We start from the raw sequence: 72,089 nt of genomic DNA on the forward strand, positions 1-72,089 counted from the left end.
TGATCCTAGAGAAAGTGGCTGATCCTGGACCAAGTGGGAGCAACCTCCTCGGGGATTCGTAGTGACAGTTGACTCGCGTGCTCTCAGCAGATTTGTGGGATTTACCCTGCGCGTGTTTCTCTCGTTCGGTTTCGAGCCAAGGACCCTGTTTCGAGTAGTGCCTCGTGGGCTGGTGATGCACGTTCGGTGAAGTCATTTGAAAGGGAGGAACAGTGCTGTGACAGCTTTTGTGGCGTTTTGTGAGCGGACTGGCTGGCGCGGACGCGCTGAGATGACGGTGACCACTAATTTTTCGATGATGCGACCCTGCTTCACTGGATACCCATTCCAAGGTAAGAGCACATTACAAGTTCGTGAATTTTAGAGTATGCTGATGTGTTTTCATGAGGAGGGACCTGGGTTTGTTGCTGCGTTGGGATGTAAATCTCGATTCTTATCACGCTAATATAAGTCACTCAAGATCCAGGTACGGGTTTTCAAGAATTCGAATTTAAAACTTTAAACAAGTACGTAAGAAGTCTTTGAACATTTATGAAGTAGATTTAAATATTTGAAAATTCAGAATATTGGGAATTTGAGGATTTGGAAATTTTAGAACTTGAATTCGATCGTGTTAAGGATATAGTATTGAAGTCCTTGAGTGATTTCATCTTAGTATGTTAAGAGTTGATTCTGTGCAGTTTAATTAGTCAATCTAATAAAAAGTCAGAAAAAGTTCTGCGATACTTATAGAAACCTTTACTACAATTAGTACCTCACTAACAATAATCATTGTGTACCTAATAACAATAGAAATACAGTAGACTATGATTACAAATTTAAACCAGAATTTAATAATAACCTACTAGAAATAACAAACTTAGCTATCATTAATTAAGGTACTTCAAGTTTCAATCTAGTGTCACTCCGATTAATTAAAATTCAGCCATATTTGAAAAAGTAGTTTTCTCCAAGCAACTATAAGAGAACTAAGAAAGACAGGTTCAGTTAACCAAAAATGAAGGTTTTAAAAATGTGAAATAATTTAATATGTTAATAATTATAAATAAACAATTAAATCTAAACTCACTCAAAGATGGTGAAGAAGTTTCAGAACCTCTACAAATAATCTATTCGAAGAGGACAGTTTTTCCGATTTCTTAAAAACTGTGGAAGCTTTAAAAAATTGCAGGGCAGAATTGTGTTAGTATTGTGCAATATTCCGTCGAAAACGGTTCAGAGGATTTCGATTTTACAACTGCCCCGGTGGCAGGGAAATCTTCCAGATTTTGACCGACAGGATATCCTGTGAGATTTTAAACGAAGCGTGATATATAACCTTACCTGAGCCGAGAAGACCGGAACATTACCATTAATGACCGTCATAAATAATGAAATACATTTTTCGGGGCTTCTGCCGTCGCTTTGAAATAGTCGACAATTCTTGTACTCGTTGCCTTTCGACTTCTCCCGCCTCGGTTCGCTCTCTTACCTTTTTTTACATTCGCCAAAAAATTGTGTGGCTCTTCCCTGCAATATTCTTGCATTTAACTCTTGACTAGTAGTAGAGGAAATTGTTAGAATCTTCAGTTAACTACACCTTTCATTACAAAGACTATTTAAGTGTTAGTTAATAATTCACTTAAAATAAATTGCACAATTAGTGTTCTCTCGCTATAACTTTATGATTCAGTTCACTTCTTTTCTTTTTGGAATTATCTGAAGCAGAGTTCGGTTCTGCTACACACTATAGACTCGTCATGAATCTCCACCTGTGAATTTAGATATAGGAAATGAATTTTATATTTCTTTTACTTTACATAGTAGAATACTTGAATACAGTACCTATTCTGTCGATGAAAATTCTTCAGGTATACCATCATCATTCTAAGAACTATCTACCCTATACTTAATCGTGTTTTCCATATTTACAATATACTCATCTGTGCATGCATTGATCTCAGTAATTCATCTCTATTTACTCTGCAAGCTCACTCGTAAACTGACTGATTTCAAGTCGCCCATAAAAAATTAATACTGCACTTAATCTCAGTTTCAATTCCAGCCAATGGTTCCTTCTTTAATAGAGAGGTCCTTGAATTTTCGTATTACACATTTTGTATGAATTTTATGCGTTTCTATGCTCAAGAGTAGATGCAAGTCAAAAGCAACTATTAGCAAATGAAGCGGCTGGAGAATCGTTTAAAATTCCTTGATGGATTTTTTCTTCCCAGCCGACCGACGAGAAATCGAAAATGGACCATGTAATTGCTAAACTTGTTCTGCATTGTTGGCATCCGTAGCCGGAAAATTTTCATCGCCGAGAACTTCATGAGCGGCTCTCCTGTCCCGAGACTGGACTTCCTGACGATCCTCGTTTATTGCCTCGTAAATTTCACTGTTCCTTCGTGCTGTCGACTTTTCGACATCTCCGCCTAATGGGGAAGATGAATCTCGAGGGTAGATTAAAGGAACCGTTAAAAATCATTTAAGAGAATTAATTTTGAGATCGATTGAAACTAGATTTCAAACGGAGCACCCTAAAACGAGTTAACCCAAGATACAAAATTAGTAAACAATTCAATTATTAAGCTCGTAGAACTGTGATAGGCACACAATCCTCCTCCGACGAAAGTCGAAGTTATTTTAAATTCTAAGAAATGAAAAAATCGTTAAGCTGTAACAAGATCCTAGGAAACTCCAACAATGACATCTGCTTCAATATAACAATTTTATAACTAGGAATTCATTAAGCGAGTACCTAAGTGAAGTCGTAAAGTATTCAACATATTAACTGAATGGTCTGTAAAACGAAGGTAAATACCTACAGCCATGTGGTAAGATGCAAACGAGTGGCTCACCTTTGAATTTTGCAATTCCGCTCGTTGTTTACATCCCGTCATGGATCATCATTTGTCACTGTCCAACATTAAGCACCTGTGCGCGCGAGAATTTAATTGCACCATACAATTAGTCGGTTTCTACGACTTGTATGCAAAATGGAATCATTTAACGCCCGCGGTACGCCTATAATTAAATATTCTTGAAAGATTAATAATGTTGGCGCGTTTTCGCGATTACGCGCGACGAAACGCCTCTCGCATCGACGGTTAATTATTTCAGGGAACGTTGAAACGACGCGGACGCGTGAGAAGCGGGGGCAGAAAGATTGATTTCGCGGGTGGTTGCTTCCTTTGTTGTACATTAATTGCAATGATGCACGCGTTAGAGCTTTTACGTTTCGATCATTCCTCGCAGATGTAACGGCTGCATGGTTCGCCATAATTTAGCTCTAATAAAAATTCAAATTTCTGCGGAGACTCGGTTGGGATAATTGAAGGAGAGAAATGATCAAAGAAGCTCTGTAATTTATTATAGCAAGCTGTTAAGAAACTAGAACAGAGATTACGGAACTCTGAAATTTGCATAGGATTGAGAAACAGGAAAGTTAAAATCATTTTCTCAAAAATAAATTTATAAATGTCTACATAGATTAAATTAATTACAATGTTTATCGTGCTAATTCTCTAGATTTTTGTGTATCTGTGAAAAATTAGGTAAAATCCGCGGTCTCAGGTATTCTGCGATTGTGAATTAATTTTTTTTAGGAACGACGCATTTTTTAAGTTCCTAGCCAGTGGATTGTTAGATACACTATCGTGCATGAGTATTTCGCGCAGTCTTCCTTTCATTGTATAAAATATCTTCGAAAACACCTGCAATTATTTAAATACGTGACTTATATCATTCTTCCTTATAGCCATAGATCTCAGTAAAACAATTTTAGTGACCTTTCTCGAAATAGACAATAATTAAGTTACTTAACAAGTCCACACAAATCCCAATCTCGTCCTTCCTCATCAAACCACTATAAACAACAGAAGAAACACCAAAAACAGAGTGGAATAAACAAAAAGGTCTTATCCTCATTAAAATAATTTCACAATTCGTGTAAAGTTCGCAAGAAACGGCCAGACTTCCAGTTACCAAATCTCGTCGTGTTCAATTTCCCGCGCTAAAGCGTCCCGATCACCGTACGCCAATGGAAATCGGGTCACGGATGCCTAATCGCGAAACTCGCGACGCGGATAAGCCTGAGCCAATTAGCGAAACAATTAGCAATATCTGCAGTTTTTTCTCCCTTTCCCTCGGCCAAGTCGACGGGAGTTCGTAGAAAAAGCGTCACCTGCGTTATTCCGCTCCGTTGTTCGTTTTTCGGCCGTCGGGCGCATAAGTTCGGTTACGCAACCGACCACACGAAATCCGCGCAATCGTGGAATCAGCGTTTCCCTTTTTTCCGCTCCCCCTCGCCCGCCTTTTTTTTTTCTCTCTCCTCCCTGTTCGTTACGTGAACGCGAAGGCGTCGATTCGTCGATTCGTCGACACCTTCAGCCCCCTTCCCTGCCACGCGCGCCAAGGTGACACGATCTCGCGGATCCACGAGATCCCAGCGTGGGAATCGATCCTTGGATCGACGCTGAACCGCCGACGTTGGATGGTTTCGCGAGTTTTCCGCTTGGAAGGATAATAAACCCGCCCTGCCCCGAAAAAGTCGCGAATTTCTAACGCGAGCGGTGGAAAAAATCGAAAGCGAAGAAAATCGAGGTGTTCCTCGCCAACGACTGCGTCCACCTACCCCCTCTTTTCTCGCTGCTTATTTTTTCCTTTCGTTTGATCGATCTTCTCGATTTTGATGAAGGCCGAAGGACTCCACGTGGGTTTCTAGAAATCACGGTTCTCGAGGATTTCGTTCGGGGGGCGAGCTTGTGAAATTTTAGTTGCGAAAGTTTCTTGAAGTCTCTGGGTGAAAATAGAGAACGATGAGTGCTGAGTGTACACCCTTAGATTACACTTCCGTTTCGAGATGTGAATTATCAAGACGAAGTCGATGTAGAAGGAGATTCTGTGGAGAATAAACTTTTAATGTAGGTACTCTAATTGTATATACACGGAAAAAGAACAGACTCTTGCTTTATAGGATCTGTTATGGATTCATGTAAAATTAATAAATGTAGCTTGACTATAGTAATAGCAGCTTTGTTAAATCTGCAAAATCGATTTTTACTGATTCTATTAAACACAGGCTTGCTAGAGTACTTTTATTCGTTATGTTCCTAACTTTTTAAGTAGTATTAATATCTACATGTATTATATAACCAAGTTCTATCATCTCCATAGTATAAACATGCATATATTTCCTACATAAATATAAATTAAGCTAAAATATCTATATTATCATTGCTCGTAACTGTATACACACGGGAAAGTAAATCAAGCCTGCATCAATAACACAATAACACAAACGAATACTACTCACCCGATAGGTAAACCAAAAACACACGTATTTTAAAAGTGCTGCAATTTCTATAAGCACCACTGTACATTTCTTTGATTCTCATAAAGAATTCAGCTCTAGATCGCGTGGACTTGCACACATGAGCACTGGAGTTGTCGAAGGACTTCCAACGAACAGTTTCTTTCCTCAACAGCAACTAAGTCTCTCTTTTTATGAAACTTTTCGAGCTGCTTTCGAGCAAATGGTTCTACCTTGCTCCCAGGACCTTGAAACTTCATTTTCCGTTCTGCATTCCGCTATAAAATAAAATTCACGCCCCGCAAAAAGCGCTCGATGAAAAATCGCACCGCCAACGCGACGAAAAAATATAATTGCTTCTGGAAGACAGATCGACCGTGCGAATATTTTTTTTTTTCACCCACGCCTTCCTACCGATGTGGCGCATAATTACGAAACGAGCGGATCGTACACAGGTGTGCTGTATCCCGTAGTATCGAGATAATGATAATAGTCCGTGATCCTTTTTTTGTCGTCTTTACTTTATGCACTGTCTCGCATCGACGGTCAGACGTTCGCGATCGATCGTCATTGGGAGGCTCCGTTTTTCCTCTCGTTACTATGTCGCAAAAATGACTCACGCCCGCATCGAAGACTTCTTGCACGATCGCGGATCGATACAGTCGCGATTCAGTTCTGAGACTCGCCATTTCCTCGGCTGCGGAGAAGAAAGATTCCGTTGCGTTCGGATTAATCAGTCATGTTTTTCGTCTCGATTCAACGCTCTTCAGGGAGAGGCGAAAAATCGTTCGATGCTCGAAAGTGGATCTAGATCCAACAATTACTGAAGCTTCGCTTCATGAGTGACCAGCGCTCAAAGTTCTCTGTTCATGTGTTGCGTTTTTCTATTGTTGATGATGGTTAGAGAGAAAAACAAGTAACTGTGCGGAGGAGAAAAGTGTGAAATTAAGTGATACAGTGTTGCTTCATAGGTTCATAACTCTTTGATATCGAACTTGTAGCATGGAATTGATGGCTAGCTCAGTTTTATTTTGTTGGAGATAGCATTCGAATTTTGAATAATTTTAAGATTTATTGATGTTATGAGAAGTTTGTAGTGAAGAAATATTATAGGTTGAAGTAACAAAAGTATATTTGGAAGATATAAAATCAGACACAATCTTAATCCATATTAAAGGAAAGAATGTACCTATGTTAAATCTAAGGGTTCTTAAAATGGCGTCAGCGGGAGGACAAAATCCTACTAACTTATGTATTATCTACTTTGAAGTAACAATCTATACGCATATTGAATCCATAACTTCATTTTTTTTTATTATTATCATAGTTACTGACGAGTTTGTTCACAGAGAAGTATTGAATGTACATATTCAAATTTTAAGCACGCTTCATTTTTTCTAATAAATTTCTAGAAGACAGACAAGACTGAAACGCAAGAGCTAAATCTGAGAAAAATAAAAGAACAAAGCACACTATAGTAATTTTGACAAATAACTTAATGATCTGAATATACATGCATAAATAAATCCACGAATCATTGCGTATTGCTTATTACACATCGTATGACTTGGCATCGCGCAGTCTCTGCTCGTTAAAGTCTCGTGACTCGTTACCAAAAATAAGCTTATACAGCGTACCGTATCTACAACATCTTTTTGAAGCCGCTCAATGTATTCATAGCTTCTATTTATTAAAAATGAAACGAACAATGAGAACAAATATAACAGTAGTTTTAAGAAATTGTAAAAGTTCAAGAGTTAATAACAAACAAGAATTATATTTATAAGATTCGATAACATATAAACACAGAACTCTATGTTAAAATTTGCCTATTATAATCATCTGTATTGAATAAAAGCCTGCTTACAAACATAACATACCTAATGCTAATATAATCTACAAATACATACTTAATAGTACGTATTAGGTAATACCTAGTCACATTAGGTTAACTTATGTGTAAAAAAAAACCATCAATGATCTTGGAAACTCTAAGCAAAAAATGAACTTAAAAAGGTTATAGTTTACAACGTATTGGTCTCTTGGTATCATTGAAATTGCATATATGAAATACTTGCTATTCTCTTTACAATAGGAACAGATATTTAGATGGATCATCCTGTATAAATTCGATCTGATCTTCCACCTTTATTAACTTACATCGATTACCTTCTAATCAATTAGAACGTAAGTTCAGGATATTACTGCATCTTAAAATCGGCTGCAAAAGAAGAGTTCTCAGCAACCGATCACGAATCCCCGAGTTATTATATCGCGGCATCGATTGAAAAAGACGGAAAAGGCATTGCAAAGCAAATAGTTCCTTCCGATCGCAATCGCGCAACGCAGATTGCAGTTAGCCAGGCAAATTATACGCTATCAGTGGTGCGCGTCGTAAACCCTCAGATTCATTGGTCTTATCGTTATTTATGGTACTGTGAGCCAGCCAATAACTCTTTCCTTCTCGGCCGCCTCTCTTTCTTCCTCCTTTCCCCTTTCGTCCTGTCTCCCCTCGACGCGCAGGAAACACGTCGAGGTGAAGGTGGAACGATAAATCCAGGTTTCGCTTTATTCTCCGTCGGACTAACTGTTCTCTCGACTGATTCGCGTCCGCGCGCGCACTGAAACAAAAGGATCCGCGATTCTGCAATCGGCCTTCGATCGGGAGGTCCCCCGTCTGCTCGAGAAAGGAACACAGCCAATCTCTCTCCGTGGTAATGAAGAAAGGGGGCCGAACAGGAAGAAGAATTTTTAAGCTGTTTTCAGCAGAGATATTTCAAGTTCGCGCAGTACACTTTCTGATAGTACAATTATCGAGGCAATCGGAATGACTGGTGTGAAACATTTTATTACGGCTGTTCGATTCTGTGATAATACGCTTTTCTATTTCGCGTGATCTTATTACAATCGTGATCTGAAGGGCTGAGTATAGATGCAGAGAAGAATAATTGTACTTTCTACGGTTATGGAGTAAGAGAAACTGAGAATTCTTTTGTTTGCATAATTATTCGAGATAGAGAATAGATATGTAACTGCGCTTTTATCTGCTGAGAAGGAAGAGCTGCGGGTTGAAGAGAATTATTTTTTCCAAGAATCGTAGGAACCCTATCAGTACGTAAACTGCGGATCTTTATGGGAGATTTATATATGGGAAAAAGTACAGAATCTATTGTATAATACGTAAAAATGTACAAAGTATCACAAGTTAAACGTGCTTTAAAATTATTTGAGAAAGTAAAACAAATTTTTAATTGGTTTCCATTTGTGTAATTGTGTTTATGAAAATTTGAATTTGCATAAATATCCATAGTCTATTTATCATAATCAGTGAATTCAAATGTATGCAGTTTTTTCAGGGATACCATGAATATACACTTGTTTCATTGTATAAGAAATTTTATACTCAATAAACGTGTATCCTAGAATGATTATCTATTCAAAATGAAGCATGATACTGATAGATGCTATATTGAGGAACATAAAATCCCTGGAAAAGCTAGAACAGATAAAGTCTTGTTATTAAGTGCAACTTGTGTTAACATAAAACGTCTTTTGTTGCAGATTTAGGATCGATACCAGGTCAGGGACGCGTCAATCAGCTCGGTGGTGTCTTCATAAATGGAAGACCACTACCGAATCACATCCGCCTAAAAATCGTTGAAATGGCTGCCGCTGGGGTCAGACCTTGCGTAATTTCAAGGTAAATGAGCATATTATCCAAATCTTTACAAATTCATCTAGTCTACAGATTAATTTAAAATAAAAAAAGGATAAATATTCTTCATAAAATCAAGCAAAGTATTGTAATCCAACATTTCCTATTCAATATGAAAACATAAAAAAAGAAACAATTCTAACAATCCCATTCTAAACAAACTCCATCCAGTGGTTCACATTTTCCAGGAATGGAAGTCGTCAAATCTCGATTTTAATATTCTTCTTCGCTTCAATAGGCAACTGAGGGTGTCCCACGGATGCGTATCGAAAATCCTGAACCGATACCAAGAAACCGGAAGCATCAGGCCAGGCGTGATCGGCGGAAGCAAGCCGAGAGTGGCCACGCCTGAAGTGGAGGCAAGAATTGAGGAGTACAAGCGCGACAATCCGGGAATTTTCTCCTGGGAGATCCGAGACAGATTGATCAAGGAGGGAATTTGTGACAGGACCAGTGCTCCAAGCGTTTCTGCCATTTCAAGGCTTCTCAGAGGGCGTGATCCCGAGGACGAAGCGAAGCTTGGCGATGGTGAGTTTCAAGTCGAGATTTCCCTTAATGTTATCCCTTGGGATCTGCCTGCCTTCAACTCTCGAATCTATACACACAGCTAATACACACAATAACTCTAGAACACCACTCGTGAAAAGGTTTACAAACTTGTTCGCGAGGGATTACTAAATTCACGTGTTCAAATTCTAAAGCTAGTTTATTTTTTTTTTGTATTATTTAGTATAGCAAGGTGGGATCACTGTTTCCTCAACAGGTCCCTAAGTTCTGAATTCTTTAAATTTCAAAAGGAATATATTAAATCTATAAATATTTAATTTCTCAGATTTTCAAAGCTTTTGTGAAACTAAAATTAAGAAAATTGGACGAAACACTTTTGACAAATTTTGTAATACGCGTATAAATGATTATTAAGAGATGACTTTTCAATACATAGTGCCCACTGATATTTTATTCAATTTCTAACTTCACCTGTAGCCTCGTATTTTAAGTTTTTCCTCTTGGATTACAAGTTCGACTCCGAGACAAAATTGTACATTAAAATTCCGCGATGCTTTCCATATGCTCTGGCAAAAACTTCGATCGAGATCACGCTGGACTCGTGTCTCTTTTCCCAGCTGCCCCGGCCAAGATTGATGATCTTGAATCAGTGAATCAGCCTCTCGCAAAATACGCGCCGTGGTAACAGCGCCACCGTACGAAATTAGATTATAACAACATCGCCTCGTAATTTGGTCCTCGGGGCTCTCGTTACGTGGGATCTCTTAAAATTGAATTGACCACCATTTTCGCACCACATAATTTTCAGCGAATAGCAGATTATTATTTGTGGCGATCGCATAGACACTTTGAACACCTTCAATTTTGAATTTTAAAATTACTTTATCTTCGACCTTGTTTGTGCAAGTTGATTATAGTTCTTTGAAGAGGTGCAAAAGCTAACAAAAAGGCTCTATAGAAGTTAACCCAGGTGTGCTTATTTAAATATAAATTAGTAGAATTGTCTTGAATTTACGAATCTGTTAGAGAACTTTTTATAATAATTATTCAATTTAATAGTATTCTATATTTAAAAATCCTCCACAGTTTTTATTGTAAAATCTTGTTAATTAATTCTACCGATTTATTTTTCCTCCTTTTTACAAGCATATGAAGTTTCGTATTTATCATCAAAATTTATTAGACAGTAAGTGCAAAAAATATCAGGTAATCTCTGCATTTTACTATTTCGTAAATCATTAACTTGCAACCTAAACTACTGTACAATTTCCGTACGTCTGAACAAGGGAGTATCATCCCCTAGAATCTAAAAAGGCTCTAGTTAACCCTGTGACACATTTTTCTGCCTCGAGTGCCGATTCAAGATCCGTGGTACAAATAACTTACGATTAGTCAAGAAACTGAGTGAAAATATCCATGTTCGTCCATGATTTGTCGCCAAAGTGGGACACGATATTAGCGTTGCAAACTCGCTAGTAATAGTCACGCGATTCTACATCGCGTATCGCTTTGGAGGATTTTCACGGTGGGTTTCGCGGTACGAGCGAAAAATTTAGCCAACGATCTTGAAAAAAAATGTGTCCGCGATAAAAGCGTCCATTAAGGCATAACAGCTTCCTGTGCAACGTAATGCCCTGTCCGAGGGAAAATTACAACGCCAGGAAATTACGAAGGCGATCAAAAGTGGAGCTTAGCAAGTAATTCGCAGTTAATTCGCGCTCGAAGCTGAAACTTACCTCTCAGAGTCTTTAATCAACGTGGAGGATTCGAGAAAAAGTTTCTTAGTTGCCGTGGAGAAGCATCGGTTTCCTTTCATTTTGCTTTTTCCTGCGCTTGCGTGCACCCTGCTGCAACTTTGTACAACAAAGTTCTCCTGTGGGTGCGTATACAACGTTTCAGGAACTTTCCACTCGAGCAGAACGAAAGCTCGATGAAACGCTGCGAGAACATTTATTAAATAGGTTGCAAAACGTAAAGCAGGATACTTGTGCCTTCCTCGTTACGTTGATATTGATGGAAATGTTGTTTATGATGTTGGTAAAAATTTGATATCTGGGAATCGTTTTTTTTTAGGCAAGTAGATTTTTGAGACAGCCTCAGTGCATTATTGAGCTTGTCTATTTTCATTGGATCAGTAAAAAGTTAAAAAACAGTTGTAGGATTTTAATACTTTGGTTGTGTGAAGGTTTCGTGACACTTTAATTGGTTAGTTCAGTTTTTCTATAAAAATGGCCTCCATAAATTAATAAGATGCAGAAATGACATTGAAGAAAATAGCAACTGCAATACTGAAACATGAAATAAATCAAAGACGAAATATTTTGTAGTAAAATTAATTTTAAACATGTTCAAAAATATCTATTTTACATAACAATTCAAACTCAAAACATATACCTGCCTATATTCATCATGTATGTATACTATAGAATATTAAATTCAACTTTCTATGTATACTTCTACATACATACAATTTTTACAGATGTATACTGAGTGTCAATGAACTGAAAACACAACCCGAGTGCGTGATTCTACATAAAAAGTCAGTATCACAAATATTCTAAAGTTACAAAAATTATACTCACCAATTTTAAAGAAAATTGCGTACACCAGTTTTTCATTTAAAATAGAAAATATTAACTTAATAATTGAACTATTTTAAGCTGAAAATAATTCCAAATATGTCAAAGCATTTGGTAGCTCTTATTGGAAAACCCTACTGATTAAAGTGAAACGATATTCAGAAATAATTACAATTACTTACTATACGTTATTGTTTTTCTTCCATAGCTTTAACTATAATGTTAAATTTTCCTAATGAATTAATTTCTCTCAGTAAATACAAGAACATTTACACTCATCTTCCTTAGTCAACAGGTTAATCTTGAGCAATTAATCTTCAAATCTCCTGCTTACATAATTGCGTCACCAACTCCAACTTCAGTTCCCCTTCTATGTGGCAACATATTCCTTCGCAATCGCGACACTAATTCATTCCCCTCTTCCGCATCCTTTGCAATCGAATCAAGATCCCACAGAAATTCTACTTGACATCTTCCACTGAATTTAGAACCACGTGCAAAAATCTTGCTTTCTTAATTACAACACTATGCCAGGAACATCAAATGTTCTCGATTAGCAAATAATTTAGCAGTTAATTTATTTTGATATCTGCACCTGAACCTACTGGTGATTGATTACTTCAAAGATAACTCTTGGATTTCAGTCGCTTTAATTCAGTTCATTAATTTCTAAGTAAATTAGACTATTACAAATAGGTAATACAGGGGGATGAAAGTAACTAAACCAAACCATTTACTTTAGTCCAAACAAAGAATTGTTTATAACGTTGAGGATATCAATGTTTACTTGAGCATTATTGGGCATTTTCTTAGTACCCTGTATAAAAGTCAAGTGAAATAATTTCTCTTCTTGATGGTATTTAGGTACTTCGTTAGCTGTGTGTATCCTAAAAAGACTTAATTAACAGAAACTAATCGAAACATCTCATAAAAAATGGCAACCCGTCCCAGCATCAAATCGAGACAAAACGAGCAACAAAACCTGCAATCCGAAATTCAGCTAAAACTGCTAATATTCCTGAAGCTGGTGTCACATGACGTACACAGTATTCAACAGTTCCAACAGTCTCAGCTAATATCAGGGCCCAGCCACAAATCACCAATGAAGGAGATGAATTCATTAAATTATACATTTTTAACAATCTTAGGATCGCTAAGAAGCGCAATATAAAAGAGGAATACAGTTACACTGTATCGTTCGTGGGCTGGTCGACACGGGGAAACTGTTAATCGTGGAGGATTCAGAGCTATTTAGCGTGGAATGATCGCCTGGGCACGCCCCATCAGCTGGCTAGACCACCAAGAATCCGAAAGCAGGATCTCGAAACGGTGAATGAATAAATTAAATGCTCCCGCATTGATCAGCCTGGCGTTTCTCGATCTTGGAAATTACCGGTTCGCCAGTGCGCCGCAGCGAGAGAACGCTCGGTAGCTAGCTATCTCGGCTCTGTAATTTTCTCGCCGCCCGGTACATGCCCACGTGCACGTCCGAATGTTCGATAGGTGGTATCGTTGAGAATCGACGGTACTGAACCATGTGCAACGGCGGCGAGATCGAGGGGATGCACGAAAGGATCGAACGGTTCCTGTTCTTTTCAGGGAAAGCTGAGGAAGAATGAGACTCCAGATTCAAATGGTCTCTGTGACAAATTGGAGACTGACTTCCTGGCTGGCGGGATTCGTCAAGCTACGGGGAAAGTGAGGTCGGATGCTGTGGTCGATCAGCTGGGAGATTTTTAGGTTCTGTGTCGAGAAGGGATCTGATTAGGGGAAAAAATGAGACACGTGGGAGAAGGTAGTTGAGAGATAGGAGTTTAGGGTTTAATGGAGGTCTCGAGGAAGTTCGAGTCCAGTTTGTTTTGACTGTGCTAAGTAAGAGGTATTTTGAGTTCATTTCTATGCAGGTTAATTTATATTAAATTATCCGTGGAGATGTAGGTGTAGGTACTATTATTTTTGGAATAGAGAATTGAGAATACATAATTTAAAATAGAGTGATATTAAATAGTAGAATGGGGTGATAAACAAACCCTGGAGTAAATAATTGAAACAAAAATATTAATAGAATAGACAAGTGTTACTATACTTGTTTTTTGTAAGTTTCTGGAGTCCTGCAGCCCTAAAGCCTTGAAGCTCTAAAGCACAAAAGTTCTGGAATTGCTAAGATCCCTTAATTTGAAGTTTTATCGTGCAAGTGGTTTGAGATATCTTCTTATCTTTCTAAAGAGCTGTCAGTAGTTGTTTCTGGTCCCAAAACATGTCAGGGCTACCGAAACATCTCGCCTCTAAAGTGGTGATCTAAAGAATACAAACATGGGACCCTTTCCTTCTACTACTCGCTAAAGACACAAATAAAACACCTAATCTATAAAATAAATTGGGGAAACCTCAATAAGGGAGGATTTGAATATACATAAACTTGAAACTATTGCTCAAAATTATAAACAACCTACATAAACTACACCTACATAAATTTATTTATTCTTCAGTATACCAGGTTATTCTACAAATTGTCACTGACAATTATTTTATTTCTATGAAAATTAATATTTATAGTGACACACAGATTATTACTTTCTACAACCATTTTCTATCTTCCAAATCATTTTTCAAACCCTTTTTTGAACACTTCACTGCTCGTTTCATATAAAATATAGAATAAGGAGTAACATTACTCATGCAATGACACGATGTAAGGTATTTATTAAGCAAACAATTGAAAAAATACGAAAAAGAGGAAACAGCAACAATCGAGTGGTTTCTCACGGTTCAGGGGGTTGTTTCCACCCCTGACCACAAGAATGGAGCGTATACCGATGGTGGTCCGTCGTCGGACCATTTGAAAATTCTTGTCGGCGAAGATGAAAGAGCAAAACGAGGAGAAACTGCTCGTAGATTTGTAAGTCGATCGGACCCGTCGGTGGCGGCCTTTCAAAACATAAAAAGGAGGGCAAAAACAACGTGTTACCACCAACGGGGGTGAGAAACCTAAAAGGGCGCCGACCACTGTGCGCCTCGTGCCTGTCAACCTACACCGAGGCACACAATGATCTCTTTTCTCCTCGATCTGCTGAAAAATATTACCTTGGAGACACATAAAATATGAAGGTGAAGCGGAGACACTGGAATTAGTTCTCATGAAAGATTAACAGGACATAAAATTCAATTATAAGTACCCATTTGCATTGAAATTCCTTGAATTTATCTACGTTAAATCTAGATTTCTCCAAATTTCTTTGAGTTCAATAATACATTATTATTCCCCTCGTATTTTGTTTGTATATTAAGTTAGTAATTATGAATTGTATAACATTTATTTCAATAATCTCCTTTTCTCTCAAGTAAACACATTGAAGTTTTCATTATTCTGAATCTAGAACTATTAACATTATTTAGAGGTTGTAGCATAGTGATTCACCTTCTTAATATCTCATATGGAATGTATCCACAGATGACTTGTAAAGAATTTTCTGTATAGCAGTCTTAATAAGTTTTCAGTACTTATTGAAATACAATTAGTAAGCCATGATGGTAAGCCATGTTATGTTAAACTATTGACACTAATAATTATTATGAACTAGTATGAATATAGTGGTATCTTTGCCCCTTACTTCTCAAGATTCATTTTCTCTCCTAAATTAGAAGCTCGATACTTGCCGTGTCTTCATCGATGTCTTCTGGTCCAAGGTACTGCCTTGCATCGACCAGCAACCCAGCAATCTCACAACCCTGGGGGTAATTTTGGGTTCGAAACTTTGGTAATTACTAAGCGGTAGCGGCCGCTTAGTCCCATGGAGATGCAATCTTTGTCATGATTTTGCAAATTTACTGCTTCTATCGCATACTTAAATGAGTAGGAACTCAACGAAATACTTGAAAATAACGTACAGAATGCAAAACCTAAGAAATATATCAACACAGAAAAGCTTATAATTTCAAACAAATTCTATTAAACAAACCTAAACTGAAACAGAAGAGAAGCATGAAATAATAAATAGAATTCTGATTAATCCCGAGTATTCGCTATTATTTCTTTAGTATCCTACTAATAAGAAAAACACAGATCCTTGATGAAGGGTCAACGAGCTATATCCACTCATTATAGGTAGTAAGAAATCCACAAGAAAACAAAACGTTAATCACGAAGACAATGCTATAGCTTCGATATCGATTTTACTGTATTCTCAGCAGCATTCCACCATTTTCTAAATCAGACAGAAGTTTCCAGCTTAAGAATTCCCGAGCCCCGCTATATTTACAGTAGGAAGCGATAAACTAGCAGGGTGGTAATATTTTATTGTTCAGTTTTTTCATATTCGTATTATGTACTATGCGATGGGAGAAAGGAAAAGGAAGAAGTGATTTCGTCCGGGAATAGAGCCCGTGTCGAATGGGCATGAACGCGGGGCGTCCCGGCGTCAGGCGTCGTCGGCCGATTAGTCGCGGCCTCCGCTGCAAAAGCTGCTCGACGATTTCTACAGACGCGAGTCCAGACAGCCAGAGGCCTTCGGAAGAAACTGGCACTCTCGTTTCTTTTTACGCCGCGTGTTGTCACCCGTCCCTGATGATGATGACTCCTCCGCGATAATCTAAAAATGCGCGAGCGGTCTACGAGCGTCGTTTTACCCTCTTTCGAATTCCTGGACGAGGAAACGTGTCACTGGAGGGTACGTGGATAGGGTAGAGAAAAACATGAGTGAATAGTGTCGGAATAAATTCCAGGAGCGTTCGATATCCAGTAATGAACACTTTGAGCAAAATCTAGGTAATTATATTCCTCGTTAAAAATTTGGAGCATAGTATAATAGTGATATAACCATTGTGGGTTTCTTTCAATTTCAGTTTAGTAGGTTTCTAAGAAAGCTTTAAATTTATGTTCAGTTTGTGGAGATCATGTGTGAATATTTAATATTATTTAATTTCGACTACTTGGTATTTTGCTGATTGTGAGTAAAATCAAAAGTTTAGTGTTTGTGGAACAGCCACGTGGTGATGGACTTATGAAATAAATAAGTTTCTTCGATTTTCGATCAAGTAGATACTAGAGGAAAGGAAAAATACCTTCAAAATACAGAAAGTGGAAGATTCCATGAAGTTATATGAAAGTAGTTACCATGAACGCAAGATTTCTTACATTCAATATTCTCGGAAAGAAACTCTAGACTTCCATTAATATAAAAGTCACTATAAATAAATGAATAAAGAAGGATCGAGAAATATCGGCGGAAAAGGAAGCGTGGAATAAAAAAATCGATTGGGATAGAATAGTACAAATGAAAGTAGACAGTCGATCCAAGTTAATTAAACTCCTTTTCTTGCAAAGTTAAAGGACGTGCAACATTCGTCGTAATTGTACCTACGATTGACAAAAACGCTACTTTCACGTTGACAAAATGCAACATAAGTTTAATCAAATGTTGCTGATCCGCACGAAAAGAATAGGCCCAACTCGCGTCTGTTCTTGGAAATCGTTATTTCACATCGCAGGACGATTTGAACCGATCTTAACACTCGTCGGAAACAGTAGAAGGCGAGTGAGTCACGGGAGGGGAAAAAGGAAAAGCAAAAGAACGTGGGTGGCGAACGAGTCGATCGCGAATCGAGTGTGAAATAACCAGCGGTTCCTTTTGAACTCTGGCTCGGCAAAACAAACCATAAACCAGGACGTGCGTTCACCTGGAAAGAGAGGGTTGGCCAGGTGACACGAGCACAGGGAATTAATAGCTATTAGCCACGACCCCATAATTCAGTCTACCTTATTCTCGTTCAGGCGCTCTGTTATTTTGTTGCGTTTCTTCCATGTTTTTTGCACGTTCTGCGGATCCAGTAACCAGTTGGTTATTAACGCAAAGCAGGCAGGAAATTCTACCTCGCAGGATATTCTTCCTTGGTCCATTGGAGCGTGGTAGATCCTTTGATCGTCCTAGGATCTGGCGGATAATGTTTGCAGAGCATTTTTGGCGAGCGTTGTTTTCAGAAGAAATTCAGAGGAAGATCATATTAGGTTTCTCTGTGAATAATTTCTTTCAGAATCGTAAGCATCCTCTGACTTTCGATGAAAATGAAATATGGAGCTCTGTGTGAAGTTTGAAGCACTGATTTATAGTGTTCAATATAACAAGGATATTTAATAAGTACTAAATATGTAAATCTAGGTTATAATTTAAACCATAGATCTCCACGTTTCAACTCGAACTATCGAACTTTCAGGTTCCCACATTTGAGTCGTTAAATGCCCTCGATTTATCTCAACTTAATTTTGTTCAACTCGATTTAATTAAGCCTTAAAGCAACTCTAAGTCTTTGAATTTAATTACAAATTCAAAAACTCTCATTTAGACTCGCTCAGCTATTAAATCAAAGTCCTTAGACATTATTTATTACTTATTACTCATCGCAATTCGCTAATCAACCGTTCATTTTCATTTCCAGGTAAAACTAGTTCCGGCTCCGACTGTGAGAGCGAACCAGGGATACCATTGAAGAGGAAGCAACGTAGAAGCAGAACAACCTTCACTGCCCATCAGCTAGATGAGTTGGAACGAGCGTTCGAGAGGACTCAGTATCCAGACATCTACACTAGAGAAGAACTGGCTCAGAGGACGAAACTGACTGAAGCTAGGATCCAAGTATGGTTCAGCAATAGGCGAGCCAGGCTCAGGAAGCAGTTGTCTTCGACCACTTCCGGCGGTTACGTCAGCTCAGTGGCCTACCCTACGGCTTCCTACGTTCTTCATCCACCGGCTGCACCTCATCCTCACGCCGCTGCCTCTGTTCCTCCGAGTCATCCGCATCCTCATCCCCATGGACAGACTTTGCCAGATTCCACGTTCTCATCCAGCCAAGGTGAGTGAAGTTACTAAATGTCTCAGAGTACAATGAACTCTATTGACGACTTTGGCATCTTCTTTAACGCTACAATTACCGAAATTAAAGTAGATTTATTTTTAAGAGCGTACCTACGTTTTTGAAAAAGTATAAAATTCACAGAAGTAATATTTATTCATATATTTTGTTTCATTGTACAATGTTTCCATTAAGATATCTCCAGAAACCCTATCAAATAAAGCATATTATTAATAATCACAAATTCTTCCACAGTTCCAGAGCTGTATTCGTCCCATCACGCCAGCATGTCTCACCAATTGACGCCAGATTCCACTCGACTACCATCCTCCGTCGGGTCCACGTCGAGCTACGGGTTACCAACCTCTGTGACGTACCCCAGCTCGCTGTTACCACCAACGTCATCCACCAGCAGCCACATGAGTCACCAAGTGTCCCCCGTGACGCCCGCGTCGTCATCGACGTACCAGCAACCAAGCAGCCATCAGCTGCCGCCTACCCCCAACTCGCTGGTGACCATGATGGGTCCGAATTCTGGCAGCTCGAACCCAGCATCCGATCAGTTAACCTCGTCGGATCTGCCCATCAGCTCAGTGTCCCCTGTACAACAGTCGCAGCAGCAACAGGCTAGCCAAGGGAACACCTCTCCCTCGTGGAACCTACCAATCTCCAGCGCTGGAAGGGTGGGCCTCCCCAGTCCTCCCTCCAGCTTACAGCAACCCCATGCACACGCCACTCACCCTCATCAGCCCTTCGCCAGTCACTACGGCGCTCAGGGCTTCCAGCAACCCCCGAGACCTGCTCCCCATCAGCCATTCTACAGCTGGTACTGAGAGGTGTGTCGCGGAGCTAGATCGAGGTCTATGATTGGGTGTTGCGGGGGGTCTGGGTTCAAGGTTCAGTGCTTGGAGTGATTTATTGGAACTGTTAACCGGTTTAGGCGGAACTGTCAACTGGTTTGGCGATGGGGCATTGGGAATGACTTCGTGGAAAGAATTGAGAGAGGTGTTTCATTTATCTTCTATTATCCCCGTTTGGGAATGGGGTTGTTTTAGTGTTGGGTTCCTGTAGATTAGAGTTAACACGTTCGCTGCTGAATATGTGGCATCGGGGCGCATTGTCAACGATAAACGTTCGATCAGGCAATATTCAAGAATAGTAATTTCGGGTTAATTGTTTGTAGCTGTTCCAACCGGTTCTTGAAACTGGCGTCGAAGAGTGAGCTTTTGGTGAAAGGTATCTGAAATACAGAAATGCATTCGAAACTCCTGTTAGATAATGCTAGTTCGAGTGCTACTGAGTTACGTATTGTATATGCACAATGCAGAACTGAAAAGAAGTCCATTGACACATGGGCGAATAAGAAGGTTATTTTGCTCTCTCTAACACTTTGCCCTATCTGTGTCGTTCTACTTATAAATTAGGTACCTACCTATAGATAAGTCCCCAATCTTATAAGTATACACACACATTCAGTTCTATTTTGATTCAAGAGAAGGTGGGACATAGAAAGACATTAAATATCAGTGCTGTCCAAGCTACAAGTCTGACTACGATTTCCAATTACGAACAGATAATCCGAAATTACTGTATATTTTTTCACACATAATAAATAAGTTGCTTCTTAGACTGACAGTGAACGTGTTAATGAAGTGATATCAGACATCAGACAGTAGAATTCTGTCGAATATGTTGAGGACGAGAAGGGTGTAGTATGTTTTCCTATTGAGAGAACAAGGTGAAAAATTATGAAAAGGAATACTATTATTTTTCAAAAAACTTTGTCATTACGACTCATGCTAGATTGCTAAAGATTCATAGAAAATGAATAATCAATCACCTCTTCTATCAATTTTATTGAAACCTAGAAGGAAGCAGTAACTGGAAGAATGGAATAAATGTAATTATTTTACAAAACTCGAGGGATATGCCAGTAAATAGTAATCATTTAAGTTTTAAGCGTTAGGTCCGTATTGTAAATTCGGGTAAAATAGAAATTAAGGCAAATCGAGCTTCCTTGGCTGCGGGACGGACGAATCCCAGTGATCGTGTATTAGATATACTTAGAGAAAGGAATGTAAATATTTAGGGGTACATTAGTGACCCATTTTGAAGCATTTCGAAGCAGTTTGCAGGCGACTGCGGAGGAACTAGGATCACGTGTCTTGTGTAATAACTGTAAATTCTCCTTCACTCTTGTAGCTTAAGTTTATATTTGTAAGTTAAGTAAACAATGTACATATTTGTTTCGTTTATCCTCGGTTTTCAGGTTGCTTCCTTCTTTCTAATGTTCCACCAGTTTGTGCTCTTGTGTGTACACACAGCGCGACCAAAAATCTTATTTAATGTGTAAATAGTAAGTAGATTTAGGTTTACGATTTTCGGTAGCAATATTACGTATTCTTGAATTTTTAATGAGAAATTTTGTTGTCGAGTGAATTATAGGATCGAATAATATTAACGATGACATTAAATTTTGCTAAATAATTCTTTATCATCTCCTTGGTAAAAGATTGACTATCAAATGTTAATCAATTGTCGGTTAGGAATATTTGCAATTCTCTCGACTGTAAAATTTGTTATGGAAGTTACTGTAAATTATTTTAGAAAATTAAGTTTAGGCATTAAATGTGTATAGTAGTTGTATTTTGCTCCGTATGATTACTAAATAAAGTCTTGAAAGTAAATCAATGCTAATTCAGATATTCAACTTTTGTAATAATTATTTCACCTTAACCGATGGCATTTTAATTAAGAAGAAAAAAGCTAATTTAAATATCCTGAAATAGGTATACTTTTCTTGTCTTTAGTATTTATTTTCCTTATCAAACATAAATTTGACAATATTCGTATTTCACTAGAATGTTTTCTTCAATTTACAATTATTGATCAAATGACAGTAATATACTATTATCATACTTTGTATTTGTTCCAGTGGCCTCTCAGAAATATTCAAAATTAAATTATATCAATTATTTACGAACATCATCAAAGTATCGAAATAAACTGAACAAGTAATGTTCATTTTTGTTCTACAGCTCCAGGGCTCCCAAAGACTCAAACCCTGTTACCATTTTCGTTTCACTCCCAACGTTAGCAGCTGTACATAAAAGTGCAGCAGTACGAGCAGTAAAAATTAAAATTAAAATACTAACACGAAATGTACCATCAGTCGGTACCAATAAGAAGTAGAATAGATCTATTATCTTATGAGCTTTTCTGTCACATGCTCTGCAATACCGACTTCACAAAACACCATTGGCTTTTTGCGCCCACTACGTTTAGAAACGGTGACTTTAGAAATCACATACGATCTTGACGCAGAAATACTGTCGCCATCTCACGGCTATACTTATGTACTAGTGATTGTGGGTGTTCGTTAAGTTTCCACCTACACATTTTATATAATCCCTATACCCATAGGCGTCGGCATTGAAAATTTATAAATACAAAGGCGTCACCTCATTCTAAATTTATAAAAGCCGTTTTTCTTGTAATATTTGTGCACTATTTCCACTCAAAATTGCTTTATAATGAATTATAGTATCTAATAAGTGATTTCAATACTTAGAACAAGGTTTATCGTTATTTACTAAATAAGTATAGGATAAGATAAAAGGTTTTTAGTAATAAATAAACATTTTTAACTTGATATTGTTGCATTATGAGTTGTAGAGTCTTTATAGTGATTTTACATTTCTTAAATTCTCAGTAGGTTTATAAATAGCTTTTCCAAGTTCCATTACCATGCATTTTAAATGAGAGTTAGTTCATTGATATCGCCACTAGATGGTTGTAGCAATTCAGTTTCCATATTTAAATCAAACATCTATTGGCGTGCTTGAAGCCTAAGACTTGTTTTGATAAAAACAAATAAAATTTCTGCTTCTGCCCTTTTTATTCTTCCGTACATTCGACATGTATGCAAATGTAGTACCTGTAAAAATAGAAAACAATTAGTAAAATTAATCATTTTATTATACATACACAATGTCTGAAATTCACAAGTATTTTCATAAACTAAAATATTAATCTAGCTACAAATTTTTGTATTCTAATATATATTATACATAAAGCAATTTCAATGTCCTGTCAGAAAATTTATAAGGGAAATGTACAAATGATAATAAGCTAAGGATTTTCATAAGTATTTGTTTAACTGAAAATAGTAATTTTGTCTTTCTTAATACATGCAAATCTCTCTGAAAGTTACTCAAAGCAAGTACCCTATCACTATTCCCGATAATTCTCCAAAAATTTGAATTATTTTTTCTAGATTTCAAGTTAGATTGTGTGACAACAAGCTCACCCTGTATTTACGTACCACAATTTCAGCTCGATTCCTCCCAAAAAGCCCTCGAATCGTTCGTCACGATCCCAGCCACGTCTTGTTAGAAATAAAACGCGCATGCCAAACAATTCCACTTGACAACCGCTGATCCACGAAACGTCAGCGCCCTATCACGGCTAACAGCCACCAAAAGAGGGTGGTAGCGGGTTATCGAACTCTCCACTTTCCTCTGTCTTTCCCCCTTTTTTCACCTTGCGATTCTGAACGTCACGGCGAGGCCACATATTGGACGGTGCAAAGGGAAAATCGAGCCTTTTGTTTCTACAAGTAAGTGATGCCCTTTTCTCTCCACGATTGTACACACGTGCCCTGAGGCATGGAAAACGTGAGCATAATTTCAGAGCCATCGACTTTCCATTGGACCACTTATAATAAAACATTTCTGTCAGCGTGAATTTCAAATCAGACGATGAATCGTTTGTACGACCTGAACACGCTGTGCGGGATATCGATATTTATATTTACAAATTATACTGTTGGATGCAACGAGGATTACTGGGACACGGAGCCAAAATTGAATTTCATGAAAAATGTCCCTGAACGTTATGAAGTTAAATACTTCTTACATGTAATAAAAGTATTCTGAAAAACCTCTAGGATATTATTGGATATTATGTTATATACCATATCATATCATTACATGGATATTATATTGCTTCACCGTATTTTTATCAGTATAGAATGAATTATATAATAAATAAAACAGTAAAAATAGCTTGCATAAACTGCAGAACAATGTCCTAAAAAAGATGTCGTTTATTAACATTATTTTCTATTATTGTAATATCAAGAAAAATATAATCTGTGTAACGAAACTACTTCAAAGAATACTGTTCTCCAACATCAATTAGTTCCGCATCTTTGATACAGTCTTCGATATACTCGAGAGGTACTTAAAAAATTCCCTTACAAAATCGGCTTAGACTCAAATCAACCACTGATAACAAGCTTGCTTACATTTAATTACGCATTTACACAACTTCGACTTACTTTCAACACTCGTCTGATCCTCCCGATGAGGACTCACCCTTTTTCCCTCTAACTCTTGAGTCTGAGACTTCTAAGGGAAACTTTTAATCAAATGCGGACTGTCTCTGTTTTCTCTTCATCCTCAGACTGGGCACAGGGTTAAGGGGAACAGAGGCGAGCTCTTCTAAACGACGCAGGTGAATAGCCTCCAGGTGAAAAGCCAAGGTTGTGAATAAAGCAGAAGGGTGAAATCGAGGGAGAATGTCCGATGGAACGTCGAGATTCTCCGGTCCGCGTCGGTCCGACCGAAGGAACCGGAAGAGGAAGCCACCCCTTCGAGCAGACATTTTCAGGTATATAGATCATACTATGGAAGAATAGGAACTATACGGATATCGTAACTTTATTAAAAGTATGACATAACTAAGAGAGGCACATTTTTCAGAAAATCAATTCGACATTTTTTCTGGGAGAAAATTATGAACTATTTAACTATTTAGCGATGAAAATATCTGTTTACTTTTATGATTTCACTGGCAATATTTTGGTGCTGACTGTTTTTAATAGACTACTGTTTAGGTGTATCGATTATGATTAAGAATCAATAACAATATTATTGAATTTTCTGCAAATATGAATTCAAAATAACTAGTTGGTTGAATCTTTGAGAAAAAGCAATACTTAGAGGAGTTTCCTTTTTGGTAACTTCTACTAAAATTGATATAAATTCTGCTTCTACTAATCTTACTTTTTTATTCTTCAATTTTGTTAGATAGCAATCGTTATACTTTAAAGATACCAAGTTTTGAGTCTGTCTGTTATTTAGAACACAGTATTATTTCACGAAGGGCCATGAGCACCTCGGCGAAGCAATCAACGTCACTGAGGAGCAATCACCATTCCTTTACCCCCCTTGCTCCCTCATGTTCTCATATTTTCAATATTGGAAAGCGAAGAAGCGCACAATGGGAGAAGAACAAAGGCGAGATCCTGCCATGTTGAAGACAGCGCACGAGCTTCTTCGAAAATTAAGAGTAAGAATTTTTAAAAAAGTGTATTAATAGAATATAAGTAGTGTGTTTAAGCTAAGCTTTTGGGCCCTTACAAATATAATGGACCAAATGGCTAAAGGGTACAACTAATTTCTACAAACAATTTTAGATCTCGAAATTTTCCATAGTAGGAAAAAGGATGTTTTAGATAATAAATTTAATATAAATAAATCTTGACGAATCTTAAAAGATTTAAGTAATACTACGTATATTTCAAAATATTTGCTTTAATACAAAAAAGCAGAAGTAAATATATAATATAAAAAGAAATTCTTTCCACTCCTTAAGGTTTAAAAAACATTTTTAATTACATTTTGTTATAATTCATGTACTTACTGAGACTTGTATTCTTCCAAATTGGTTCAACCAAGGTAGACGTGGAAATTGAAGCGCTGGAGGCGAAGAAACACAAGGATCCAGACGAAATGATAGCTATCACCGATGTGGATCCAGAATACTTCACAGAACTAACTGGTAGACCAGTGAAAGAAAAATTTTCTCTCCGTGAATATATAGAGGACTCTCGCGAGATCTTCAGAACTCGACTACTTGCTGGACAAGAACTGGATGACTGTATTCGTATAGAACAGCAATTCGTTCTAGAACAGAAAAAGCTGGATGAAATTAAGGTGCACTATACTTCATCTAAATCTAATACAAAAGTTGAACAGCTAAATAATTTGACTTTTCGTATTCTAAAATCACTGAAAGTACCTGCACAAGTAGAATTAGTGCACGTGGATTTTTGAAAATTAATCATAAAATTTATAATAAAAGGCATTCCATGTCATCAGAAGATGTCCTCTTCTACCTTAAGATACCTTATTTTAGTCGTCTTACCCTATATGTATATCATTTCCAACAAAATTACACGAAAATATCCCTGCACCTCATTTACTGTTTCATGCAAAGCTCTTTATACCATCAACCATGTGAAACATGTTCCAATCTTCCATCAGCATCGTTATCGCCAATACGTCAGCGGTTTCGAGGAGTTCCTTTCCAAAGATCACGAAGAGAGCATGAAGATCCTCCTCCACGCGGATGAGGAAGTTAGACGGACCAGAGAAATCAGCGACGAGAGAAACCGATTGGCGAAAGAATTTGGCCAGGTCAGACTAGAGGTATACAACTGGGAGGAGAACTGGAGGACGGTGAAGATGTGCCAGAGATTCTTGTATCAGGTTGCCCCAATCACCTGGCGCGAGGAGTTTGACTGGATCCATCGAACTAGTTCTGGAGAAAACATTGCCTCTGCCAGCACCGAAGATTTATTCGGACGATACAAAATGGCTGAGGAAGCTGGTTCCTTGGATACGCTGATAGGTGCTCTTGCCAATGTGTTTCTAGTTATCTCTGGAAATTATCTATAGATATTTTTACTACCATACCTACTGTGAATTAAAAATTCTATGCTTGATAAAGTACACGTTGACTTCAAGTATCTTACTAGTAGAATGGTAATAATAGTTTAAGAGGGACTCTAAAAATTCTTTAAAATATTTTGAAAGGAGCCTATACAAAAATGAAATGCTATATTATGTACAAATACGTTTCTGAATATTCACGAATCCTGTCTTCATATTTTCAGAACTATTCGAGCATGATATTGCCGAAGCAGGCCCAACAGACTTGTACTTTCAAGAGCCCTTCGAACTCATTCAGGTCTTCAGGACGATAGAAACGCAAAACTTAAACGCTCTGATCCACCTAGAGTCCCTGGCTCAGCCAATGACAGATATGTTAGCGACGATCGAAAGTGCTGAAGAACATATCAAAACGAGAGTCACCGAGCTCACTAACGAGATCAACGAAGTCCAAGTAACTATTTCCACTTGTAAAGGACAGACCAACTGCTCCCCTATTTCTTTAAACTCAAAGGGCAGCATTCAATCCTCCGTCATTTTCCTAGAACGCCATTTCCAAATATGAGACGAGAGCAGCTGACTTGGAAATGTATGCAAATACTCTCCTCGAAGGCGTGTTCCGAGACGCTGTGTGCTCCGACGAGGTGCTGCGTTTCCAAGTATTCATCGAGAATGCTTACGAGAGCTGCATCGGTCCCAATGACGCCAACTTGGACAGTTTCTCTATGATGAAATGGATCGAGAAGACCCACGAAGAGCTCAATTTGGAGCTGGACACTCTGCCGCCAGAGGTTGTTCAAGCCTGCGAACAGGAAGGCTTCAAACAGGAGCTGAAAGCGATGAAGGAGACAGAAGAAGCTGCTAAGAAGGTCAGACTGTATGAATATGTCTGGGCATGTTGTAAATGAGCTTGGTTCCGAATAGTGGTTTGTGTATAGTTCAATCCTTCAATCCTTAGAAGCCATAGGTGAAATTTTACCTCATACAAATTTTTATTTTAATAAATATTATTGAAAGAGCCATAAAGACTGATAATATATATTTATTAGATAATAATGAATCATATCATTTGCTGATAAATATCATTTGATAAGTCTCTTATAGTAATCTTGTTCTTTGTTTTACAGTACGAGCTCATGTATCGATTGCTAGCTGCCATGAAGCGTATCATGGAGCCACCAGTGACAAAAGGACGACCTTTGACATGGCGTTCGAGACCAACAGTTCAGAAGGTCAAGGCGAAACCTCCGCCACCGGTACCAACTGACGAGGAGATGCAGTATCTAACATTCTTCACCAAATACTGCCCACAAGAGGACTTCACCGAGTATCGTTCCCAATTTCCCGACGATTTTGATCTATCATTTCAACCTAGGCGTCGACCAGTGCAGAGTGAAAGCGAAGTCTCTGAAAATGAGGAAAAAGTTTCTTCAGAAGCTTCTGAAGAGGATGAAGCAAATGACGAACAGGAATAACTACGCAATATGACAGTAGTAACTTTATTATTCTGTGCTAAAAGCCATGTGCGATGTCAAGGTGTCTCCGTTTTTATCGTCCTGAGTTTTATAAAGAGGATTCATTTTTTAATACTCGTACTTTGGCTACCATGTCACTCGTAGACAGCTCAGACTTTTATTATATGTACAGCTAGGAATAAAATTGACAAGAATTATTAGGAACATTAGAATAAATAACTCTATAAAATTAATTCAACTATTGATCAGAAATAGCTTTGTTTAAAATTAGTGTAGAGTTTTAATTAACACATGAAAGTCTACTAAGTAGATTAAGAAAAAAATTCTTCAAGTTGATACAAACTTCGGCTCAAACTATTTGTTTTTCGCTGCTGTAGTTTTTGCTGAATAAATTTTTGTTGCCATTTAAATATTTAAAGGAAGGTTATTGAGAGATATTCTGTTGAGATAATAGAATGGATATTAAAGTGTTTGAATAACAAGAGTTCAAATATGGGAGTCTCTACCATGCTTAAAAATTTTGAATATAAATCGCTTTTCTCCTGCTCAAGATACTCTAGACCTTAATTAACTCTTAAATGCAGGGTTCAAGAACCTCATCAAATTTTAAAATCAATGGCAACCAGATTTCCACGTGGATGAAAACGTTTGACTCGTAAATAAGTAATTTTGCAGATCTGTAAAACTTCATACTAGAAATATAACTAACAGTTATTTGCTTTTATACTACAAATTTAAACTTCTGATTCACATGATACTTTTGATATTCGAATTTAGTCTACTAGAACAAGCAATCTCTTCCCAACTTCTTTCTCCGCTCTCCAATTAACCATCTAACGCATTCCATGCTTTCAATAGCAACTTCACAGCCAGCCTCGTGAATAATTCACAATGACGTTTCCAGACTTCAGGATCTTCGTCGTCCAATTAGGTAACTGAATTAATTGACTCCGAGAAAGATCTACTAGGGTGTCGAATAAGCACGGAATTGGTCCTTTAGTAAAACAGTCGTGGAATACAATGCAAATATTGTTCGAAAAAGATTTTCTATGTTCATGTTCAAGCCTAATTTTTCCACTGTTCTAAGCTTTGTAAAAGAATAAGAAACAATTGTTACAGAATTTTGCACTAAAAACCATGATCTTTCAGAAAAATATAAGTAGAGACATTTGCACAATTCCACAAAGTTTAATTATTTTGAGACCTAGTATATAAACGTAGAAACATAATATTTGTAGAATTTCTGTCGTAAAACTGGACCTGAAATCCATCTAAATAACGCAACTCCTCAGCTCTTCTATCTACCATTTTCTAATACAAAAAGAACCCTACTAATACTCGCAAAGTTAATTTGATTAACAAATATCCAATGAATAGCAAACAAACGAAAAAAGAATTGAAATTCACTTATAGAAAGACAAACATCGTCAGCAAACTGGGTCGCAGAAACTAAAACGCTAACTTTGATCACGTCGATAGCAAATCACCTGTGCCAGCATCCTTCGGGAGCTAGAACCCCTCTGCTCCTAAATTTTTTGAGACAGGAAAACCAGCCTCACGCTTCCATTCGTTTCGCACAAATATTGAGGCTGAAATTTCGCTCAAACCGCGAAAGACGCGAACTACTTACGAAGAGATAAGTTAAAAATTGAATGAGAAAAGTTGAACGATCCGTTTGCCTGACGATTGCAGCAATTTTTCCCAATTCTTAACGGTGGTCCATGTGTTTCTAGTTTACGCTGCGTGCCAGTCACGGACGTTTGAACCTTTCAAAGGAGCAGCTGCTCGCGAAAGCACAGGAAGTGGAGAGCAACCGTGAAACGTGGACGATTTGCCAGTTAAAAATGAAAATTTTATCCGCACTCAGGAGAATGGAAGACAACGGAATGCACCGAGGATGCTGCAGATTTCGCTCAGCTATTCCTTCGATTCGTTTTAAATATTACTGCGGAGACTAGCTCTGCATAAGTGCTCTGCAAAGTAGACACTCAACGATGGGGAATATGAGAAAATGTGAGAGGAATTTAGAGACAATGAGGGAAATTTTTCAAGACGATAGAGAATTGCACTGAGAACATTCCAAGCTTTTTCTTCTTTTATTTTTTTAGTTTAATAGCATAGAAATTTCTCAGGATTATTATAAGACATTTAAGAACATCTAAGGTCATTTAAAATCACTTTCGAGTTATATAGGGTCACTTAAATGTACTTCAACGTTCGTCGAGGCACCTCAGAATACTTCAAACTGTGTACTTCACTCGAGTTCACTTCGTGGTTACTTCGCGTCTCTACGAAACGACATATCTTTCTTTTAATGTCATGAAAATTCGTCATGGTTATTTTGTCGTTACGTCAAGATTGCTTCAAGGTTACTTTGCACCTTTTAACAAAATGATATTTCTCTTCCAGAACTACCTTGAATTCCTCGTGGTCACTTTAATGTCACCTTACGAATATTCAATGCACAATCAATTACAAATTTTTGCAGGTTTCTTCACAATAATTTATATAGTTAATTACTTCTGTAATTATAACGTTATATGTGTATTAATAAACTATTCGTTTCTCAAAATATATCAATATTAAAATAAATTGTTTCTTTTTTAACTACTGTGTATGCATAGTGTATTAGACGAAACATTGTCGAACCATTAAAGGTGGTCGAAACATTAAAGGTTGATTAAGACAACAAAATAAGTCGAAAATTAAGAATAACGAAATTTCAATTGAACCTCCATTTCATAATTAATTAAATAGGAGCGTTAAAAAATTGATCTTGTGAAGTGCCCCTGACAGTTGGTAAATGGACTGGCACCACTGCTAGCGTGAAGCCTATGGTAGGAGTCATTTAAGTACATATAGCCACTGTCCAGGTCCAGAGTTGTAGAATTCTGCCACACCTGTATAACACAAGTGCCTCCTTACAAAAATTATCATCATTATCTCACTATATAACACTGACTCTCTTAATCTCTATTTTTAATTGTACTATTTCTTTAAATACACCTACTTGTTCAATAAGTGATCAGAGCTGAGACGCCATAAGATAATGCAATGGCCTAGGACGAATTATATCCTTTATATAAGAGTATGAGAGATATCTTTTTATACAGGATGTTCCACGATAGGCATCAGAAATTTTAGACCATGATTCAACACATCAAAATGGGGCAAAAATTAAAACAATAACAAAATTGAGCTTTAGACTTTCCTTCAGATTTAAGTCTAGAATTCGTCTGAAATGTGTCTGACCTGGGACTCATTCTACTGCCAGCGTGTAGTAGATAAATCAGACACAGCAAAGTCAGTAGAATAAATATCGAGTCAGACACATTTCACGTGAACTTTTCTCAACAATTGATATATTCATTTTTTCTTATTTCTATCTTAGAATCATGCCTCAAAATTTCAGACACCTGTCATCAACCACCCTGTATAATGCTATTACCCACGCAAACCAGGTATAAAAATACTTTCTTCACTCCCCGTAAGCCTTAAGCAAACCTCTTTCCCTGCACCTCGACAACTAGACCCTTCGTCCAATTAAACACAACAGCGGCAAGAAAAGAAAGCCACGAGCATGGATTGGACGTGATCCGCGGTATCGCAGCAGTTCGAACGCGAGGATGAGTGGCGCATGAGACAAAAAGCACTCTCTAGTCGCGAGGAGTTCACGGACAGCTGAATGGTGCATAATATAGCGCAGGAGGGCTAGAAGAACGTGGTAAAGGGCAGAATACATGGCGAGAGTGGGAAAAAGGGAGGCTCGGTGTGCGTGTTAAAAAAAAACGAGGAAAGCCACGGTGGCACATGGGGTGGTTGAACACAGACAGGCGATCCGGTGGGGGAGAAGAGGGGTAGCTCGTTGAAGAGTACCCTAGCCAGTCTGCTATCGAGCAATCCTCGTTGCCATGGGGATAATCTCGAAAGGTCTCGTCGAAGTACGCAAAATCCAAGCTTCCCAGCGCCGATTTCTACGGAAACAGAGGCCATTTTTCTGGGACCGAGCAGTCGGTGGTCTTGGACGCAGACGATCGTTGTCTCCAGGCGACGAGCCCTTCCTTCCCCATGTCTCGACGCTTCCCGAAAATTGCTTCAGTCCAGGATTCACTGTTATGGAGGAAATTAGACATGTAGCTAACGATGTACTTGGTCCTTAACAACGTGCTTGGGATTTTTGCGAGGGTTGTAAGTGCTTGGATTCGAAACTAGAGGTTTGGGAATTCGTGGAGTATTGGGATTTCCTGAAGTATTTTCACACTTTCTCTAGGGTTATGTTACTTTTTAAGGTTTCTTGTTATAGGATTCTCTAAAACTTGTAGGAGGCTTCTTTTTAAAGAGAGACTTTTCTAGAGAAACTCTAGGAGAATTTATGTGTTTTTGAATTAAAAGTGCCTACGTGTTCCAGGTACCTACAGTTTTCTATTCTGAAGTCTAATTTAAATTTTAATAATTTAAATGCTTGGAAATGTGTAAAGTGTTTCAGAATTCTGAGATTTAAGGATTCCTTAGATCTCTCTTGCAAGATCTTCTTTTCGTTCACCGAGTGGCGTGGAGTGTTGTCGCTTGTAGTTGGCAAGTGTCACCACTTCAAAGGAATCACAGAGATTCCGTGTCGTTCGAAACGATACCTAACTATCCAACGCTCAGCATTTCCGCTCTACAAGTGGAATCGGTGTCAGACACGTGGTCCTTGACTAGCTGCAGCCACCCTCGACTTTTCAGCTCCCTTTGTGCCTCTTCGGTGTTAAGATGACAGTCTCGAGATCACCTGTCAAGGCCGACCTAAAAATTCTTGTTTCTATACCTTGTCGCGACGACTTTCTTTCGCCAGTGCTAAAGCGATATTTTTATCGTTAAAAATGTTCCCATTTTCGTTAGCAGCGTGATGAAATGAAACCATGATAAAATAGACTTCTTATGTCTGACTCTATAAGCTAGTTTTATCTTATAGAAGGATAGAAGATCTTTAAGTTTATAGTCCATTCGTGGACTCTATAATCCTAAATATATTTTTCCATTGTTTTAGAAATTCATTAAGGTACACATTATCTGGAAGCAGAATTGGTTACACTCTTTATGTGCTGTTAAAAGACAAAAATTCTTTTTTATAATTGTATTTTTTAATACTACTCAATACATATCGTTTTTCTTTTCATTTAGGAAGAAATATTAATATAGACCCTGCACCCTACAAGAGAATAGCGCAGCATATTTTTTGACAAATACATGTATACAACCTAGCTCCATGGTTTCCATTTCTATTCTATTTTTTACTTGTCGTCGCCTGAGAAATTACTTTCTTTCTTCCAAAGTATCTCCTCCTACCTTTCTCGCGTATCCGCGTGCTTTTCTTTCACTTAGCACGCGCGCGGTTTTACGACGGTTTTCCTACTCCTCCATTCGGGCGGCGTCGTTCCTCTTGTTCTTGCTCCTCGCCTTGGTCCTGTGGGAAAATAAGAATGCAGAGGAAGAACCTACGAGCGTTTCTTCCGGCGAGGCGTTCGCGAATGTAATCTGGAGTTATGGAGGCTGATGCCACGTTTCGCGACAGAATTCCAGGATGAAGCTCTTTGGATTGAGTTTGTCCTAGATTACTCGAACGAAGGGTTTGACGTTTTAGGAATTTCATTCGATTCAAAGCAACTTTTCTTTCTAATACTGATTTGATGGAACGAGTTACTACGATGGCTGGAAGATTAATTAAACCTCTGACGTATAGTTACACTAAACGAGTTTTCCTATATATATATGTATGTAAAGATTATCTTAACCTTTAACGTACCAAGATGAGGTTGTTCAAGGATCAGAATGTGTACTATTTCATCTACACGATTAAATTCAAATTTTTAAATTTTCAAATACCAGAATCTTTAATTTATAAATTTTCAAAGTTTTTCTTAGGCTTCTCCCAATTTTCTGTATTCTAATTATACTGGAAATCTGTATCTGAACTCTGAGTGACCCTACTTTATTATGATAAGGGTTCCAATCTCCTTTGCTCCACTTTCTATGTACGATATAGGTATACCTATCATAGATAATGTACCTAGGTATAGGTACATAATTATAATTTCAAGCTACAATGAACGTACCAACGATCTTATGACGAGGAATTACTCTAAATTATTCATTACTGTTTATGCCTAGACTATTTCTGTGCATTTATGGAAAATTTCAATCTGCCAATAGAAAAATATATAAAGTATCGACAGTTAAATATATCTTATATTAAATATTTGACAGAAATTTGTATAAACCTCCACAGTTTACGACTATCTACCATGAATATTAAAAATCCCATATTTCCCTATTTCAGAAATAAAAGATATTTAATAATTTCTTACAAGAAAATCCGAGGTATTACCAATGTCTCTGCGTAGACACGATGTATGACACGAAATCAATAGTGTATCATTTTTCAATGTATCGAAACAACGCTATAAACGTCATTGCACACAAGTTAGTAACTGTAACTAATGCTCCACTTACGAAAAAATCTTAACGTAAATTCTATCACACCGAACACTTTCCGCAAATACATCTTTCTACCATTTTATTCGCTCATCAAACCATTTCCAAGCATAAAACTCCGTAACGATTGAAATTCAAAAATATAAGCGCTAAAATCTAGTCGTAAAAAATCCTTTAAATCTCTCGCCCCGAACGCTTATAAAAAGCCTCCTTTTCCTTGCTCTTAGCAGGAACGCCTCCACCCTGAAACGTTCCCTTTGATCCATTTTATATCGCCTCCCGAGCCGCGCAACCTTTCTGTAATCCATTCTCCTCGACAGATAATGACACTAACGTAAATTAAAGTGATAATTTCAAGTGTCTCGGCGCACAGCTGCCCTTAGCATCGAGTCGCCGAACCCTTTCATCTCCCACGCTGGACCATTTCGTATCCGTGCCCTTTGATTCTGGCATGCGAAAATAAAACGAAATCTGCCGTTAATCCGACAGCAGCCGGACAATTTCAACAATGGATCTCCGTGGTTCTGCTGAACTACTTTATTCGCCATTCAGCCGTCCGCGAATACCGAATAATAGAGCCCTTTGTCTCGAGCGCTACTCGTGTCCAGGGTTTCAATACGACTCGGTTCCGTTTGCAGCCGCTCACGAGCAACAATCGTTTACAGTAGTTGTTAAAACCTTATCGAGATGAAAGTTCGTGGGAAAACCGCTCCCAACGCTTTTGTCCAGAAAAAAAAGAGCCATTTGTAAGGAACAGGGAGGAAAGAGGGAGAGACGGTACGGATAATGCAAATTCGGCTGACAATGAGTATAAATACGTTGCGCGAGGTGTTTGACAACAGGTGGTAGAAAAGAGACTGTTCTACGTGGTGAAATAAGAGGAAAAGCAGTGGCGATGGAGCTGTAGTGGGTGAAATAAATTTCAAGGGGCGGGGGCCTTGACGATGTGCCAATCATATACATATAGAGTGTTTGACTATAGGCTGGGGACAATTTAAGGGGTGATTCTGAGCATGCTGGTGGAATAAGAATGGAGAACAAAACTACATTTGTACGTTTGATTATAAAGTTAATGAAATTGTAAGTGTGTAAAGATGAGTTGAATCTACTTGAATGATACTTGACAGATTGAGTGACACTGTTGTCAACAGTGTCTTTGAAAATTGTTTTCCTAATTGCAAATAGAAAGCAAGTACGACCTCAGTTACATAAATCACCCTCTACGACAATTGTGTACAAAATCTATCCAAAAGTAATCATATTGTGAGCAAGAAATTATGTGACCCTTGCAATCTGACAATTAAACAGATTCATACATAAGGAATGGTTTCCAAAGAGTTGAAAATTAAATGCTTCTTAAATAGATAGGTATCTACTCAAGTACTAAATTGCCCTAAGCCCTAAGTGTTCAATCGGCATCAAAACGCAATGTATTAATCCTTTGAGACTTCCCCGCTGTTAGGAAGTCTGTTTTCTACCAAACAAAGTTAAATTGGACGCTGTTAATCTCCCCTGCTTCTAGGTCAGCGAACCTAACGCAGAGTTGTATCCTCCCTGGCTACACATTCGGGTTAATTAGGTTCATTAAACTGGACGCTAGCTGGGGAACGTGGCTTCTTAGCGTCTTCGTTTCTGTCTTAAACGATGCCTTGAACAAAAACGAGGGAGAATTGTAATTGCATTGGACCTTCGCGTTCCGCCGCCTTCGCCAACCCTTCTGAATAATTCCTATACAAACTGGATGACCCTTATCGCCTCGCGGGGAATAGAAGCGAGGATTTTATCGAGAGTACTAAAGATAAAGAAATTTATGTTCTAGTAAAATTAAGAAATTTTTTAAGGTAAATATACCTATTATGAAAGCACGTAATTATATGTTTTTTCAACATTTGATGTCATTAAATGAAAAAGCTTACTCTAAAAGCGATTTATGTATACCAAAGGCTTCAATTTTCTCTAGATAAAAGCTTTTAAATGAATTTGTAAGTTCAATTACTAGGACATGAAATTTGTCGTTAAAATTAATAATAATTTTACAGCATAAGCAATACTCTGAATCATCAACTTTTATTGTTGAGGGAATGCTATCATTTGAAGCTCCCATTATAAGAAGAGCTTCTCCCTTTGAATTATGAATATTACTTTGAAACTTTCTTCCAGAACTGTCACCGTAGGATGATACATGAAACACATTAATCAAAAAAGACTTCAAAAGCTCAACAATTCCAAATATAACTATTAGAGAATTCAAAAGCTTTAAATCTTTAAAAATTTGAAACCTTAATATTAAAAAATATACAAAATTAAAGATTTATATTTTAAATACTTGAAATTTTAAAAACTTTCAATATTTACGAATTCAGAATTCCTAAAATTAAGAAATTGAAGATCAATCACTTTAAGTATTTACAAATTTAAAATTACTCATGTTGAAGAAATAATATTGGGTTCTCCAGTAATCTCATCTCAATAACCTAAGAGTTAAGCCATTTAAGTTACACTTGATTGCAGAAAATCCCTGTTTGGATTATTTCGGTAAGGAAACCCCTCTTTGGCCTGGCGCCACGAGAGTGGGCGAGCGCAATATCGAAAGGGAGATTAATTTCAGAAAATGGTACATGCCGCCTTATACGTATATCGATACGCGCAATCTTATTCACTCAGGAACACGTCGCCCTTTACTATCGTCGATTCTATACAAGGAGCGAACTATAACGCGTGGCGCCCACGAATCCGGCGCCCACGTCGATTTTCAGCACTTTTGATTCCGGATGCGTGCACGAAAACGACAGTAAACACTCTCCTGTATTTACGACGACGCTCGTTTTCTATGCACGTTCAGCGAAAATTTCTATTCCCCGAGATACACCGAGGGAAAAATAAAATTCGATACACGTTGACTCTATTTCATTCGTCCAGATCAGCTTTTGCTCATTTATGAAAAGAGAACTACTGGTCTCATTTGACGAGATATACTAATAGAATTTTACGAACCTTTGTTAGAGGAATCTTCAGAGATACGTATTCTTGCGAGGAATATTTTCACGGTGGTTATTTGCAGATGAAACTTTGCGAGTTTATGTGCAGAGCGACTAAAAACAAGGAGTCTATTATTTCTTTTCAGCTACTGCGACGCAAGTTTAAGAAGAAACTACGTTACACAGTTTTGTTTTGCTAATGCTACCTTAAATCTTGAGTTCAAATAAGCTGTGGAACTAAATATTGCATATGAGTATAGTCAAATTAAGTTCGTGAAAATTTATGCTTAACGTACTATTATTAAATGACAACGAATTTTATGTGAATTGAATTCTTATTTCAAAAATATTCAAAATTAAAATATTTGTTACAGTTTTCTACTTTTGTTAGATTTTAAAATAAACTATTTCTATTATACTTCTGTATTTTCTGCAAAGAGTGCCTAAAAAGGTCTTAAAGCACTTTACTACAAATAACAAATATTTAACTCCACAATAGGGTAAGTGTATCCCATACTAAACAGCACCTAACACTGAACATTACCTATGCAACAAAGCAACCAAACTGCAGAAATAAAGAGAGCATTCCCTGTTATGACGTTCACAGTTTGGTCATTTTGTTATACGTCATTTTTAAAAATATAGCTAATGTCTAGTATTAGGTACATTTACCTTGTTTAGGGACACATATATCGAAATTCAATTTTGGCACTGAGGACCTTCAGTATTTCCTGAAACGTTCAATTCAATGAAACACCCCATTGCAAGAACGAAAAACAAACCATCCCCATTCATTTATTTTTCAAATCGTTAGATTAGTTTTTCACCGCAGACTTAAGTGTCTCATACAAAGCTAATGACACTTTTAATTAAAGCAGCCAGTGGGAGTGGCGATTCGCGATCGTGACCCGTAAAGTTGACACGAAATCAACGCCGCCTGTCCGCGGTGCACACAGAAGACCTGGCTCGCTTGCACTTTCTGCTGCAACTGTACGCACATGTGCATCTAAATATATATTCGCATACGGTGCACGTGCCGCACCGCCTACAATTCGAACACGCAACCACGACGTATGTGCACGTGTGTATTCCACGATGATCCGAGGAAAACAGTCTCGGGAACACTCGCTGAAACGGTTTCCAGAGGGGGAAAAGAAATCTAGACGCGGCGAATAATTTGTCTTTCTTTCTGTGCGCGCCGCGTTTCCCACGAGTCTGAATTAAAACGGGAATAGAAAAGGCACAAAAGGAACGTTATTAAAAAATGGTAACTTCGAGGATCCAGGCTGCACTCTGTGACGCTGCAACTTCGCAGAGTTACTGTTCTTAGGTCCTGAACTTGTGCATCGGAGAAAAGAACGTTGGGCACAATTTTTTACTTTGAAGTGCTTTTGTAGCTTGTCTTTGACTTCTTTGAAGCATAAAGTTCTGTTCCGTTTGGTGAAAGAATTTAAATATGTGATTCTGTACGTTATGAAAGCAGAGGAGATTTAGAAGATTTAAAAATGAACATTTTGGAAACTGTTTTGATTCGCTTAAGTTGTCGTTAAATGTTAAGTTTTTTACTACATTCTTTTTATTTTTGTAATATGTCGGATTGTTTCTCGATATGCAAGGGGACAAATGGAATAATCAGAATAATCTTAGTAATGTCTCTTAAGCACCAGTTGCGCTGAAACAGATTACAGGATTCCAAATCTGCTGATGCAAATTCTGGAAAGTTAAACTTTGCTGTATAGTATTCACACGCGCGTCTGACATAAACTGCTTTAATCTACTTCTTCCTACTATTAGCTTCATAAATCATGTTTTTTAACCCTCAAGTGGTATGAAGGGGATATTATGACCCCATTTATTTAGCACTAAATTTATTATTCACAGTCAACGCAGCTGTACAACTAAGCAGAAGCACCATATGAATAATCGACAGAAATTGATACGTGAGATTGAAATATTGTATATTTCCTGCGCCTTAAATAACTTTTTCAAATGGAATTATTGTAAGCTCACTACACTACTTTTATTATATTAACTGTGTGAATTGATTTGGCGCATTCAAATTAAAAGCTTGCATTTCATAATAACGCTAACAATGATACCAGCAACATTTTGCAATTGGAAATGCACTATTTGTACATCGAAGTTTGCACCGATCCATAAAACATTTTATCCGATAAAGTTATTGTCAGAAATGGATTCCCTTCATTAGAATATTTTGCCGAATGTTTACCTTCGATTTCCCCGAATTTACATACGTAGCTCGGTAGGCGAATTTGATACGAGGACCGAGTAACTTTCATTGAAATGAATTTTTCGAATATTCATAGATGAATATTACACAACGTTCGATGGTGCAGAATTTCATCGAGAGAAGTGGGATCCTAAAAAAATGCTCCCCCGATCGACGCCCGCGGATCTATTTCGTTCCTGGTCAATTTGCAAGCTCAACGCACTCTACCCTCGGGCATTTCCAATGCAAAGTGACGACCACTTTGATCACTCTCTTCCGGCAATTATGCTTAGCACTTGTTCTCTCTGACATCCCCAAACGAACTACTATTTTTGGTACAGAATTCCCTCCAGGAAATGTCGCCACTACTTCATCCGATAATTTACATTTCCTTTAATTTGCGGAACTATTCGTCGAGCGACATCAGCTGGAACAAAATTCTCAAATAACGCGCCGAGCTGAGGCGTTTTAATATAATGACGTGATAACGTTGATATCGTTCTGAACGATCGAGGCTGTTGAAATAATTATCGGTGAACGAGGGATACTTAGCGTGGCGACGTTAAGTATAATTAATAGCGTGTGAAATGTGAAAGGTGTCCAATTATCCGTGAGCTTCGGCGAGAAAACTTCCCGAGATGCTATCTAATATTTGCATCCTGCAATAATGCCCCCGCGTGTCGTCCGAACGCGCATTGTTTCTATTGTAGCGATACGAACTTTCCTGATTGTTTCCCGTGCGCTATTCGCAGAGTTCCTCTAACAAGATGACGTCTCGCAGTTCTGCGAATGAGAAACGTTTTTCAGTTGAACGAGCGTCATGGACATTTTCAGTAGAAACGAAATGTTGGGTAGGTGTGCAGAATTCTTTAAGCTTTTTCGAATTTGTCAGCGATAAGAGATTCATAAATCGATTTAGATAATAAAAAGTAATTTATGTTATCTATTATTATAATTTTTGTTACATAAAATATAAACGGTGTATGTTGAAAAGAATTTCTCGCTAAAAATAAAGTTTCCCCAACTTTGCAATATATTTCGAAGAATTCTCTCATTAAGAATCTTGTAGGCTCAATTATTTTCAAATGTTTCGCTTAAATAAACTCATTCTTCTTTTCTTTTTTAAATTACCCTCAATACTTTGAGTGTCAAGTCATCTGTATGAAGGTGACAATTTTTAAGAATGGCGTTGTAAATCTTAATTTACATAATTATGGATGATATTAACAAAAAATTATGACGAAGGCTACTCGGAAACAAGGATCATTATAAAACGAATATAAAACAGAAATTGACTTAGTAAAAACTGTATTACAAAAAATTCTATATATAAAGTTAGAATTTAGAATCACTCTCCGTCTAATAGAATTTTTAATAAGAATAGCACTCAAAATTCTAGGATCATCGACTTCTCAAAATTATTCTTACCTATTTTGCAAAGTACCTGATGCACTTCACTAGAGTAATGCTAATAACATCAATTCTGCGGAAGGAAAATCTTGTTTGCATCACTGCGCGTTACGATTCGCGACGCATCGTCGCTGCACACGATGCACTTTTTACCGATGCACGCCTCTGCGTCCCACATCACAGAGGCGACATAATGTTCGAGCACCGCCGCCGTCTTCCAGCGAGCTTTCCTGTAATTACACTGCTTTCCTTAATTACACTCGTGTGAAGACAAAGTGGCGAAGTCGGAATAATGTGCTCTATCGGTCGGCGATCTTTCCGATTTCGAAAAAGACGGTCGAGAATTGGCGGGAAATTAATTGTTGTCGGTCAATCCTTTGGCGAGAATGGACTCTCATGGGAGCTGGGCGGATTCTGTCTGACAACAGCTGAGTATTAATCACGTTGAATGAGTGAAAGTGAGAGGTAAGACGTTGTTCCTTCCTGTTTGAGAAACCGATCTTCTGATTCTTATCGTATTGAAAGCGATCCGATTCGGAAGACCTCGAAAGCAAAGAGTGTTTGTTCTCTTTATTCACTGACGTCGCTAGCTATGTACATATTGGTAAAGAAGCTCCACTTGTGGATTTTGCATGGGTGATCTTGAAATAGTGCAGACGAGATGTTTGTAAAACCGTTTTAAAATAAAGTTGAGCGTGATTTTCTGTGGTATATTGATCGGTTTTATCAGATTTTTAACATGAAGTGTGTTAAATTACTGGCGAGCCACAGGTGGCCTATGTTATTTATCGGAAGTAGAACTTTAATCGAAAGTGTAAATATAGGGTGTTCAACAACAGGTGTCAGAAATTTTAATGGTAATTCTACACGACAAAATAGGACGAAAATGAAAAATGAAAAAATGTACTTAAAGCTTTGTTTTAGAGTTATTAATTATTGATAAAACGCTTAAGACTTGCATGAAACATGTCTGACTCGATACTTATTCTATCTTCGAGACGCGCTAACCAGGTCACATAGAGTAAAATCAGTAGAATATGTCCCAAGTCAGACACATTTCACTTAAATTTTAGACGTTTTCTCAATACTTAATAACTCTGAGACGAAGCTTTAGATTAAAATAGAACTTAGATATTACTCACATCCTTCACCAATACATGTGTTATATCGACGACTCATCCGGAAGTTGTACGTGCAACACGCTTCTGAATAAATTGTCTTAAGTGCAATCAAGAATAAGCTTTCTTACTCCAGAATACCAAGTCTAAAATTACAATCAAATCCAAAAACCGCATTCTGAGATATTTGGTCCATTGATCCCAACGTGTAGCTTTGTGCATTTCACATATCTGGACCTCAGAACCAGAGTATATTAAAAAATAAAGTTCACTTATCTTCTGTGTTACATAATCTTAATAAACTTTACCTTCGAGATATAATTTTGAGATTACTTTATCAAAATGGCTTCCAACTCACAGACTCAATTGGCATTCATAACAAAGAGCAATACAGTTTTCTACAAACTAAAAGACAAACGTACGAGTTAACACCAGAAACACACTCCCTCCATAAACTCCTCGCCAAAGGCCGAGCCTATTCCCGAGCAAGCTCCCGCTTCAAATATTTCCCCCTTCGAGATGTCATTCCCATGCAGATTCTCACTTCTACCATTTTCCCCTCACCCTCGAAGAGGCGCGAGCCTCTGTTCCTAGCTCGGCCCGAACAAAGGAAAAAAGCGTCCAGAAGGAGTCAGTCAGCGCGCAAGAATCGCGGGGACTCGTCCCAGTCGCTCCACAGCTGGCTCCTTCGCGTTCAGCGACTCGGCTCGCGCCGCTGGCCCCATTGAATCGGTTCCTTCTTCAGGATCCTGAAAACAGAGGCCTCTTTGAGGCTGCAGGCGTGTTCATCGTGCGTGCACGGCGTAAATGGCCGCATCCGTGCGCCACGTGCCGTGTATCCTATCCAGAGAGAACAATAACCGTCTACCGCGAGGCAACACGCTCACGCTCCTCTCCCCCTTTTCTTTCCGTCGCCCTTTCTCCCCCGTCGCTCGTGCGGGCTGATTCGCATGAATAAGTAGCCACGACGACAGGCCAAAGGAAGAGGCGGAGGCGGAGGAAACGTCCAACGAAACGCTCTGGACGAGCCAGCCGATTGTTATTGGCCGGATGAAGGTAATTTCAAGGTTCGAGGAGACTACTCCTTCGAGAAAATCACCAGAGACTGTGGAACTTTTACTCCTGAGGAACCTTCGGCAAATTTTGGCTCGACTTTCCTGGTTGTAATCGATCGGATTTAATGGGACGAACTTCCTTCCTGTAATATTCTATTTTTGAGTTGCATGGAGGAGTTCCCCAGTTCGGGTTATTTTTGGACCGAATTGCCTCTTTCTCGTACCTTATGTGGAAATTGTGAACTTGGCAAAGGGACACGTGTTTGGCAGAGATCAGATGCTGGTAGGATAGATGCAATATGAAATGCTCGAGTTGTGCCTAGAGAGTTATTGTGGAGACAAGTAATGCATTTCGTAGTTTGCATAATGATTTCATCTTACAAAAGTTGGCTCGTCCTCGCTTCCTTTGTGGGTGGTAGGGGCTGCCTAGGCCTGCTATTATATCCTCGGTTAGTGCAAGCCTAGGACAGTAACCGGGGTCTTTGAACCCCTTGTGACACTCATTGAATATAATTATAGAGAATGTTCAATACAGAATTTTGTTCGTGCAGAAACAGCTATTTGTTAAAGCTAAAACTGTATAACATCTAGAAAACAATATATATGAAAGTACAATTCGTAGATTAGAGTATTATGTAATGACGTTGGTATAAAATAATGACGTTAGTAAAAAATTATAATTATTTAGGAAATAAGAGAATACTACCTTCATTTGGTGCAACAATCATTCTTTTCATACTAATAAATAGTAAAAGATAACTATTTTTTTATTATTCTAGTAGGTGATCAATATGCAAATAAGTATTTGCGAGTCAGAATGTTGTTTCTTGTCCAGAAATTGTGAATTTCTAGTGTCCTCTACTACAGTATGTAATGAATCCCATCGTAAAGGGCGTTGACCTTTGAACTTCTCCACGAAGGATCGAGAACATTGTCAAGACCCCCAACGATACAGTAAAAGGGTAAAATAAACGAGACTCTGAATTAAAACATAACGGAATTAGCTGATTTATTTTGGGGAAAAAAATCCTCGCTCACAGTCGAAAAAAGGATCCATTCAGTCTGACGGAACGCGGATCGTTCCTGTACGATCGACATTCACCAGCTGTACCTACGCACACGCACACACGAGAAATTTGCGAATCCTACTACATAAATATACGAATATTCAAGCGGCGCGAGGGACGAACGTCGAATTACAATAATCGTTCTCGGTTACAATAAAAACACCATCTCACCTTTTCTCCCTTCCTTCCTCGCACGCAACATCGACTCACGCTTGTTCGCGGCTCTGCGCTCGCATCATCATCCCTTTAATCTGTAATCATCTCTATGGGGGTTAGCCGTACGTACGATACATAAATACGTGATCTATCGATCGATCCAAGCACGAGATAAAATATCGAAAGGTAATAAAACACAACAAGGGCAAGTATATATAGTGTACAATATAGAATTTTGAACGACAGTCGATATAAAAAACAACAACCATGTTCGACAGATATTGTTCGAGCCCAGCCACGAAAATCCGCCAGCGTTGGAAGAAAGCGATAAGGGAAAACGAAAACATCCATCCTGGAAGCGTTTCATTCCACTCTGACTAGTAATCAGCTCTATTCTATGAAACTTTCCGAAAAATGAAACAAGATTAGTACCAAGCTTGTTGCTGAGGACATTGCTTAGAAAGTCAACGCGACAACCCTTGGATACATTAAAAATTCCATTGAAACTTTTCCGATTTACGCCGACGCTTTTTCATGGCGAGGAAATCCTACGAAACCTTACCTCTTGGTTGCCTATTTACAGTGTCCTTACAAGTATAGAGTTCGTTTTGGCGTACGATAAACACACTCGTCGTCGTGTCGCACAGTGTTCCGAAAGGACTTCCTGATCGCGAAAGAAACAGAATCCTGACCATTTGAAATTATTTCATTTTTTGTGTCATTTAGGTCCTAAATCCTTGGGGATTCTTATTTAGAGAGTGTTATTTATCTAGAAAATTATTTCAATTGAGTCATTTTTGCATAAAAGGCTGTGATCTCCAACATTATTTAAGATCCAATTTAGGTTTATATTTTTCTTTTCAGAGGATTGGATGCCATTTACATCTCATTTTTATTTCACTTATTTACGAAAAATATATCACATCAATTACCTACTTACATGGAAAGCAGTTATCAAGAAGTATTCTTAGGTAGAATTATAAAGTACAAAAACGCAATTAAACATTTGTTATATTTTCCACTGATATGGAAATACTAAACAAGAAACATAATTTCATAATTTAAATTTAAAACACAATATGTGCAAGTTGTATCTACTTGCGCTCAAAGTTTCACAGTTTTCTGAATTTCTGGGTTCCCTAACTTCCCTTACTAATTCACCCTCGAGAAACCGACTATTTAGAACTGCCACTTTGCAAAGCCGACACGAGGTAAAAAATGACCTGGCGTTGGCTAGGGGAAGGTTAAATACTTCAATTTTTACTTCAAATACTTCAAATCCACAAGAAGAATAATTCAAGAACTTTCGAATCGTCAATAACTTGTTCTCAATGATTTATACAATTTTCCTTGAAATTCCTTCTAAGAAATATAATTTTTCGCGGCTAAATAACCGTTTTGGAACACTGTGCATCGTTTTGTTTCCCGTTTCTCAGATAACTCGCGGGTCGACTAGCATCGTCACTCGTTACAGTCGCTCGGACGTCCCTTTCTTTTCTCTCCGTTCCTCGCTTTGCATCCGTGAAAGCCAAGGATCCTCGCGGTATTCTCGTCGCCCTCCCAGGCCACTGTGTGGTCCAGGACACGCTAATTGGGAACCGAGAGGGATAATTAAGCAGTCGGTAACGGCGATCAGTGCCGCCGGAAGTTCGCAAGAACTGGGTTAAGGCGAGGCTGCAAGTGGGACAAACGTGGAGAGGAAAGTCTTGCTCGTTTGATCGACATGCGGAGATGGCCCTCGACAATGTAGGTATACGTGGTATGACAATAAAGTGTTGAAAATATGTAATTCATTTCTAACTTTTATTTTGAAAATTAAGCAAATGCAAAATAATCAATCTCGAAACTGCCCCCTTAAAATTGTACATACTCGTTTAAGAGTTAGACAGGTTGGTTGTAACATTTTAGGTTGTCAGTTTTTTGTAAGGAACCTCGGTTAACCGAATAATTATTATTCATGATTTTTGGTATTCAGATTCTCCATTATTCATTGCATTAACGAGAAAAATATAAGGTGAGTGACCTCGACTTCGCCAGTACTGGTCTGAAATGTGTTTAATTTTCAAAATAATAGTTTTAAATAAATTAATCATGGAACCTTGCTGTCTTACCTGGTATGTACTTGGATTATCGAGGGAACCGAAGGTGTTTCAAAAGAAAAAGCTATTCTAATAACTTGTAACTTGTAGCTTCAGGATTGCAATTTTTTGGGAGCTGGATAAGAATTTTGGCAGAGTAAGAGAGAATTCACTTAGAACTATTTGTAGTATCAGAAGCGATTCGTATGATTAATATTTGCTATTCACTGTGTTCGCTTCGTTGAAGTCATTTTATATGTGATAAGTCGAGCACAAATGCATTTGAGGATAGATTACCGACGGATTGTAATATATCTTTGATGGGCATTCCATGTGGCCACATCAGTAGCAGGAAATGCATTCTAAGAATTCAGTGAACGTTCCAAGCAACAAAGTGTGAAGGAACGGGTTCCATTTCACATACTCCGTTTTCTTCTTCTCATTCGACGTGCATCTTGAAATGAGAGACGTTGTAATAACAATAAATAACTTTCGATTTATTTTTGCTGCAATTTTTAGCAAACTGAACACACTTGATTATTGGCAATAGTAATAATTACCCCCTTCTCTTCCAATTTTAATTACACAGTTTTTTTCTTTCAATATGAGTATAGATAATGCTAACAAAAATGGTCCACAAAATATTTACTCAATGATATGTTAAAAATTCGAAACTTTGATCAGTCTTTAATATTTCACAATCTAAATAAGAAAATTGTATATATTGTAAACTGGAAATATTTTCTAATAAATTCAACAAATTCCGCTGTAAACATATTTAAATTCAAATAACACGGGACAGGAAATATCCTCATAATTTTTCATTTAAAAATTTGGAAAATTACCAAAAGAAACACAATAAACACGAACAACTGAAGTAAACTCTTCATAAAGTAAGTATTTAAACCTAAACAATTATTATATATTTTCGAACTCGAAGCACACTGTCTCACCCAATTCAACAAATTACAATATTCAATTAAATTTCTGCCATCCATTTTTCACTGAACTTTTTTCGATCTCCTATCAAAGTGCCTCTATTCAAATTCCAGATATCTAGAAAGCGGTTGAATTTTTCAAGTAACAAACTGCGAAACTTCCATTTCTCCTCATGCGTGCATCACTCCGCCGCTATCTGATAACACGGATCATCGAACATCATCGTTTCCCGGAGACATCGCTGTTCCGTTTCACGCATCGCTGCTGCGTCTCCGTTTCCCTGCTCCTTATTTTACTCACTTTTGCATGCCAACAGTGACACGGATCTTTCACCATTTCCCTCCGCCTTCAACAGAAATCTTGCACACGGAAGCAGACCCCTTAACATTGCTCTTCATTAGGGCAATTCCTTTGAATATTCAGAAATCGCGTGACCGCCCTGGCCTCGCGTTTTCTCGACAGTATTCAACGGGATGATAAATTGCCCCGTTGCTTGCGTTTTATTGCGCTCTTATCGATTTTTTTACCCCCTCGAAGCGGTGACGATTTAAATTTGCCATTTTTCTTCTGCGTATCGCGGTACTTTTGTTGCGAGCCTCCGAGCGATATTTTATCGACGATGTAGGTCGAAAGGGGTTATTGCACGTTTTTAGTGACGAAGAAGTTTCTGGGGAAATCTTTGCCTGGTTTCTTTCAGTGTATAGATAGATATGTTGACAGTGATCGAGGGTATTAGAAAACGGGAACTGTGATGAAAGAAGTTGTTGGCACAAGAAAAAGTCGACAATATTCGAAAAATGAAAATTATTTCGGGTCATGTATTGTTTCTTGTGAAATACTTTAATATTATATGCATTTAAAAATATCTTTTTATTTTTGAGACATGTTCTTGACTTCTCAACTTCTCTAAAATATTTATTCTCATACATCTGTTTACGATTGTAAAATTTCACAAACAGTTTGCAAAACGTATAATTTTAGATGCTTCCAAATATTTAATGAATGGAGATATTGTAATTATCACTATACTTACTTAAATTTTGGTTTTTCTCTCCTTCATCGATAATATATTTCCAATTTTTAATGTTTCGAGAACTTTGAAATATTTACAAATGTTTACCGAAGGACAAGTTATTTAGACCACTGTCAAAATAAATATATTTAAAATAAATTTTGTTATCCGACTGCTGGTATATTAAACTTAAAGTATTTTTATGAAAATGTTTCAAATAAATTCAGATTTTACAATTTCTAACATTTACCAATGTCGTAATTATTAATGCAATTAATTTTAACACTTTGGGGGTAGTTTTCAGTCTCTGTGATTTTAATACCTTTTATTTTAACAGAAATATATAAATACGAAATGAATGGGTTCAAGGAACCCTTCTTCTCTTAGGTTTCATGATAACTCGAGACAGTCTATCAGGATTAGGTTTTTCGTTTTTCCCTTTTAGAGAAACTCTACCAATTCCCAGGTAACTTCCGCTACATCCACCATTTCCTGATAATAAATGCACCGCGTATATCGTTCGCCGCAAACCACGGTTTCCGGTCTCATATTGCCCTCTGTCTCCCAACTGAGTATCGATCTGTGCCTCGCGATAAACGAGTCGAATCGTCTCGCATGACTATCTTGCTCTTCAGCTCTTATTTGCATTTACCATTTCATTCTGTACTTGTGAGGGTCAGAAAATTAAGATTCGTTAAAGGTTACTGAATCTTCTTCTTCTTAATTTTTAAAGGAAGAAAGAAGTCACTCTTCGTTGGTTCTTCAACAAAGACCACTGTTTGACTTCTTGCGTCGTCAATGATCTCTTTGTAGCTTCTTTGCTTCGTTTCTTTGAATATTCGTTAGGAGCTTCAATCTTAATATAGTAATCTACTTTTTTCAATCATTTTAATCAATCGAAATATGATGCGACATTGTTGGAATTTTTTTGGGAGATTTAACTAGGTAATTAATATCATATTTTAAATGCAAAATATTTCTTAACACGTTCCGTGATACAGTAGAAAAATCTAGGAAGTGGAAATAAATGTGATTAATAAGAAAAAGCTGAATTGTAATATCCTGAGAGGAAAATTAGCTTTGAGCGTTTCCTTTTTCCATTGCTCAGCACAATTTTTTCAGAGAGACATTTCTCCCTTTGAAGAAAGAATAGATTCTTCCACTTTGTTTGATTAATTTGCGTTTCGCTGTAAAATGAAACCTCTGATATTAAGTTCGTTTCTTGACTTCCAGCGGTTGCAATTTTATGTCTTCTCTTTCACTGAAACAGTGTGTGTAATAAATGTTTAAAGGAAAAAGAAAAATAGAATAAAGGAAGCATTCTTGAAAAAGAGCAACTTCTGGAATTGGAAGTGTTGATAGAAAAAGGGAGGACCACGAGAATACCGAATGAAATTGAAATTTAAGCAAAGTACATTTTCATGTGGTAATTTTTGCTTACTAGAATTCGAGATCCAGAAGCAAAACAAGTTTCGCAGATATGGTCATGTCTGCCTCAGACAAGTAATCCTTACCTTTGCCACCCTCTTTAGTTAATGGAACATCGCAAAAGTAACACGAGAAAAATACTAAAAAAATTAGATATTCTTAACAATAAATCAACGACCGAATCTCGAGTGAAATTTTCCCATATTCAGTACTTGAAAGGTCATCTACGTTCCCAGTGCGTATAATCCAGAGCTGTACTGCATTTGCATAGTACTCGAACGCCCACGTGTGTCTGCAACGCGTCACCATCACAGTTACAGTAACAGTACTCAAAGGGTTCGATAACGACCGATTGGCCACGTGGGAAGTAGCCAGTATCGAGTTCCATATTATTAAAAAAAAAATCACTATCTCTCTACGCTGGTGGTGGTCGATAAGAACTACTCGCAGCGGAAGTGTACGTATTGAAGGGACTTCGGTAAGGATGTGCAACTGGCAAGAAACACGAGCACCCACCGTTTTGAGCTGCATACTCAATTCGAATACCTTCTATCCCAAAGAAACAATTATCCTTCGCGGAATAACCTTAAGGCTCCCTAAAAAGCTCCGTTTAAGAAGACAATAGACACCTCGCTAAATCTCGCAACGAATAAACTCAGAAAAGCATTCGAGGGTTAGCTCGAATGTGCAACACATTAAATTGGAAAGGTTCAACCGCAACGAATTCTTTAGCTATCCTAATTGTAAAACGATATCACGCTTGGTCAACTTGAACATCGAAAGCAGCACCGATTTCCTCGAGATATGTATGATCACAACGACGAACGCTCAAAACGATCGGTTCGTTCTTCGTTTTTTCCTGTACATTCACTAGGGAAGCACTCAATTTGTCTCTGTCGCTGATTTTGTCTCACTTTCACAGCGTAACATGATGCAAATATCGTCGCCTATGAAATGTTAGATCAGACATTTCAAAATATTGAAAGTATAAATCAAAGTTTGTCAACCTATTTTAGGTTTATGGTTCTTTTCTGAACATTGACTATCTCTATGACCACTTTCCCGTTTCCCGAAAAATTGAATTAAAATTAACCCTCTCATACCAACGTAGAGACGATCAGAGTTGAAACACATTTGAAAAACTTTCAAATTAAACGTTTGAATATTGGAAACTTTGCAAAATTGCAAGTTTAAGGATTTGGAAATTAAAAAACTTGAATTCGATCGTGTTCAGAAAATACTATTAGTGTTCCTGCATCGGCTTGGTACGCTAGAAGTTAAAGAGACAAATTCCGTACTTCCCTTTATCAGTTCCTCTCCCTCTCTCTCCTGTTCTAGGCTAGCACGATACAACGACAGTACAAATACACGAATTCGCGTGTACACGCGCACACGTACGGATATACAACACTAGTTACAACGTGGGCAGGGGGGGGTCTGTTATCACATCGTTTTACAAAAATCGTCCGCGCGTTTTTTCGTTCTCGTTTTCTTTTATGTCGGGAGAAGCCACGGCGTTCTAATCCTAGGTATCGATCTTCCTTCCCTTATAACGTATAAAGGTGCAAAAACTGGATAGGCACGGCCACCGCGGGGACACCTAGGTCCACGATTCACCTCGAGCTCTACTAACACGCGTTCCTACGAGCTTCTAGCGCGATAATCGATTACTACAGTAATTAACGGGGTTCTGCGCAGCGAAAGACTCGGATCCCCGTTGCTTTCTGACAATCGTATTCGTTTTGAATCTCTCATCGACGTCCAGGTAAAAAAGCTCTCCGATCTCTCATCAATCGTAGAAAATTGGAGTCTCGTGCAGCCATCCCAGTTCCTTCTGAACTTTCAACTTCCTCATCCAAGACGTAACGCTCATTGATGTCCTGCTGGTATCTCCTCGTACTTTTAAACAATAGTCGTCAGCGTTATTAATACCGATCGACGTCATCGTTATCAGCAACGAAGCCTCGCAGCTGTCGCGGGGTCCCTCGCTGACCTCTTTCGCGAGAACACACTCTGGCCTCGCCATTGATGACAAGTCGAGACTTGGGGAATCTGCGGTCCGTTGTTAAAAAGTTTCCCAAAGAACGTGAAGTAGGACCTGGTAAAGTAGAGCTTCCATGGGGCAGCGAAGAAGCACTTGTTTCGTTGTCGTCCAAGGAGCAACTTAGCGAAGTTCCACAACCCTCTGCATTGTGGACTCGATCGAGTCTTATAATTACTTCGTACCGAGGCTCTATCATCCGATGATTTCGAACATAGGTCAAGAGGAAACATCCTCTCCTCGATTCACAATAAATGAAAAAGGACCTATAAGAGTTAGGCCACTTTGGACTCTGGTCCAAACAACCGATGTCCGAATCTCTCAAGCTTCCTTCATAGACAAACGTTTCGGGTGCTGTCCTGATGTCTGTCCTTCCAAGGAAGTCACCCTGGTCCAAGGAAGACGGAGGTCAGGATACGAATGGATGATCGTTGCACCGACCTCTGAACCTTGGCTCGCGCCTCCGCACGCTGAGCCAGCGTCGAGCATCGCTAACAATCCATGACAGCGGTCAGGTAAGGCGACCGTGAAACAAATGTCCGCGTGCGCGCAAAAGTGGCACGCGCTCACTTGAGTGCCTCGTGGATGTCGCCATCAAGCGATGACAAGGAGGACGAGGAAGAAGACACCGTGGAAGGCGTAGCTGTCGCCAGAGGAGAGACTGTCCGCGACTGACAATAATATCAGAAGACGCACGTGCAGTCCTCCGAGGCCCTGGCCTACCTGGCCCGCTTCCTGTTCAATTTCGCGAGCTTGCGCCGCTTCAGTATCAATTGGTACAGCGTGTCCAGGCCCTCGTGGAGGCCCTCGCCCGTGATGGCGCACGCTGGCTGCACCCTGATGCACGCGCTGCCCGGCATACCTGCCAGCTCCAGGACGCCCAGGTGCTTCTCTAGCTCGCCCACTTCTTTAGCACCTGTGGACAGCCAGGTAGATCGCTTTGATCAGTTCAGGTGAAGGGCACCCGACTGGCGGGGGGTTTGGGATGCTTTCTTGAGAAATGTAGGGGGTCGTTAAGTAAGTATTGCGGATAGCTTAAACACAGTGTTAAGGCACGTCCTCGCTGAATTTAAATCTCCGTCTGTAACTTGGCTCATTTATGACCCAGGCCATTTTTGTTTTTAAATTTTCACCTGCCTTCTTTAGGTAAATTAAAGTAAGATTGTATGATAGTCTAGAAATTTGGAAGAGTATTTAGGAATTGTTTTGGAATTTTTAAAACACAAAAATATTGAAGAAGTTGCATAGATCCAGTTTGCAGATGGTTATAGTAAAAATGAAGTTGCAGGTGAAAGGTTAAAATATATATTATAGCTACTAATTTATATTTCCAATAATAATACACTACTAATTTAAACGACTGGTAGATATGAAATGGTGTTTGAGATATTTTGGAAAATAAGGAATACATTAGACATTATAGGGAATTATAAAGGTGTAAAAAAGAATTTTTTATTGATTCGAAACGAATAGGAGTGTTTCTAGGTTTCTTATTGAAGTTAAAAGAATTGTGGATGTCCTTTGTTCCATTCAAGCTTTTGTTTGAAGATATCTGGTTTGTGAAGAGTCATGAAAAGAATCCGTGAATCGATTTAGGTTACAGGAGTTTAAAAATAATCTTGCTGGAATTGTGATTAGTTTGGTACAACAAAAAAGGCAATATTAAAAATACTAAAAATATTATGACAATGTTAAAAATTTGCTAGTAAAGTTAGCTTAAGCCTGTTATTGCACGAGACATCATTCTTATCCAAATGAAAGTGACAGTACCGCATAAGTGATTAGATGATATTAAGTTACTCAATAGTTGGATTTAGTTGTGTAACTAAAGCCACGAATAGCAATAACAGAAGCCCAATAGATTTATCTCATTAATTCGATAAGTTCCTTTCGGCCCACTTTTTGACATCATTCAAAAGAACACATTGAGAACAATCAACCATTCATAGTTGATACACACTGTAATCTACAATCTAAACATGCCCTACTATAAATCGCGGTCAAGCGCGTTCAAAGTCTTCCCAATGAAGCCATACATTTAAAACCAATGCAGCAGTTTTCTCGGACACTTGCTCAAACATTCTTAAGACTTTGAAAGTGATCTTAAAACGGCGAAGCCAACTATTAAGGCAATCTTGATTAGAATCATTCCAAAAATGATTCCAAAATTTAAATTTAATTCTTCACTGGTGTAGTGTGTGCCACAACTTCCAAACTTCTGAAGATACAAACTCTCTATTTACTACTATCAATCATTTTTTATAACAGAAACCCAGTAACCCACCTAGATTGTATTATAATAGTAATACCATACCAGTTGGATTAATTTGACGTCACCAAAAGCAATCACATCTTCAAAGGAAGCCACAGCTCTTCTCCCCGAAAGCAGAACAAGTCGTAAGGCACATACATGCATAGAGTCTTACCTGGAAGGTCCTGTTTGTTAGCCAAGATCAGGATGGGCACTCCAGCGTTATCCGGGCTCCTGGCTGTCCTGGTCAACTCCATTTTCGCCTCCTCGAGTCGTTCCGTGTCGCAGGAGTCCACCACAAAGATAATACCATCCGTACATCGGGTATAGGACTTCCATAAAGGTCGTAATTTCTCCTGTCCACCCACGTCCCAGACGAGAAAATTCACACCTGCAACAGACCACGAACGGAATCCATTTATTTCGATCTCCACCCTGCCATGGGACTAAGATTCAAAGTGGGTAGGTAGAAGGTGGAGTGGTCGATAGTCTTCGAGCAAAATGCAGGGCTTTTGGGTGACCTGAGATCATTCTGTCACGGCGACGACTAACTTTGTTAGCCTTGATTCAAGAAAGCGTCAGCCGATAATTTGTACTTGGCTACTATTTTATAATACTATGCAGAGTTTAGGAATCAGCAAGAAGGAATGGAGGTCTAATTTGTTGTAGCGTGATAAGTTGACCTACTCAGACACAACCATAAAGACGAGTCACACGCATTTTCGTTATTGGCCGGATCGGTCATATTAACTAATCAGTGCTTATAAAATCGCGTAACAGAGATAGGGACAAACGCACGAAGCGAATGATGAACCCCTCTTGCCTTTGTACTTTTCCAGAATGCCAACTCCTAAGCTTTGCACAATTAGTCATCTTTACTTATCACAGTTTGAACAGAGATTGGATTTCCTGTTTGTTAATAGGGATCTAAGATCATCCACTTCTTGCTTAATACTATTGTATATGTATAAAGTGACAACGAAATAAATGGTCTCACTTTGGTAACATATTATGCTCTTTTCAAATACGTATAATTATTATTGATAATAGAAGACGTTAAAATAAAAACTTTCGAAATTCTCTAAAATTAAGTGTATTTTATAACCCAATTGATAACACATATAGGTAAGTAAAATTAAGAACAACTACTAGTCTATTTTATAAAGTAGAGTCTCCAAAAAAACACTGTGCAATACCAGCACCAATACAGAACAAGTCTAAAGAGGAAGATTAACTGCCCGAATCCTACAATTGGTCCTCTGCGTTTCTATCGGTCCCACGTGTACACTTGGTTCAATTAATGGGTATACATTGTAGATCGGGGGAAGAGAGAAGAATGAAAGACTTTCAATAGCTAAAAGGACGGTACTAAAGGGAAAAGTTTGAGAACCAGTTGGTCTATAGTCTATATGATTACAACTTCAACATTCTCGACGCCACCAGTGCCCACTAGTTACATGTTCGAGGGCTCCCAATAGCCCGCCAAAGACACCTGTGACCGCTAATGCATTCATATTCTGAAGCCAAAGGATCAAACTTTTAGAATGGAGTTTAGTTACACTAACTGTTTACCAGTGTCATATTGTGAATGTAAACTCGCCATTATGTACAAGTATAAAGTTTGATATTGGCTAATGTTATTTAAACTAAAAGTGTTTGCCAATGAATATAGTAGAACTGCAATTTTTTAGATCTTTTTTAGATCTTTTTTATTTAGAATTACAGTGATTCATTGTCGATGTGATGACAGTAAGAATACATCAATTGAAACTTGAACTATGATTTAGACTCGATGCACACGAGCGATATTCTGACACATATGTCTGTCCTGAGATCATATATCTGTCTTCGTTGTTTATAATATGAAACACAATGAAAAGCATGGTCACAACGAGATCTCGTGCGTCAGATTATCACTCGTGTGCATTGGACCTTTAACAGTAATCTACTGAAAACAATTAAAGTAGGGACCCTATTGTACTACCTTTTTTTGTTTTAAACACATGTACGTTTTACAGCTGAGGATTGCCTTCTCTGATCTAGAATTTGAACGAACCAGTTTTTGTTTGCAATATGAATTTCTAAAAAAATGTCTTGGCAATGAAGGTGCTAAAAGCTGAACCTTGGCGCTTGAAGAGCCATCCAAACAAAAAAGGAAGTTCATACAGAGTGTTTTAACTACAGAGGTTGAACAAACATAAAGAACTACAGTCCGTGTAAAAAAGTTATATATACTTTGTCATATTTACAAAAATGTCTCATATTATCTACTGCTCCATTTCAGATGATTAAAATTGTACCGAGATCTCATAGAAATGTGAACAGTAAGTACAACTTCCATTTTCAGACAGCCAGTGCATGGTGCACTGCTCGCTGGCAGGCATCCAAAAACTATATACAATATCAGAAGCTTTGTAACCAAAAATTAAGGACAGATTTAAAAGATACTATAACTCCGAATCACAATGCTTGAAAATATAATAGGACACTTCAGATATTTGTATATTTTGTATATATAAAAGAAGAAAATGCCTGTTTCAATCAACCTATATCTACAATAGACATTTCTTCAGAAAGAGCATACAAAACCTGAGGTCTTAAAACCAGTTTTTTGATAAAACATACAAGTTTGCTTTCGCACATTTTCACTGTAATAATTTTAATGACTATCTAAATAGAAATTAGAAAATAATGGGTACATCGACATAATATTGATACTTCGATACTAAACAATTTTCATGCTCTATTAAATAAACACTAAGGCTCATTTCAGAGTTGATCGAAGAGTCCGCGTTCCGCGCTACATGCGCGGATGAAATTGCTTATATTGTACAGAAACATTCACACTTTCACGGATGATCCGCACGTTATGACATAAGATAACTTCATCTGCGCGCAGACGCGGAACGGACACTTTGCTCAACTCTGAAAGGGGTCTAATGTGTGCAAGGATCTGTGGTTGATCACGAGCTGTTGTGAAGACAATTTGGTCCCATGCCACACGATAACTATTCATTTACAGCTCTTACTTAACAAGAACATTGATGTTTCGCTTACCCTACTTTCCTGAACAACTCATGTAAGCTCCGAAAGTTCTACACCCTTTTTTCTAACCCTCTGTAACATCCATTATCTGTGATTGTCACTGGGAACTATATGTATACTCAGCTAAGGACAATAGCAAAGTGCAGATCTGAAATGAAAAATTCTAGCTGCCCCAAAGGTGAAGAGGCTGTCACAATGGGGATTAGTTATTAATATCGGAAGCGATTACTCCGTCAATTTAGTAAGTCCCATCGCAAGCCTCTTTTAAGAACGCCGAGACTAAGCAAAACTTGCAAAGCGACTCTTAGTGACAGCGTCATTATCTTAAGTACAGTTGCCCAAGTGTGTGTAATTCCTTTTACTTTTACGCGACCTTAATTCAAGGAAACGAGGCCTGTAGGGTACTTCCCGAGCTTTCAGAGGAAGACGGTGGTGATTCGCGTAAACTTGTCCTGTCCTCTTTGCTCAGTCCAAGTGCCTCGCACAGTAAACACTCGCAACGAAACGTCACGTGGAACGCGTCAAGAAACAAAAGAAAAAGAACTGCAAGGATTTCATTTCTAGATCGATGCTAACAGGTTTCTAGGCCATCGAGATAATCTGATACGAGGAACTAACTTGATGGGTTATTTCGTTGGCACGCACGCGATAATGATAGTAATTGTGTCTATGATTTTAAGTGTCATCCTTGGTGGATAATGATTACGTGGATCTTTAACGACAACAGGTATTTTCTTGGTTTCTTGAACGATGAAGGAATATGTTTGGCAAATTATTTGTGGACTTATGGTTTGTGTAGAATAGAAACTTTTGTGAGAGAAAGTTTGCTATAAAATTTGAGGGATTAGCCTGCAGAGTACAGGGAGTAAAAAGGGTAGATTAACAGATTAAGATTTTGGCCAGTACCTCTGAAATGCAATTGGACTTAAAATGTAAAATCGATATGAATATACCAATTTTATAAAGAATGCTTCAAATGCTTGCAATCATTTGTGCTAGGTATTTTACGATATGGATAAAACTGTAATAAACATTTTCAGCATATTACTACTATATAGGTATATTGAACCAACTAATTTCAGGAGCTAAATAAAATTGACTTGATTTCAAACATAAAAACCTAACTTCTACTTTAATGCTATTTATAAACATTTAAAATTTGATTTATGAATTCAGTGAATTTAATACACCGTAAGTATATGTAAGACCAGTTATTTCAAATTTCCAGAAATATGTTTCATATGCACCAACCTAATAGTAAAGACAGATATCGCCCTTTGCTTAATTCCATCAGAATCCTAAAGATGCAGGTGTCCCTGCCCCCAAGTTAGCAAGGAGTTCTATTTACCTTTCGCTTTTCCAATGCCACCGCGGATCCTCTCGCAGTTGAAGCCTATGGTGGGCACGGTGTTGAGGTACTGGTCGAACTTGAGTCGATACAACGCGGTGGTTTTCCCAGCGCTGTCCAGACCGAGCATAGCCACATGGAGCGGCGTTCCTGTGGGAAGTGCCTCGAGGAAGCCGCCGCTCGTCCCGCTCCTGCCCATCCCGGCACCCATTCCTCCCCCTCAACAGCCCCCTCTACCCTGGACCCCTTTCTTCTAACCCTCCTTCACCTCCAATATCGTCCTTCTTGTATCTGGCATTTAGCCCTCTTCGTCTGCCCTTTCAGGATTGATCCTCTTCTACCTCTGCTCTAATCAACTCTTATTTCTCAATATCGCCCCTGTCCAGACCTATCTCTGCGGCCCTTGGTTATCCTCTGAGCTAGGCCTGTCTCCCCTCCTCGAGTCCTCCGCCAAGGAGAACCACCGCAGAGCCTTTTCTCGTAGAATCTCCCCGTTTCCTAGGCCCCGGTTTCAATTTCCCCCGAAATCTTCCCTCGTTCCTTCTACTTCATCCTGGATTTACCTGACTGCAGCTAGGGCCACGGCCTCCCCTCGCCTGAGTCCCCCTGGTCGTTTGTGATTCCTCGAGCGTTTGTGCTCCTTTTATTCCATGCTGGCTCTGGTCGGCGTCTAGGTCCCGATGCTTCTTCTGCGGCCTCGTCTTTCTCGTTTTTCCTCCGCTGCGCCGTTCCCTCCGCTCCCCAGGTGGGCGCCTTTCGTGTCTGTGGGCCAAAGTCGAGGCTGGCGAGAGAGGGAGGATGGGTCTGCGCTTTCGATGCTCGTCCCCGCCGTAAAAGGACTCGCCTCGAAGCCACGATTCACTACCGTACCGGCTGAAAATGAAAGGAGAAACGGCGTTAGCGACGCTTCGTCGATCGCTGGACCTTCGGGGGATATTCGTTTCGTTAGGGACGATCAGTGGGATAGACCTAACGGGCAATCTAAATTTTCTACGCGATCCTTGTTACGTGATTCTTACGATACTAGTTAGGGTAATAGCTGTAAGTGATAACCCGTGGTGAGGTATGGAGTTTAAGATCGATATTGTTTCATGAGATAGTAAACAACCGTGGCAGTGTTTCAGCTTATTAACTGCAAAATTATGAGTTTTGTATATGAGTATTACCATAAATCATTTTTTTTCCATAAAACTGTAATGACTCAATGGTTCTGTATAGAAGAATTTGTCTAAATAACTTCTCAGTAATTAATTGTAAAACCTGTCAAACAATTGCAACTGGTACAAGAATACACAATTATACAAGGAACCAAATAATAAACAAATTTACCAATGAATTTTAGTTTGAACTTCTCAAGTCCAGTTTCTGATAAAATCCACCTGTGATAATTGTGCATATACTACTAACTTATGATTGCTAATCCTTGTTTCTTAAGCGGTTCTATTCTTAGCATATGCAAAGAAACTATCTTTTAAATTACACCTTGTTCTTAAGCCAAGTGTGTAACAGTAATTTAAGTTAAATTAAAAATATAGCTCACGAGCTTTATATCGTCTATAACTATAACTTCACATAGTCTATAGCAGTATTCTGTAAAGTCTCAGAGTCATTCAATAAAGAACACGCTTGGTATAGGTAATAAAATTTCGTGCCAAACGATAGGCTATCGTTATATCCTTGGAACACAAGCCTTTTAAATCGTTAAGTAGCAGTTAGTGTTCCTCGTTTTACCAATTTAATTTTGCGGAAATAAACTAATGTCGTCTGGCTATTTTCTGGACTTTCCAGTAGCCATCCTTATCAACTACGGGGCAACAAACATGTAGCTTGTACCAGAGTCTCGATGAGATAACAAGCGAGGTACTAAGTTAATTTAATTAAACGCATACACTATCTAAACGGCAGTAATCCAACAGTTATTAAGCGGCAATGAATCGTAAATGGAGGGTCTCGTATCACCGATAGTCCTTGAGGACATAATGCAGTGCGTGTGTGTTGAAAAAAATCCGAGCTGAATGAAGATTTAAGAAGAAACTCAAAGCTTCTTCACAGTTATTGTAAATTTGATGGAGATAGAAATAATCACAAGATTTAAAAGTCACTGTTTAATAACGAGTGCGAATGCTTGTGAAAAATACTGTCCCTGTTCCTATACGTGTAGCTTATAATTAAATTTTGATCCTGGGTTAGGCTATGCCTAGAAGGAAGAGAATGATCAGAGTTCTTAGATGACTATTTACACTTTAAAGTAAAAGCAGGAGTGACTTTCGATATGAGAGCTAGCTGTGTTTATCAGTCAGCCTTTTCAGAGACCATACTTAGTGATATAGAAAGCTGGTAACCAACAACACGATTTACTGAATATCTTCCAAATAAATTACAAAGAGAATTTGTTCCACAAGCTCGGAAAGTAGGTAGTCGAGCTTCGTAAACCTATCATAAAGCGATCCTAAACTCCCCTGGATATACACGCTACGTATATCCTACTATGTGCTGCGTTTGCGAGAAGGTCGCTGGACGATCCTCGATCCAGCAGCCTGGAGGCTACCGAATCCAAGCGCCGCTAAAGGAACTCCCCGGGTTATTCGAACGCAGTGATCGATTACCTCTCGAGGAACCAGTCCCAAGTCAGAAAAACTTGGACGAGTCAAGAATCGATAGAAGGAAGGGAAAGCGAAGATCTGCGACTCCTTCGTAATATTCGAATCGCCAAGCAATGGATGCAAACACATCGATAGGTAATGTTGATTAATAATTCGAAACGCTCACGATTAATATGGCCATTTTCAAGAACAAGCCAGCCTTTCGAAAGATTTAGGATCGTATTGCGATATAATCAAGAATTACACGACGGTTAATTGCTTCAGATAAGAGCCAATTATAGAGGGCGATTAAAAGTGGTATTCCAAGTGCACGAGGAAAAGAATTGTTAACCTTGGCAAAGAAGTGCGAGCCTAATGAGCGAGCATGCAAATCCACCGTCCGTATATTCCAGTTTAGCGAGACACGATTAATCTCTTCCTAGCCAGGCAAACATTACGGATAACAGTTCCAGATCTACAGCCTCGTTTGTTAAACGTAATGTACCTGCTGATATATGCGCGATTCTGTTCAAAAGAACTAGGACACTTCCTTAATCGTAACAAATATCTGGAGAAGGTCATGAAATCATCTAATAAATTTCTATCTAAAACACGAAGCTATCGTTATAATTTCAAGAAACGGATCCTCGTTCAAGCCAAGCGAGCGAATACTTGCATTCTTGGGCGTTCTTGCCCAGCATCAGCGAAATTCAAGTGACACAATTATTCTTTCATTCAATTGTAAATTTTATTCACTCATAACAATTGAATTTTTCTAAAGGTGGTAGAAGAACGAGCATTCTCTCGCTTCGCCTAAACGCGCCATAGTGTACCATTTTCCTCGCACGTGGCCAGAAAATGATACTTATTGTTACTGAAAAATGTCTTAGCAGGGAACGTGTTAACATCCACGCGATCAAGCGTGTCAGTCGCTCGGCTGGAAATAGTGGCACATAACCATGAATTACGCCAACAGAAATAATAATCGAACCGAAGGGGATGATATCGTGGCACGAGCTTGTTCGCCGCATCATGGAATCGCGATGCCTGATGGAGCCTCGTTTTATCCCTCGCTCGAATAGCCGACAGGCTATTTTTAGGCGACATAAACCGTGCAACAACCGGTGTCTGACGGAGAATTAAAACTCAGCTACAGAAAACTGCTTCGGGACACGATAGAGGAGAAGGCTTTTATTCCTTCTGTTTAAAGAGAAGACGGCGAACTGCGCCTCTGCCAACCGCCGCTTCCTTCGAAGGCGTGAATGGACAAAGGAGAGATACTTTTCACGCCTTTGATGCCAACCAATGGCGAAATGAGAACGCAGTGCCTTGATTTTGATGGAAGATCAGATTCGATGAGGAATGGAGGTGCATTGTTCTAGGAGGAAATTGAACCCAGGTTTTGACTTCTTTTTAGAAGTTTCGCTGGTTCTTTCGACTTTCAATCGACGACAGCGGAGCTCCTCGGCGAAGAAGATTGTATTTTAGGTTGAGAGGGGAATGGAAGATGTCTCTGTAAGAATGGAAATCTCATTTCGCGAAATGGGTACAGCTACTTTTCACACTCGAATGCAGGATGCGCTTTTAAAAAATTGGAGAAGCAAGAATTCCCTAGATATAGTTATCTGACAGTTTAGTATTAAAGTTCTTTTTGTTTCCAAGCTTTTCCAACCCTGTACAACATCTGTGCTTGCAAAGCAAAATGATCTAACTAACAATTAGTCTCACTTTTTTTCTTTCGAATTTTTATTCTTATAAGTAAAAAAATTCTTCGAATGCCCTTTCTTTTTTATCAAAGATATAAATTCTACATTCTAAATTTTAAGTAAGGCCTTAATTTGAATCCTTTGAAAATGTAATATAGGTCGTTTTGCATTACAGCAATAAATATGTGTATTTAGGTATTATTGTTCATGGTTGAAAAATATAAAACTAAGGAAAAGACTTTTTTGTCCAAGTCAAGTTTAAGAGCTACCTGAAAATTGTTCACGAGCGTCTGACTAATAGAATATCTTTCCCATTTAAAAAATACCACAATTCCATCTTATTAAAACTGCGCTCGCGTGCACGTAATTGCATGACGGTAATACAGAAATACGATGCACCTCAAACCATTTAATTTTATGACTTTTCTCTCTCCGCTTCTAACGATTTCAAAGATACCATTTAACCCAGTTACGCAGACAATATATAGTGTCATAAATCACCTTATTTTTTCGAACTTCTAATACTCTTAATACAGACAATATAAATATATATCGCTTACAAATTTATTTCTCTAACGAATCTAACTATAGGATAACGATATTAAAATTGACATAACGAGAAAAATGCTTAAAACCTTGTCTCTTAATCTTAAAATACCACAGAATTGGAAAAAATAAAACACAAAACACATAGTAAAACATGTTTATATATACAGCATACGACTTTTAGACACACTATTCATTTGACACTATGTATGTATTTAATTTTATCTATAAAAGCTGGTACAATTCAATTTGACCTCGGAAACCATCAACTGCTAGCATTTTATCCACTATTGTCACGTATTCATCATTTTAGTATTTTATACCTGCCATAAATGTCACTGAATTTTATTCAAGTTTATTTAGGTACAAATTCTCTACCACAGGTTAGGTAGAAGCTAATGGCAAACGTATGTACCATGGAAATATCGAGGCTTTTTTATTGTGACTACTTTAAGAGGACATCGCAAAATCAGAAAAAAAAGATGGCGAATCGATATATAAGTTTTCCTCAAAATAGAACATATCGATGCAAGATCAAGTCCAAAGATAAGCAAACGCCATGGGCAGAAACAGAAACGCTCAATATCGTACGAATCACGGTTCATTCTGCAGGCCACTTCCGGTCTATTGTTTCGACCGTTCCGGTACCTCTAGCATCCTTTTTTTACACCAAGTTAGGTGGATCTTTTATTCTTATTTCCGTCACGATCGAATCTCCGTTTCAACTTCCGCATTCACCTCCATTCGATCTCTCAATTTCCGTATCGCCGTGCGCGACCAATCGAGCTCTGAAACAAGACATTCGAGGGCCAACGAGGAAACGATTCGAGAATTATACTTTCATCGCGTCTATATAGTTTTAACGCGTCTATTGTCCCTAAGAGGATCTATTTTCTCCGATGACGCAACTTGCCACTTTTGTTCTTGTCTCCCAATGGATTCAGCGCAATTGCGCGTCTTTCCTGCCTATTTATCTATTCAGTTGCGCGTGTATGCGACTCGGTGATGTATAATTTTAAAGCTATGCGTCTGCGCCAATGGGATATCGTTGCGAAAGGAAAGATGTACACGGAACAGCATGGCAAAAATGGGAAAACTGCAGAGTAAATGATGATGTTAGACATGAAAGAGAAGAAATGTCGAGTCGAGTTTGAGTAATTAATATAAATTGAAAAAAGTGAAGAGTAAATTTATTGGAAATTTAAGAGAATAGTGAAGATCTCAAGATCAACTTTATCGATTACTTTATACGTATACATCCTTGTAAAAAAAAAACTAAAAAATCAAAAACCTTTGAAAAGCTTCAAAAATCTTTGAAAAGAGAAAGCTTCTCTTTGAAAAAATGGAGAACTCATATAAAAACGACTATTGTCAATTTTTAACTTAAAACTTTGTTTAACAAAGTATTCATTATTCGATTGTCCAAGTTCTGCTGTGCTCTGATTCTTCTTTCTTAATAAGAAGAAAGTTTATTATTACACTAATAAGTAATGCCAGCATAACGTTAGAGGACTTCAAAGGTGTACTCCATACCAAAACCATAAAAAGCAACGTCTATGATACCTACAACGTAATAGGCTATGAACTAGCGAGAATAAGAAACTCATTAAGGTTCACGAACTATCGCGGAACTAACATCATTCAATCTTGTTTCGACCATGCTTTGCGATAAAAAGGGTTCACTAGACACGCAAACGACAGGTGGATCAGTCGCTTCTTCAGGGAGTCTACATTCTTCGCGTAGGCTGTCTAAGTTAGACGACACGCGTAATCTGAATCTGTTGAAGCGAATTTAAGGCTTCACGGTGAACAACGAATACCGCAAGAGATACCAGTCATAGAAGGCTAACCCAATAAACCGCGAAACAAACACCTGACACTCGTTTAGTCCTGTGTTCTTCTGTCGGCAGGACTGTGATCGTAGACGTTGGTACATATTGTGGATCATTGCATCTCTTGCCCAATCCCAACGTTTACACAGTGCAATTTCTGCAAATTTTACTTAATGGAGAAGAAGGTAAACCAAGAGCAAGCTTTTTACTCATTCCTGTTTTTCATTTCTGTTCTACAGGGACCATTATAAAATGTCAATACTTGCTTTCGATGAAACCTTTTAGATTTGTAGAGTAACTGAAAATATTCGACAAGCATTTTTCTGTCGACTGATATTCATGTTAATGGGTTAAAAATCGTAGCCAAAATTGGGGATGAAAAACCTATTAAACAGAATATTTAAAAAATTACTACGTTCAGAAAAGTTAAATACGATTTAACAATTAATGTATCAGCGTTGTTGCTGCTTGAAAATCTTGAGAGGCCCTAAGATAGCTATCAATGAATAAATTAATTTTAGAAACGTGTCCTTCACTACAAACTAATCAATGAGGCGTGAGTTTATAACGAGAAAACACAACCTATATTGAACTGCTCCTTTTCTATCACAAAGACTCAATCGAATCTCTTTTTATGGAGCATAATCCTCATTAGCGTGTTCACATTCGAAATTTACGAGCCACGAAAAAATGTCATTTCATGAAAGAAGAAAGTGACGATACCCAAGCTCGGTGTCGCTACAGAGAACACGCTGTCCCTGAAAGGAAGAAAAAATGAAAGAACGCAGGGGAACGCGTGTTCGAAAATGTTCCTGTTGGCAGGTGCGGCCGACTGGTCCAGAAAAAAAGGAGATAAAAGTGGGTCGGGATGCAAGCCAATGCAGATGCATATGCACCAGATGCACTTTACGGATATTGCTGCCAATACTTTTATTCCACGTTTCTCTGCTTCCCTATCTTCTGGTCCATCGCTCTATTCCATGTTTTCATTTATTAATACAGTCGTGTCAGTTACTGCGAACTCCCTTTCACACATTTCAAAAACAGAAAATAAACTGGTTAAAGATCGAGCCAAAATAGTGAATAATACGTCCATAAATAAACAAAATACTGCAATAAGCAATATCAATCGCTCTCAATGATCTATGAGTAACTCATACACACTTTCTAATGTTTTCTAATCAACGCAAATTTAATCACTAAGATAAGTTATCGATATAGGGCACCCAATGGAGTCTTCCTTTAATCAAATAAACTTCAAAGTGAAAAGTTTAAAAGCAGAAAACAATTCTTTTGATAATTATTCATTCTTGTAGAGTTTAAAATGACTTGGATTCCTTTGAACTGTTAGAGATATTATACATATTACAACTCGCAAATACCTCTCTCTCGCTCGACCAGTGTAATTAAACAAACAGCTCAGCACAAATGCAAGCAATGGTGTTATGTTCTATTGCCTCCATCCATGCAATTCCGACAGTGCAGCATCTCCCCCGTAATTACCTTACATCAATTACAACATCAACTATCCCTAGCGCCCTCATGAATAATTCATACGAATTTTGTCGGATATTACGCGAGAAAATAATCAGCTGAGATTCAACATCGGAGGTTCATCCAAAAATTTCCTCTCGCGGCTCGCAGCACGACCAACCTTCCAATTTGTATTCATTAACTCCAGACACCGTCGGACCGCGTGTCTGAGCGTTGATCCTCAATTACGAGCAGCGTCGTTAACGAACGTTCAATACGATCATGGTTGGGAGACGAGGCGGCCAACGGGGCTCAATGTTGGCGAGATTCGTGCCAGGCTCGTTTTCTCTCCAGCTGGAGCGTTTGTGTGGATAAACGGATGCTATTCAACTGGGGTTCAAAGAGCATTGAAATTGTCGCTAGAGTCGGGGACAGAAGAAGCTGGTCGCTGGGGGCCACTGAAGGAGGAGAACCCTCACTCCATCGTTTTCCAAGGGAAAAATCGGATTATTTTAAAAGTACCTTTTTTAACCCTTAGTCACTCGTGGTTTTTTACTTCATTTTTTTAATTTATTCTCAGATTACTGTACAGGGTATTTTTCACGATGATTTTTATATTAAGATTACCTACTTTTCTTAAATGACGTATGTTAAAATTGAAATATCAAAAAAAGAACACGTATAGATTACTGAACTATTAGTTTTCAAATTTTCTAAAAATGAGTTAATAAATGAATAGTTGTCGAAAAGTAATTCAGCTTATTTTTTGTTATTTGCGATAGTATAACAATGCTTCTAATATTTTGAATATAATTTCCTATACATACATAAACGAGGTGCAAAGTTTCATTTCGAGAATACATCGCGGAGAGTTCACTGCATTTCATATAATTTAATTCGAAGAAACTAAGTCTGGTGAAAAGTCTGATTGAAATTCCTTCGGTATTATTACGTCTGCTTTGAGGAATATTACTGCTAGACTGGCTTTGGTTAAATTACACTAATTAAAATCATGAGCTCCATTTCTGTACAGATCACGGAGGATCGCCAACTTTCAAGATTTGTTGCCGAGAACTTTCAACCTCCATTTGTGAGAAGGTTGCTTACCAGAATCTTCCCGTCACGGAGTTTCAAAAAGTTTCGCGATATCTAGCTGAAGACAGGTTTAGCCCCAATTCCAGAACTGAGACATAAACCAAAAAGGCTGACAGAACTCTGAAAAGTTGTGAAACTCGCGCTTATTCATATAATTGTTTAAAACTAATTCAACTACAGATAAGGTATAGAAAGAATTGATTCCATTACCTTATCTAGTTTTGTAGACCAAATCGACTGTATTAATGACATAGAAATTTGAAATTCATTTCTAAAATAACAATTCTTTTTAACAATATTGCCCTATCACACGTGTTAAAAGTAGAAGAGTTATTAAAACTATTTTAAAGAATATTAAGAATTGACTAAAATATTTAGAAATAACTTAAGTCGCTTGTTGGCTAGTAAAGTTATACTAAAATTCAATTCACATTACACGAAAGTATTGGTTTAGTGATACAAAAAATATAATTGTTTTTAAATATTTGAAAGCTTTTACAATACCAAAATCTTGAAGCTTTGTTGTACAAGCAGAAGAACAACCATAATATTAATGAAAGTTAATTAAACTTGACTGTAATTACAAAAATATGTAAACAAGGAATTTTTCGTTCGATTCTCGATTAAAATTCCGTTCAAAACCAACTAACTGAGTACGAATTATACAGTATTGTTTCGTTATATGACCGTTGTTACCTTAAACTTCTTCAGAGTGAAAGAGTTTAACGTATTTGTATAATCAATCAAATCGCCAATTAACCTGTCTACCATAAGCACAAGTCGAACTCAGAAATGCATTCCTCACTATAAATTCTCTGCTGGCCTATGAGCCAATATTAAGACAACACTATAGGATCGAAACCGTGCCTGTAATTCAGATCACAGAGGTTTAACATCCTAAAAACAACAACAGAGGTACAGGTTCTCGCCAACTATCTCCTGTGGTACATCTTCGTGAAAGGGTCATCGTTTCAGGTGCACAGGGGTTAAAGGATCGATCGATCGGTGCAAATCGCGACCAAGCAGCAGCAGAAGGAACCTGAACGATGACCCAGAACGCCAGATTTCTCTGGCCTCATCTTCCCTCCCGTCTCTTCTGGTTTAAATTTGATTTACCTACTTCTCCGCGTGCACTTCACAACGTGGCCTGTCTTCTTCTTGGCCAGTGTGCATTCGAGGTCGCGTAAATTAAAATCCATGGCACGTCAAGCTTCTGAATATTTATAGAAAATAACACCATCCCTCTCGTGCGTCACCTTTGCGCGGTCAATGTTGCATAATCGTTACATGACTCTCGTTCTCGTTGGGAATCAAGAGGTGAAACTAAAAAGCTTTACATACGCAATGTATGCGTGTGTCTTGAATATTTTTATGAAAGAAGAAGAAACTGTTGAATCTGGACGCGTCAAAGGATTATTGTATTTGAGAAATTTTATTTATGGTCTTGTGAGATAAAAAGGATGTATTCAACAAGATATATGCATATTATAGGTAATGGAAAGACAGCATAATCTATCCTTCTTGATATCTCGACTTTTGTTGAAATATTTTTTATCTCTTCCGTATTTGTCAAGATATACACTTAGGTAGATTAAAATGGAGTAGTCTAGATATATGTAAAAGTAGCATTGATTAATTCACGCATACAAGACATATACTACTTATGTTCAAACTGGTTTAAGTTGTGTTACACAGAATCATCATTAAATCCTATTATTATAATATATAGAAATTAGTAAACTTTGTAGATGATATGTCTTCTGTGAATGAGGTTTGTAGAGCAATATAGAACAATCGTCTGGAGATTTATGATTATGTATTAGATAAAATAATTGTTTATTCTAACTTATTATTTTTACTTTTCTAAAATTATTCTTATTTTTGAATAATTTGCGAGCCAAGCTACATCAAAACTAGTTCAAATACCTAATAAAATACATAAAGCACAGTTTTATTTACAACTATTTTTTCAACAATTTCTATGATGTGAAATCAGTTAATCCATTTTATTTAATAAAATAAGTAATGATTAATTATCTTTCTGTAGAATATTTTTCACTTGTTTACAAATAGTCATCTCCTTAACAATTCTACTAACGATCTACTGAAAATCCTGTATATCCATTTTAGTGCTAAGGGGTCAACTAGATCACTTCTTGACTAGAAACGCTTTCATTCATTCTATTTAAAATCGTGTACCTCAAAACAATTAAGGACAAATGATTTCACTTTGCTTGTGATGAATAGTGTATACGTTTTAACAATATAATTAACAATTATTCTCATTCTATTATACTGTCAGCATCTATATACACATGTACAAACTTTCACTGTAAATGAATTCACTTTTGAGATTCGAATAATTTTCACATGACGAGTCAAATCGTCTTCCTCGATTTTCAGATTAAGGAATTTGCAGATAACGACTACAATCGACAAATTAGTCGACCACGTCTCATATTTCTGAAGAATTCGATCTAATCGCAGTCTAATAGCTTCGAAATGGGCAGAGCCATTATTCAGTCTCGATGACCTGAGAGCAGAACCGATAAGAGAATATCGTGAATCCCTTAAATCTTTCGACGCGTGTGTAATGGCAACGGTAAATGGGAATACCAATGAGTTCCTATTTGTGGCGTAGTTTATGGTAAACAAATTCGATTGGAGTAACACGAAGTACCGTTTAGCGAACACAGTAACAAAGTTGCATGTACCAGAATTAATTGCAGCACATTTATGGCGATTTCCATACCAATAAAATCATTATGTGTGTGAATACGTTTATACTAAGCTAAGATTTTGTATTTTTTCTTTTTATACAGTTCATTTTCTGTTTCTAAAGTGCAATATGCATACAGCGGTACTTTTGTAAGGTTTAAATGAGTTAATTACTTCCTGAGAACTTTGATTACCTTTAGAACAAAAACATTTGTAATCAACTGCATTCACCTGCACAAAAGTTCGTATTTTTCAGTGAACAGTTGAGGTTTAGTAAACATTGTTTATTTATTCATAGAATTCCAGATTTAAAAATTCAACTTCATTTTTTACTAAAAATTCTTGCAGGTATATTTCTGTATTGGAGTACTCATAATACCATGTAACCTTCTAGAATGAAATTTCTCCAAGTCTAAATGGAAACAGGCAGAAGGTACTGTCTGACTGTTGAGAGTTCTCTAGAAAAGAATTTTTCCAAATATAAAATTTACTCAACAACCTAAGATTCCTCTCAACATCGTCTGCAAAATATAATAACTCCGAATAATGATATAAATAACAGGTACATTTACAATATATTTTTAAATTTATCGAACTCGACTGAATTTAATTTCTGGCTATATTTACTTTGATTACTTCGAATTATAGAAGGCTGAATTTTTTAGTTTCATCAAGTAAGCTTTTAAGAATTCAATTTATTTTAGAAGATCTTCAAATTACTAACCGAACGAGCCTATAAAATTTATTGAACCTCAAGAATTCCAGAATCACCGAAGCTCTCTGTTCAATGTAGAACATTTACGAGGCAATACGGGCGATTCAACGCGTTCATTTCCTCTGTTTATGCTCTCGACCCGCGAAACAGGTGTATTTCGAGGCTCATAGCCGACCTCAAAAACACACCAAGCGACCACGGTATTCGCGTTCACGCGGAAAAGTAGGTAAATCAAATATAAACCGCGTTGCAACGAACTAACAGCGAAGATATACATAGCTTCTGAATCCAGCTGATCGAACTGATAATAAGAAGACTGGATTCAAACTTTGTAGACGCTCTTCGAGTTTCCCTGAAGAACAAAATTGTACAGCTAACAATGGAACAGATTGGAAGTCAACAACCTTGAATTTGGTTCTAAGTCTGCTAGAGAAGTCTGACAGAACATCTAGTAAAGGAAAAGCTACACTTACACTTAACAAGTGGGGTTCGATTTCCTTTTAAGAACTGTTCAACTTCAAGCAAGAATGCAGTAGATTGCTTATTTATAAATTTAAGTCCATGTTTGTCCTAGGTACCGAACATCGAGAGAAAATAGTGGCTCACTGACGAGTTTATACCGAGGTGCAGATTTCTAA

General features: G+C 38.0%; 3 protein-coding genes and 1 long non-coding RNA gene across 5 annotated transcripts; 2 read left to right on the plus strand and 2 right to left on the minus strand.

Moving 5' to 3' along the window:
* The first annotated feature begins 271 nt into the window (after positions 1–271).
* Positions 272–19,773, plus strand: LOC143178990 (segmentation protein paired). The gene is made up of 6 exons (XM_076377943.1): positions 272–332; positions 8,855–8,993; positions 9,247–9,540; positions 14,290–14,291; positions 18,527–18,940; positions 19,196–19,773. The coding sequence occupies exons 1-6, from the start codon at positions 272–274 to the stop codon at positions 19,771–19,773; spliced, it is 1,488 nt and encodes a 495-aa protein (XP_076234058.1).
* A 2,825-nt stretch (positions 19,774–22,598) lies between these two features.
* On the minus strand, positions 22,599–23,829 carry LOC143179290 (uncharacterized). Of its 2 annotated transcripts, none has more exons than XR_013001944.1 (2): positions 23,265–23,829; positions 22,599–22,877 (listed from the first exon to the last, which is right to left on the minus strand). It is a non-coding gene; the product is annotated as an uncharacterized LOC143179290 (long non-coding RNA). The 2 variants fall into 2 exon arrangements; XR_013001945.1 differs by having other exon boundaries at positions 23,250–23,829.
* A 692-nt stretch (positions 23,830–24,521) lies between these two features.
* Positions 24,522–28,154, plus strand: LOC143179611 (cilia- and flagella-associated protein 100). Its single transcript, XM_076378925.1, has 7 exons — positions 24,522–24,613; positions 25,087–25,294; positions 25,684–25,941; positions 26,272–26,638; positions 26,904–27,133; positions 27,225–27,548; positions 27,807–28,154. The coding sequence occupies exons 1-7, from the start codon at positions 24,522–24,524 to the stop codon at positions 28,152–28,154; spliced, it is 1,827 nt and encodes a 608-aa protein (XP_076235040.1).
* A 16,249-nt stretch (positions 28,155–44,403) lies between these two features.
* On the minus strand, positions 44,404–58,995 carry Arl4 (ADP ribosylation factor-like 4). Its single transcript, XM_076377673.1, has 3 exons — positions 58,785–58,995; positions 54,567–54,782; positions 44,404–53,056 (listed from the first exon to the last, which is right to left on the minus strand). Exons 1-3 carry the CDS (start codon positions 58,993–58,995, stop codon positions 52,860–52,862), a joined length of 624 nt encoding a protein of 207 aa, XP_076233788.1. The 3' UTR covers positions 44,404–52,859.
* Between the last annotated feature and the right edge of the window lie 13,094 nt (positions 58,996–72,089).

The sequence above is a fragment of the Calliopsis andreniformis genome, chromosome 5 (assembly GCF_051401765.1).
Source record: "Calliopsis andreniformis isolate RMS-2024a chromosome 5, iyCalAndr_principal, whole genome shotgun sequence".
NCBI classification, from domain to species: Eukaryota; Metazoa; Arthropoda; class Insecta; order Hymenoptera; family Andrenidae; genus Calliopsis; species Calliopsis andreniformis.

What these genes read in the sequence shown, in the direction of transcription:
- LOC143178990 (XM_076377943.1), top strand. Translation starts at nt 272, where the DNA reads ATGACGGTGACCACTAATTTTTCGATGATGCGACCCTGCTTCACTGGA. An exon ending in CACTGGATACCCATTCCAAG is followed by an intron (nt 333 to 8,854) that starts GTAAGAGCACAT and finishes CTTTTGTTGCAG; the next exon opens with ATTTAGGATCGATACCAGGT. An exon ending in AGACCTTGCGTAATTTCAAG is followed by an intron (nt 8,994 to 9,246) that starts GTAAATGAGCAT and finishes TCGCTTCAATAG; the next exon opens with GCAACTGAGGGTGTCCCACG.
- LOC143179611 (XM_076378925.1), top strand. Translation starts at nt 24,522, where the DNA reads ATGTCCGATGGAACGTCGAGATTCTCCGGTCCGCGTCGGTCCGACCGA. An exon ending in ACGAGATCAACGAAGTCCAA is followed by an intron (nt 27,134 to 27,224) that starts GTAACTATTTCC and finishes TCATTTTCCTAG; the next exon opens with AACGCCATTTCCAAATATGA. An exon ending in CAGAAGAAGCTGCTAAGAAG is followed by an intron (nt 27,549 to 27,806) that starts GTCAGACTGTAT and finishes TTTGTTTTACAG; the next exon opens with TACGAGCTCATGTATCGATT.
- Arl4 (XM_076377673.1), bottom strand. Translation starts at nt 58,995, where the DNA reads ATGGGTGCCGGGATGGGCAGGAGCGGGACGAGCGGCGGCTTCCTCGAG. An exon ending in TGGCATTGGAAAAGCGAAAG is followed by an intron (nt 54,783 to 58,784) that starts GTAAATAGAACT and finishes GGTCTGTTGCAG; the next exon opens with GTGTGAATTTTCTCGTCTGG. An exon ending in TAACAAACAGGACCTTCCAG is followed by an intron (nt 53,057 to 54,566) that starts GTAAGACTCTAT and finishes GGCTGTCCACAG; the next exon opens with GTGCTAAAGAAGTGGGCGAG.